This window comes from Silene latifolia, chromosome X, assembly GCF_048544455.1.
Source record: "Silene latifolia isolate original U9 population chromosome X, ASM4854445v1, whole genome shotgun sequence".
Classification (NCBI taxonomy): Eukaryota; Viridiplantae; Streptophyta; class Magnoliopsida; order Caryophyllales; family Caryophyllaceae; genus Silene; species Silene latifolia.
In genome coordinates, this window is record NC_133537.1 from 310,180,831 (window position 1) to 310,252,919 (window position 72,089).

Genomic DNA, 72,089 nt, shown 5'->3' on the forward strand with positions numbered 1-72,089 from the left:
TTTAAAGGTATTTTCGACATAAATCGCTAAATCCATTGTAATTATTGTAATTTTTATTATCGTAATTTTCCTATTGTATTTATCATTGTATTTTGTATCATTTGTATGTTTTCACATGTAATTGAATCTTAAATTCCTACTTCGACCCAATTGTTTGCTAATTAATTGTTAACCGACTTAGTTAAATCTTCACATGCTAGGATTAAAACTTGGATGTTGCATTGCATGCATATAATCGACGATATATCAAGTATAGACGATTTCCCTAATCATTAGTAGAGGCCGCTATCGAGGCGGACGGGATTAGGTGTTCGATCAAAAGAGCTTCCTAATACCTACCCTCACCCCTTACTCCAGATCTCTGTGAACATCTGTGTTCATTGGCATCCACGAGAGTCATTCTAGACATAGAATGCTAAGGGTACCGAGTTCTTGGTGTTCATGTCACTACTTTGTGTCTTGACATGACACGAGGTATTCGAACGGTTCCAATTTCCCATAAAAATTGGTGGAGACTCCACAAATGCAAACACATGTTTCCCAAGCGCCCCCGTGGCCCATTGTCCACAGAAACCATTGCGTTGCATTTGAGTAGTAGTAATACGTCATGAATGAATATAATAATCTCTGACGATTTCCGAATTTACTTTGGAATCGACACGAATTCTTGTTTTGCAGGAAACATTAACCAAACCCGTGGCTTTTGAAATTGTTTTTAATCTCACTCGACCGGGTAGGAGTGCTTACTCCATCGAGTAGACCTTATTCAATCTAGTTGGAAGCTATGACATCGAGAAAGTTGGATCTGGCAGCAGAAACTCGATCGAGTAGCTCCAACTCGATCGAGTAGAGGCCACTCGATCGAGTAACCTACTTACTCGATCGAGTAAGTGAACAGTGCCCAGGTTTACGCGGGATTCATATCCCTTCTTCTCTATTCTTTTCTTCTTGTTTTTTCATTCATCTAAACCCTAAATACTCTAAATCTATCTCTTTTTCTCTCATCTTTGTATTTTGGTGCTTGAATCTTGGTGATTTCCTTGTTTAATTCGTCCACCTTACTTGCTAATAATTCAAGGTAAGAATGTTCATCCTATTTCCATGTTTTAAATTGATTAGAAGCATGTAGGTTGTTGGTGTTTGCTGAAAATTCGATTCATATGTGTAGAATCTTGCTTATAATTGTTGTCACATGATTTACTTGTTTTGATTTGTTGAGTATTGATGCTAGATATACAAAAATCGAATCATTTGGGGGTTTTGTATGTATCGAATTTTCTAGGGTTTGGAATTTTAAATTGAATTTTGGTTGTTCTTTTGCATATGAAAGGGAAAAATCGGGTAATGTATGTTATGGGCATCATGTTTAGTGTTGATTTTGATAGTTTTTACTCAAAATTTTGCTTTAAAACTCCGTCTTAAAAGTGCCACAAACTGAAATTTGTCCCACATTCTTGTGAAATTTGTCTATTTGTGAAGCTATTTTGAAGCGTTAACTTTTAAAAACAGTAGTTGAGTTGTTAATTGATGTCATATTTGCCATAATTTGTCAGCTGTAGAGACCGTCTGATGATAATTTGAGAGTTTATACTTATAATTTCTGGATTGTTTGGTGAAAGTGTGTACATAGTAACTCTTTTTCATGACTATACATGACCGTTTATATGTTTCAAAGTAAGTGTTGTTTGTGTATCTAAGATGTGTGTTACCAAATAGATGCCGAGACCAACTGTCGGAACCCGCCAAAGTAAGAGGGGGGAGGGCCTCTGAGCCCGAGATAAGTGAGGGGAGTGGGGGACCTACGGTCCCAACGGTACCCGAGTATCTTTTTGTTGTCTTTGCGGACTTTACGCAAAGAGATGCTTTCATTTCTCTACAGAGACGTCGTATGAGACCCACCCGTTGTATTGATACCACTCTCTTGACCGACCTAGGGATTGAGACTGATGTGAGGCACATCTTCAAGACCTTGGGTATGACCGGGTTATACCGTCTCCGGAAACACTTGTATGCTTTTCTGACCCTAGAGTTCATGAGTTCTTTCAAGTATGATGCGGTGGAACAGACAGTTGAATTCCGCCTTATGAACACCAGTTTCTTTCTGACCATGGACATGTTTGCCACCCACCTCGGCCTTTCTAGACCTGCGAAGGGAGCTCTTAGGAACATCCCGACTGAGTGTGGAGCTAGTAGCCTTATGCCTTGCTTTACCGGCAAACCCGCCCCCACCTCTAGCAACATGTTGATTAATGATGTTGAACATGTCACCCTAAAGATCATTCTCCATGCTTTGACCTGTTTGCTGTATGAGCGGAAGGATGCGAGTAACCTTAACTCATACGAGGTGATATTGCTTGCGGCGTACCTTAACCCCACCCGATCTCAGAGAGTCACCTTCAGTGCCTCGGACATAGTGTGTGCCAGCTTAGCCTTGATGGCCTCTTCAGATACCCGTTTCCTGAGTTGTGGTGCCATTGCCACTCGTTTGACGGAGAGGATGACTACCTTTGAGGCCTCCTAGGCCTATACACCCTTGACCCCGGCGGTACCTACCTTGGACCGTGAGTACTTCCTCGACCAGAAATGGTTGAGAACCTTGGAGGGTGGTGGGTTAGCATGGAGAGTTTGGGGATGAGTTGGATGAAGATACCCGATCTTGAGCACCTTCCAGTGACCGAGCCTTTATCAGCGGCTGTGGTGGCTGCCGATTCTGATGATGATGAGGAGGAGGGTCCTGAGAGGCAGCTTTACCTCATCGACCCGGATATCTTGGAGGTGATGCCTGAGCCGACGAAAGGGGATCGTGCTAGACCTGAGGATGCCCAGCCTAGGGTAGGGAGAGGACCACGACGAGTGAGGGAGAGGGTGGCTGAGACTCAGCAAGAGAATCATTTGTACGTAGTCTAACGGACTTTAAACGACTCAAGGACATATATCGATGATGCCTCAGGTATGACTCCTTCTTATGGTTGGCGGGCCTTTGTACGTAGTCTAACAGACTTTAAACGACCCGCACGGACAGTTGACATACTCTAAACTATTCCCGACGACAGGTCCTTGACTTGTATCCCCAGTCGCCCTTCCCAACGACATGTCCTTAGCCCGAATGCTTTCGAGCCGCCTCAACGTCGCTTCGGTCTCCAGGTTGTAATCTTTGATTGACCTGGGGGCTATACTTTGACTTTCGCTCTGTCCAAGCCTCAATCAAAGTGGGGGCTTTGTAGATACCCAGTATCTGCCGAGTCTCCAACAAACACGGACTACAACATGCTTAGGAATCGCAGCGTTTAATCGACAGTTTTATACATATAAATAAAATTATAAACATCCAATTTAGCAGATTATACTCTTATTGGCTGTAGTCTAATGTCATCAAGAGAGAATCAGTTTTATGTAAGAGTATTCCCGACACAAATTTTCATTTAAGACGACACTATCCGTCTTAAGCATAAGATGGATCAAGTATCATACCACTTGTGTATATAAGACAAACCTATTGATATTTCCTATGCATTTTTATATATACAAGTGGTATTTACTTGACTCGTCTTAAGCTTAAGACAAATAATATCATCTAAAGAGAAATTTATTAGTTAGACTATCTATCTATATAATATAAAAAGGGTACCTTGAATATTTTTTTTAACAATAGGTGACACTAGCAAATGCAAACCTTGAGCATTTTTCAATCAACTACACGTATAAGTTGATCATTGAATTGTCATTAGACAGGTCAAAAGACAAATAAAATGTGACGTTATTCTTTTTTTTTAGACAACTGTGTGACGGCTATTCCCTCACTAAATGAACACAAATACAATCTTACACAAAGCTGTTGAGCTATTTTATAAGTTATTGAGTTATTTCACCAAGTAATTGAGTTTAATAATGATTTTATTAAGCTCAATAACTTTGTACCCTAACTCGATAATCTTGTTAATAAAGCTTGACAATTTTGTAGCAAAGCTCTATTACATTGACTAAATTGTAATACAACCAGTTGTATAATACATTATGCTAAATGAACACTTAAAGAGGCTGAGAAATTGAATTAGTTGATAATTGAATTGCCATTAGACTGGTCAAAAGACAAATAAAATGTGACGGTTATTCACTTACAAAATGAACACTTAAAGAGGCTAGGAAATTGAATTTGTTTTCAAGCGTTCTTATTATTGCTAGGCAACTGAAGCATCAACGTCAATAACTATTACACATACAATTATAACTCAATGCAGTGAAAGATTATAAATTGAGAAAAAGTTAACCAGTTACTTATTATTGTTCTCCGACTGCCTACAGATCTTATTTCAGATCATAGGAGTGGAGAATGAACACCACTTGACTCAAGAAATCCTTCTAGACATCAAAGCTTGCTTTCCTTTCTTTGGGCGGAAGTTAAAGGTATCCGTGAAGCACTTCTTTGGGCTAGGACAAATGGTTTTCTTCATTTGGACGTGTTCTCCGACTGCCTACAGATCTTATTCCAGATCACAGGAGTGGAGAATGAACACCACTTGACTCAAGGAATCCTTCTAGACATCGAAACTTGCTTTCCTTTTTTTCACTGTCTTAGTTTTAGTTTCATCCCTAGAAACCTTAATTCCGTGGCCCATCGACTAGCTAAACAGGCCATGGTTATGTAAGACGGGTTTCCTTTACGGCTGCCAAAAAAAAAAAATATTGTATTTTTTTCTTGTATTGTAAATCTTGAGTAAGGATTCTCTCTTACTCTTGTAACTTAATGTCGCTTTATTTTAGTTCAAACTTCAAATGTTATACTAAATTACTACTAATTGTAATTCTGATGGTTTATTTTATACGTCTATTTGTCAATTTAATTAAGTTGAAGTTGTAAATTTGGATTGCCGAAGAAATATATCTATACTAAAATATGAATTAGAGTTTTATAAGATCAGCATTCTATAGCTAGCCAACGGATTTTGAGATTGAAGATTCTTATGTAGCTCGCCAAGTTGCTACTTTACTTATTATATAATCCGTCGCATCCTTTCTCTTTTCAATTTTAGGCCGAATTCTTTGTTAATGAGATTCTTAAAAGCTAGGTTTGTCAAATCTGTATGCAATTCTTAGTTGTTTTAGCTTTTAAGTGGCTTGCAAAATTTAAAACTTGTGATTTTTTCTCGCCAATATGGGAGGCATTGGAGTGATTTACAGTGGTGTTGGGAAACTGAAGAATTATAAAGGTGGTGATTTTACTCAAGAATTATGGCCTATAGACTATTATAAAATTCGCTAACCGTAGTTTCACATGTATAATATACTATGAACCATTCTTAATCCTAATAAAATCATCGCATTACAGTTCTTCACACTTTTGACATTAGAAAAAAAGGTCCGACATTTGTATAATCTGATTTGTAATACTGGAAAGTGCACTCTTCAATACCGCACAAGCAGGGCGGATCCAGGAATCTAATGTACGGTGGGCTAGAAAAATTTGCTTACTCGTAAAAGAAAATTATTTGGAGAAGCTATTTAAGAAGCTTAAAATTAATAATTATATATTTTCTTTAACCCTTACTATTACGGAGTATTATATAGTATTATGCTTCATTTTCGTCATATTCGAGCCAATAGTTTTAAATTATGATTTTTGAAACTTTATCGGCATTATATTACCTAAGTACTTATGTGCTAATTAAACTTACATATAACTATTATTGCAATTGTCCCGATAAATTCTTAAAGTTATAAATCTCGACAAATTTTTTGGATAATAGGACCTTCATAAACAAAGGAGAGTAATAAAAATTCATGTGAGGCAATAAAAGTACACAAAAAAAATTATTTGGAGAAGCTATTTAAGAAGCTAAAAATTAATAATTATATATTCTCTTTAACCCTTACTATTACGGAGTATTATATAGTATTATGCTTCATTTTCGTCATATTCGAGCCAATAGTTTTAAATTATGATTTTTGAAACTTTATCGGCATTATATTACCTAAGTACTTATGTGCTAATTAAACTTACATATAACTATTATTGCAATTGTCCCGATAAATTCTTAAAGTTATAAATCTCGACAAATTTTTTGGATAATAGGACCTTCATAAACAAAGGAGAGTAATAAAAATTCATGTGAGGCAATAAAAGTACACAAAAAAAAATCCGTATCTTATACTCCGGAACTATGGGTTTAGAAAGTATAAAACTCGAAGACAACAAAAATTCCAACTAGTAAAATGGTTAAAATGAATTCTGTTAGTTGGGGTTCCAACCTCCCACCACCAGAATGGTAGTCATGCTACTTCACCATTGAACCAAGAGTGTAATTATGCCTATTTATTACAATATCTGCTTATTAATCCTTTTTTACTCAGAAAACAGGTTGGGCTCCAGCCCATATAGCCAATGGGCTGGATCCGCCGGCACAAGAAAGTAGCTTCTCGTCCTTTACTTCAACATAACAACATTCATAGGGGTTTCAATCTATTTTAAGTTAATTTATTTGACGAAACATTTTGTTTCATCTATATCTATCTATATTAATAAAGGAAGCTTTTTTCGAGCGACTACAGAGACTCCATCTTTTCTGAACTACCTAATTTAATTAAATATAATTAAGAACAAAGTATAACAGATCATCAAGACTTAAATCTTACGTTGAATCCTAATGTAAGGCGTTAACAAATTCTATCTTAGTTGAATCATAATCCAAGGCAACAACGAATTTCTTTGTATATAAAGAGAAGTAGAGAACTCTCCACCAAATTATTTTCAACCTTTCACCTTTTGAGTCTTTATTGCATATGCTTTTATAGTTGTTTATTATATTCAATTTTATTTATTTACTTTGTTTTACTTTTATCATATTGACGGTTCTATATATTTTGCAGATATTATATTTTTTGGTCTAAACCATCCGATAATTCGAACCATATTGTGCCGACTAATCCGAATTTCGGGGCGTTTCCAAGGATTACGGTATTTAAACCCCTCCCAATCGCAGTTGTGGGGGATCGATCCGCAGACCTCCTTACCAAGCGCAGCCCCATGCTACCACTGCGCCAACCAACGATTGGTATATTTTGCAGATATTATATGATATGATTTGTTTATTTGGCTATGTCAGATTGACCGCGGTTAAAAGAAGAAAAGTGTTGTATTAATTATTTGGCAATTACGCTATGGAGTTATGGGTTTTTTTCACCCGTCTCAAAGGCAGCTAATTTGTCAATCGTTTTATGCTCTTCATTAGCAGGTATATCGTGTTTGTAGTATATATGTTCATACGTTTCTACTTATATTTATTATATTTATAAATGTCATGCCGTAGTTTTTATACTCCGGACTAATTGTGTGTCTTAAGTCTTTACTAATGGATTTTTTTGTTTTGTTTAATTTATTTATAGGAATATGCCCCAGCCCCCAGCCAACTGAGTTGGGCCGCCATTACAAAAAGAGCAAATTTGCGTACTCAAGTGCAATGTCCACGCAAGAATCTAATTTGATCGTCTCCTAATCCCAATTTGAGAGAAAATACTGATTAGTTATACTGTTGCACGGTACATTAGTATTATACCATTTATGGATATAAAACAAATATATTGTTTATTTTTCCTATGCATTATTATATACACAAATGGTATATACTCGATTCGTCTTAAAATTAAGAGGCATAGTGCAAATTTCTCCGTACATGAAATCTTATAAATAGATTTTATTTAAAAGAATTTTAAAATTAAAGAAGAATATACAAAGGCACGTGCGATGTGAATAAAAGACTATATTAACACATACAGTCCAACAAAATGATCTACTTGAGCTTTACTTCAATATCTATGACGAGGATTGGAAAGTTGGCAAACAAATCAAAGAACAGAAAATTGTTAGTGTAAAGTAAGTGTACATAGAAAAAACATGATTATTTTTGAATGGTTGCCTTCACTTCCTCTCTCAAGCATAAACTTTTAACTACAATAGTAAGTAGTAACGGATAAATCATAGTCGAATGTTATTAATACGAGTAATATTTTACTGTATCTCCAAAGAGTGCGTGTTTATTTTTTATTATGTTAAGCCCAATGGTTTGATTTAAGGAAGTAATATGACAAATTTGTGCTAGAAAATACAAGTTATGTCACATGTTATTGATAGATTTAGTTAAGCATTGTTCTAACTGTTTTTAAAGTTGGTAAAACAAACGTTCTCATATGCATAATGCGAGATCTTATATATTCGAAGAGCAAATAAACATACTACGTAAAATATTAATGGATGAACAAAATACTTAGTGGACTTCTTCAAAAAAAAATACTTTGTGGATAAGTTTTGGTGTGATCATTGGTTTTCAAGCTCGATGTACACTTCCTCCAATTTAAAGTCATTATTATGTGCTAGCTAGCTGAGTAAAAACACTAGAGATAATCAATTTCAATAACAAATAATTTAGATTAAAATGTAGTTTAACTATATGTTGAAACACAAAGGCTTATTTAATGGAATCTCCAACTTTTAAAGAAAAGTTATTGATACTTGAAACTCCAACTTTTAATGAGTTACCTAAAGTAAAAACTTAAAAACAATAAAAATAAAGGAAGAAATTATACGATATATAATAGACCTCGACAAATCTTCCTAAATGAACTCAAACTCTTAACTACGTACTAACATACGGAGTAATAGAAATTGACTAACGGATAAACAATATCCACGTCCACATATAGAACACACAAGAGATACTATGCCAATTTTTATTTGTTTTGTGTTAGTTTCATTTCTTTTATATCTAACATAATAATATAATATTAATATGAGATTTCGAATTCTATTTATAATATTTCTGTACATCACCCCTTTAAATTTTTTTTTTTTGACAAGTGCAAAGATTCGAGTATTACATTGTAGTGGTATGACTTATTAAACCATACCTAAAAACAACAACATAAAACAACGAATTACAAATACTTAGATAAAACCTATTACAAAAGAGATGACTTCTTCGGGTATCAACGACCGTATTGGTAGAGAACGGTAGACTGGGCACGAGAATCATCATGAGCAGCAGCAACAAGGATAGTAACTTCAAGAGGATATCGAAACAATTGAACTCCCATGCAACGAGAACAAGATGCACTTACGCTTAGAAAACATAGAAAGGCTATAGAGTTGGCTTTCTCCTCGCCTATAAATAATGCTTCTCAATTTCCTTCCTTCTATCATACATATTTTTGCTCTTAACAAGAGACCCATTTCTTTACGAGTAGACCACCACCCGAAGTACCCTATATTTTAGATCATACACTTTAACATCTTTCAGTTACAACATCATAAATGATTGAGGCCAACTACAAACAGGCATGTACATGTAGGCCCGTGCATCGCACGAGCATTAAATCTAGTATATTTATAAAAGAGGCCTTTTTCGAGCGATTCTAGAGCGTCCACATCATCAAAAATCAATTTAGGAAAGTATCATAAATAATAATTTTTGATGTAAAAAATAAAGTGCAGAATCTTTTAATTATTATAATATATATATTTCCTAAATTATATTCAAGTGATATTTCCAATTTTTATATAAAAACTTTTCCATTTCATTTGACAACAAAGTATTGTTAAAAAAATTATGAAAATAATATAATTAGATTCGTGATAAAAAAATGTTATCATTAGAGTATAAATTTTATATCATTTTCACATACTAAAGATAGTGTACCTCTTAGTTCTTAATACATTATATGTCCCACATTGAAAAATAATGTAGGTATGGAGAATATGCTACGTATAAATAACAGAATTGTCCCACATCGAAAGATTAACAAATTGGGTTAATCCTATGATTATAAATAGGAGGCATCCTTGAAACTTAGGTATTAACCCAAATCTTTTGAGTCTCTTAAGTATTGTCTTAAAGAGCTCTTAAAAGTTTGTATCATATCTCCACAATATGATATAAAAAATAAAGTGGATATTTTTTAACTATTATAATATATATTTCCTATATTATATATCCAAGTCCTGTTTATAGTTTTTATATAAAAATATTTTAAATTTCATTTGATAAAAAACTATCGTAAAAAAAATTATATAATTAGATTTGGGATAAAAAAAATGAAATTATTAGAGTATGAATTTCATATCATTTGCACAAAAAAAAAAAGAAAAAAAAAGTACGATTATTAGTAGACAGCATAGAATGTCGAACTAGGCGAAAAAAAGAAGACGTGCTTCTTAGTATGTTATATGCCACGCATTGAAAAATAATATAAGTGTGATGAACATACTACGTATAAATAGTAGAATCGCCCCACATCGGAAAATTACCATAAGGTGGGGTCATCCAATTATAAATAATAGAATTATCCCACATCGAAAGATTAACATAAGGTGTAATGATCCTATGATTTTATATATATGAGTCATCTTTTGAACTTAAATATCAACCCAAAATCTTTTCAGTCTCTTAAGTATTGTCTTAAAGAGCTCTTATATGTTACAGTTGTCTTTTATGTTACATTTGTTGGACTCTAACAGTTAAATTGATACAAGTGGCCTTGATTTTCTTGATTCAGTTATCTAATTATATTATACTTTAATCTAACAATCGAACACCGATAAGACTAACTAACAAATGTAACAATAAGTATGCATGATTTCCATAATTAATAAGTCTTAAAAGTGATTAATATTGATTAATTCAATTTAATGAAAATGAGAATATAAAAATGAGTTAGGTATGATTTCATTACAATGAGACCAACTCACTGAATATTAGTCAAACAATTAAGCGGACAACAGTTGAAGAAATCCAAGTATAGCAAAAAGCTCAAGGTTCAGCTACCATATTAGCTCTAGGAAGTAGGAACTGACAACACACTCATAATAAAATGCTACAAAAACATTTTCCTAAAAAATCCATAGGCCATAACAGCCTATATAATCTCAATACCAAATTTATTTGTATTTTATTATCCACGAATTTTTATTTAAGACGGAATTATCCGTCTTCAACCTTTTTTGTTTAAATATGTACTTAAATTAAAAGACTTACAAAAAGAGTTCATACATCAGTTAAGGGGGAAAAATCCAAAGAACAAAACGTTATTAAATCGAGTTGGATATCGAACTAGGTGCGAAAAAGATGATGTAATTCTTATTATATTATATGTCATACATTGTAAAATAATAAGATGTGGTGAACTACTACGTATAAATAGTAGAATTGTTCCCACATCGAAAAATTACCATAAGGTGTGGTCATCCTATTATAAATATTAGAATTGTCCCACATCGAAAGATTAACATAAGGTGTGCTAATCCTAGTATTATAAATAGTACAATTGTCTCACATCGAAAGATTAACATAATGTGGGGTGATTCTATGATTATAAATATGCGTCATCCTTGGAACTTAAATATCAACCCAAAATCTTTTGAGTCTCTTAAATATTGTCTTAGATAGCTCTTATAAGAGTTTGTATTATTACCCCCACAATAGCGAAATTTATTTGTATTATACTTTTGATTTTGGTGATTTCACAATTATATAATTATATATTGTTATATCATCTCCTTTTCTACTCAAATTTAGTAGTTTAGCAATAAGTTATTTATTTTTTAATTTTTAAGCTGAATTTTTAAATAACGAACATACATCAGTTGTATTCTTATTATATAAGAGACTTTAAAAGTAACGTTACACAATGTTAATTTTTCAAGTTTTAACATTTTTTTCATCTAGAGAGTCCAACCCTTAAAAACTACTTAATATTTATAAGAAAATAATGTTAATTTTATACTTAAGAAAAACTTTAGACTTTAGATAAGATTAGTTTGTTAACAATAAGATAAAATTGCACAAATGTTACCTATATATGTGCGAAAAACTTTAGACTCTAGATAAGATTAGTTTGTTAGTATTTGTTCATTATTAAATATTAAATATAACTACTATTAGATATAATGAGTAGCAATTGTCCGTATTTCGGGATTCGGGTTGGATGTCGAGCTAGGTATGAAAAAAATGGTGTATTTATTAGTATGTTATTTGACCCACATTGAAAAATAATTGAGGTGTTGTGAATATACTACGTATAAATAGTAGATTTGTCCCACATTGAAAGATTAGCATGCATAAGGTAGGGTGATCTTATAATTATAAATAGAAGTCATCCTTGAAGCTTGGGAGTCAACCCAAAATCTTTTGAGTCACTTAACTATTGTGAAAGAGATCTTTTAAGAGTTTCTAATATTAACGGTTAAAATTAAAATTTAACAAACTATAATTTTGTTGTCACTAAATTGTATGTTTGCTTATGCTGGCCAAAAACATAGACGGATTTATCTTTTACGCCTTTACGGTGGAATGATAGCAATAAGATGATCATAGGAGTATACATTGCAAGTGCATTGTGAAAGAAAGAACATAAAAATAAACTCTACGTATCAGTAATTAAAAGATTAATTATTATTATTATGTAAGACGGTCTTATTAATTGAACAAAAAAATTTGAAATGACTAACTTATAAGAATGACATGTGTAAGTAAATTGTCCATATTTGAAGGGTAGGTATATGATTCAAACAAAATATATACTCCCTCCGTCCCAGTCAATAGTTTGCATTTGTTTTATTCTCCCTACCAAAATATAGCAAATGTAAACTATTCATTAATTTCACACCTGTCTTTGTATTAATCATAAGGGTTATCAAAGCGCCCCCATTGGCTTACACTTATGATAATTAGTACTTAATAAATTTTGCTAGAATTCGAGATAACAAAGTTTTAGAGGCTACTTAATGCTTAGAATCAAGTACGTATCAAGAGACCATAAGGGATTAGGATATTTCATTTTTTTTTTTAGAATTATGTGACACCCGGATTTGAACTTCGAAACACCTATCTTAATATTAATCATAAGGGCTATCAAAGCGTTCCGATTAGCTTGCACTTATGATGATTAGTATTTAATAATTTTTGCTAGAATTCGAGATAACAAAACTTTAGAGGCTACTTAATGCTTAGAAGCAAGTACGTATCAAGATAACGTAAGGGATTGAGATATTTCATTTTTTATAGAATTATGTGACACCCGGATTTGAACTTCGAAACACCTATTCGATAAAGTTCTAAAACTTAGTTGTAAAATAATCAAGGTCATTACCCCGTACGAAGTACGGGCTTTCAAACTAGTTTACTAATATATTACCATCCAAAAAGTAGAAGCAATACTGAACGTCTGAACGCATACCCGTAAATTTTTTTCCTCCGTACAATATCTCGTATAAAAACTAGTTTTGTCAAATTTATTTGGAATAATGGAAATTTGAAAAAGATGTAACATTTTTGGCCAATTTGTCATAATTGTTCACTTTTTTTTTCCAATTTGTCACAATCTATAGTTTTTTTACCAATTTGGCAAATGACCTTCACTTTTTTTACCAACTAGTTTTAATCCCGTGCAGAAAAATGTACGGGTTGATTTTTAAATTGTGACATACGATGATACGAAGTATGTTAGTTAGTACGATAATTAGATGTAATATTCTGAAATACGGAGTAATAATTATTGAATGAAAAAATAAATGTAAGGCAAGTTTGTGGCTGGGCCAATTTAGAAAAATGATTTTTTTTTCCATTAAATTAGAGAATCGAATACTTTAAATGACTAGCTTTAGTAACAAGAGTACTTGGTAGTTTGGTCCCAACAATTGAATTTGTCTTTGCTGCAAGTGAAGATGCTATCTTTGGACATGCTGTATTATCAGCAAAGTATGTGATTCCATCCTTTCTTAATTCATATTCATATTTATAATACAATGAATGTAATTTTTTCTATTTTAGAGCTAGTGTCATCATATATATAGTGTGTGAGGGTGCAATATAGCATACTTTTTTTTGACGTTTCTAAGGCATGTACGAAATCTATCTCGTGGAGATATTGAAAAAACGATGAGGCTCTCTTCAAATAATACATATGGACGCACCAGTTAGAAGGCTGGAGATCGAGACAGACATGACTGGGAGTAATAGAGCACAATATGAGATTTCTTGGGCTTAGGAGAGAATGGTGACGGAGAGGGCACAATGGAGGGAAAGGATACACGTGGATTTTTAGTATATGTTGTTTTTTTGACATATTTAGGGTTTTATTTAATTTTTTAAAAAATTTATTTATTCTTCTCTCTTTTATTACACTTTTTTTTACCAACAACTTTCTTATATATTTTTACTTGGTTCACTTTTAAGGTATTCCGGACCCATAAATTAAAACACAAAAAAATCCGTAAAAATGAAAATACCAGAATTAAAACAACAAAAATCCAAATTAACAACAAATCCTCCTATGCACATTCAAGCAAAAATTTCAACTATAATCAACAAAAAATGAACAACAAACCCTAAAATAACCACAAAACAACAACACATAAACTGAAATCAAAAGTTGAATTTTAAAATTTAAAATACTTTCCTTGGGCTCAACACTTGTATGAATCATTTTCTATTATTATTCTTACTAGTTTTCAACCCCTGCAATTTGCACGGGTATGAATTTATAATCACTGAAATCACTGTAAATATTTAAAAAATGCTAAGTAATATACATGGATATTTTAATTTGTATTTCTTTTATATATTGATAATAGAATAAAACACGTGCTAAATTTGCAAGGGATTGAAACTTGTACATGTTTTAAATATGTGATATATACCCCATAAATTCGGTGTTGTAACCTGAAACATACTCCCTCCATTCAACAATTATCACCCCATTTCTCTAATAAATGGGAGGAGTATTATATTGAAATGGGGTGATAAAAGTTGAATGGAGGGAGTAGTATATAGTATATAGTATATAGTATATAGTATATAGTATATAGTATATAGTATATAGTATATAGTATATAATAAATGCAATATATGGGAAATAATAAAAAGCAAACAATATAAATATCGCTATAAAATGGAAATAGTTATCAAATTTGAAAAGGGTTTACAATCAAATTGAATAAACATAATTGTAGAATTAACGAAAATAGTCTACTATCATTCCAAATGTTGAAAAATTTCATGGTAGACTCCAAGAGTTGTTATATTCGAATAATTAAATCAGTACGTTCCGAACAATTTCGCAAATAACATCATAACCGACGTTATTTTGTAATTAATTCCGTAGTTTTCTCTGTGGGACCCGTATTTACGGAATTAAAAAAAAAAAATTAAAAAAACCTTGTTATGATGATGTGGTTGTACAGAAATCCTTTAAATGTTCTTGTTTTTATTAAGATAAGATATGGTAGCTTCTTTGCTACGGTTTTTCTTGAAAGAGTTTTAATTATTGTAAGATTGTTCTTTTTTTTTTTAGTTATGTTGCAATGTAGAAGATGAAAATAAGGTATGAAATGATTTTAATTTAATGAATTTTGGAGGTTTCAAAGTGGGAATTAAGGGAGTGTAATTTGGAAATTGTAATCTGAGAATTTGGTGTTTCAAGCTGCATATGAAGTGTAATATAGTAGAATAGTTTAATTACAAATTTTAGTATTAAATATTGGGGAAGGTACATATCAAGTACTACACCTAGCCACCTACTTCTTTCTCTTGTCAGCTACTTGTACCTCTTACCCGGTTCATTTCCATATAATGTGGTATGTATCCAATCCGTCGCAAACTTGCGACGGATATCGCCGTCACAAATGAGAATTTGTGTTTATTCAGTCACATCCAATTTAGCAGATTCTACTCTTATTGGCGGTAGTCTAATGTCATGAAGGCGTTATATGTCCCTGTCGCCCAATAATAGTTTTCCTAGGATTATCAAAAAGTGGTACAAAAAGGCATTTTATTTTTGGGTAGTCATACCTACGAGAAGCATTTATTTCATCTATTCCTTCATTTTAGACCAAAAAGCTAACCAGTAGTCTAGTACTCTGTTATTCTCTCAACATCAAATCATTCTTATATTGGATTTGTCCTAATTACCTTATTTTTCTCTCGCTTTCCCGTTTTCTTAAATTACCGACTTTCATTTCTCAAGAACACAATAACGCAAACTCCCTCTCTCATAAAAATAGCCCTTAATGTGGTCGTCCGAGTTTGGTAGTGAAATTCCTCCGTCCTCACTTTGATGAAATCGCTCCAATTCTTCAAGTAGCGACTTTAGTTGAAAAATGTGATCCTAGAGTTGCTTATTTATGTAAGGTTTCTAATTTTTTTTTAATTTTTTAATTTTGTGAGGAGTATTTTAATATATAAAACGTAAATAAGTGGTTGAATGGAACAGACTAGAGACTCTCTTGAAGTATGATTTGCTTCCTAAGTTGTTTGTGTGTTAAAATTTTGAAATTTAGTTGTAGAGATAAGTTTTCAGCTAAAAAAGTGTGCTTTAGGAAATGAGTTTGCATGTTCATTGATAGCAGCAGTGGAAAATAACCGAGACTTTGAAGTGCTAGATAAATGTTTCGTTGTTTTCTTTTGGTTTTACGTATGCTGGAATATTGCTGTCTTACACTGGCGTAGATTTTGTTCGTAAATGCTGTATTGTTTTGGTATGAAGCTTATATTATGAAATCGTTTAAGGTGATGTTGTCGTCATATTATATTTTGGGTAGCTCGTAAAGGTAACTATGAGGAGTAGCGAGTGTTTGGATGTTCATTATACCACTTGCTTAGTAGCCAAATCCTCGAATTGCCTAATGAGTGTTTTGATTGTATGTTTTTATTAATTATGTGCTCTCCTTACTCGAAACATTAATAATAGGTTTACCTATTAACAATAATCCTACAAATTAACACAAATAAGGCAAAGATTATACAATACTCAAGACAATCAATCACCTCCTCAAATCAAGCAATCTCAGCCAATATATGATTCTTTCAATATTGTAATTATAGTAAATATAATTGTATATGCTCCCTTTTCTACCCTTAATTAGACTAGCTCTCACCCTATATAAACCTCATAGCATTCCACTGTAAAATACACATTCATCCCCTATTTACTAAATGAATAGGCAAACCTCCAATTTTTCCCGCCTAAAACATATGTCCTAGAATAGTTTTTGGTATTTTTAGCATATACTATAGGTGTGGACATGATAAGTTATAAATGGATATAATCTTTTGTATTTAAATATTTATAACATTTAATATTCTACATTTTGCACAAATTTATCTCCAATATTTTTAGGATAAGGAAATTCTTTTTCTAAAGAACTTATGATAAAAATTTATTGACTTTTTATGATAAGAAGTTGCGGCTAAAAAATATGGTATTAGTAAATATTTGTTAAAATTCATTGACTTTTAATAAAAAATTGCAGCTAAAACATATGTTTTTTGTAAATATTTGTAAATTAACATCATTAATTTCTCGGTAAAAAAAAAAAAAAAATACTCATTTTATTACTTCTTACAATTTAAATTTTTATTTATTTCTCTAATCAAAATACTTTAAGGAGTAACATGAAAAATAAGAATTGTCAATTTAAATTTTATAAATAATATACTAAAAAGTAAAACTTTATAAATACCGTGCATATATTACACATGGTCTATATTAGTAAGTCTATAAATACCGCGCATTCATTGCGCGGGATCTAAACTAGTTCATATATCAAATAAACCTTTCTTACATGGTATCAAGAAGTCACAAGAGATCCCACAACCCTCTCTCACCCCGAGCCACCACCACATTCAAACGCACCTCCGCTGCCTCACCTGATTTTCCACCGCCACCACTGCCTTGACTAACCCCAAGAGCATGATTCCTAACCCACATGAAACCACAAAACCTTTGATCTCCATCAACCTCAGTCACTGTGTAAAACTTACACCGCTAAACTATGTTTCTTGGCGGTTCCAATTAATGAACATCCTATTCGGGTATAGTCTTTTTGGCTATCTTGATGGGACAACCGAATCACCACCATCAACTATTACTGGAGAGGATAAACAGGAAAAGCCTAATCCCGCCTACCTATCGTGGCTCAAGCAAGACGGCTTGATCATCGGTGCTCTCATGGGCACACTGAGCGCTACTGTCCAAGCGCTTATTGTGAGTGCTACCTCGTCCAAAGAGGCATGGGACATTCTCTCAAGCACCTACAATAACCCATCTCGAGCCCATGTTTTACAACTCAAAGACCGCTTAGACTCAATAGTCAAAACCACCGATCAATCGATCGTTGACTATATGAACATGTTCAAAACTTGTATCGACCAGTTAGCATTATTGGGTAAAACCGTAGACCCAGACGATGTAGTTTCCAAAGTTCTTCGTGGACTTGACTACAATTTATATAAACCTGTAATTGACACCGTAAGAGCTCGAGACAACCCAATTTTATTCAAGCTGCTTCACGAAAAATTGCTTCATCAAGAGTTACTGCTCAAACAACAACCACAATCATCCTTGGATATTTTCCAACCTACTTCTAATTTATCATACCGTCACAACAATAATTATCGTGGCAACAAACGTCATCAAACCAACCCACCACCATACAACCCGCCTGCCACCCCTGCCCTCACGTCCAACACTGCCACACCACGACCCTTCAAAGGGCGTTGTCAATGGTGTCGCCAAGTTGGACATGTCATTGCTAATTGTCCTTACTTCCGCAAATTATTTCCGAATATTGTCTTTCCTACTCCACCATCTCGGTACAACCAGACCACACCCAAGCCAATATAGCTACCTCGGCCCATCAAACCAACCCGGGCCCAAACCCGAATTATCTACTCGATAGCGGGGCTTCGCACCATGTTACTCATGACCTCGACACACTCGCTCTCCACTCACCTTATTTTGGCCAAGGCGATCTCATGATTGGTGATGGCTCAACCCTGGATATTGTAAACATAGGTTCATTTCAATTACCTTACTCTCCTCTTAAATTCAACAATGTTTTACATGTACCAAAAATTTCCCGTAATATATTGTCTATATCGAAATTATGTCATGATAATAATGCCTATGTAATATTCTCATCATCGTCTTTTTTTGTTAAGGCAATTTCGACGGGAAAGACACTCCTCCAGGGCAAGGCTAAAGATGGAGTATACGAGTTAAGCACAACGCAACCAATGGCTTATTTAACCAAGAAAGGCTCGACTCACCTTTCATGGCATCATAGACTAGGACACCCTACCTTTGATGTAATGAAATATATTAATAAAGATGCACCATTTTCTATTTCCAATTTTTCATACTGTGACTCTTGTCAAATTAGCAAGAGCAAAAAACTACCATTTGCAAATTCAACGTTTAAAACAAATGCACCATTAGAACTCATCTATTCGGACCTATGGACAAGCCCAATTCTATCTCACGAAAACTATAAATATTACGTAGTATTTGTCGACCACTTTAGCAAATATACTTGGTTATTTCCACTTAAAAATAAGTCCGAAACCACCCAAGTATTTTACGCTTTAAAGCACTTGTTGAAAAATATTTCAACAAACCAATTAGACAATTCTTCTCCGATAATGGTGGAGAATTTCAAAAATTAAATCCCGCGCTCCTTGACAATGGCATAAGCCACTTTACTTCTCCGCCTCATACCCCCGAACACAATGGGTATGCCGAAAGACGTCACCGACACATAGTCGAAACAGGTCTATCCTTACTATCCAATGCCGGCCTACCCACCAATTTTGGCCATTTGCCTTTAGTACGGCTACATATCTCATTAACCGTCTCCCTACTAAAACGCTAAATGGTGATACACCTTACTTTAAATTACACAATACTAAACCCGACTATCACAAATTACATAACTTTGGGTGTCTTTGTTACCCATGGTTAAAAGCATATACAAAGCACAAACTTGAGTATCGCTCTAAACCTTGCATCTTCGTTGGCTACTCGTCCACACAAAGTGCCTTTCATTGTCTTGAACCAAAAACCAATAGACTTTCTACATCTCGACATGTCAAATTTATCTAGGATGAATTTGCATACCACCGCTTACTTCAAAAGGACCCACTACCTCCGACACAGAATGACCCAGACGACTGGTGCTCACTTGTCCTCCCTATTCTCCCTACGCCTACTACCCTTGCCACGCCATCTCCTACCCTCCAAGCCCAACAATACCGACATCCCATTCACACCACTTACACTAGAAGACCACCCACTTCGACACCCACCTCCCAACCATCGTCTCAACCAACCACTTCCACGCCTACTATTACCACGACCCAATCCATTCCAACTCGCAATGTTACTACCCGTTTAGCTAATAATATCCGCAAACCAAACCCCAAATATGCCAACCTTGCTCACACTGTCACCACTCCTACTTCGCTCCCTAAAACTGTCAAGCAAGCTCTTATTCTTCCTCAATGGCGTCAAGCCATGGAAACCGAATTCCTAGCATTAACCAACAACAAGACATGGACATTAGTTCCTCGCCAACCGTCTCAAAACATTATTGGTTGTAAGTGGGTCTATCGGGTTAAATACAATCCTGATGGATCCCTAAAACAATACAAAGCACGATTAGTTGCTAAAGGCTTTCATCAAAGACCAGAAATCGACTTTCAAGAAACGTTCAGCCCAGTTGTAAAACCTACCACCGTTCGTCTTATACTCTCTCTTGTCGTCACCAATGCTTGGCCATTACGATAACTTGATATCAATAATGCCTTTCTTCAAGGCACATTAACCGATGATGTCTATATGGCCTAACCTCATGGCTTTGTTGACATGTCTCATCCCGACTTTGTTTGTAAACTCAACAAGGAAATCTATGGCTTAAAACAAGCTCCTCGAGCTTGGTACACCGAACTTAAGTCTTATCTTGTCACCTCTGGCTTCACACAATCTATTTCCGACTCTTCACTATTTATTTTAAAAACCAAAACAACGAGCCTCTACATGCTTGTCTATGTTGACGATATCATAATTACTGGACCCAATCGTCACCAATTTCAACAGTTTATAACAAAACTTGCTCAACGATTTTCTCTAAAAGACCTAGGACCACTTTCCTATTTTCATGGAATAGAAGTGACACCAAACAACCTTGGTCTCCACCTCAATCAATCTAAATACATACATGACTTACTAACTAAATATAAAATGTCGGAAGCAAAACCCAACACTACGCCTATTGCTACTGACCATCACCTAGTTCGTGAGGATCACAAACCCATTCACGATCACTCTGACTATCAAGCAATTGTTGAGAGTCTTCAATATCTTTCTCTCACAAGACCGGATATTGCCTTTACAGTTAACCGCCTCGCTCAATTCTTGCATCATCCCACTACGACTCACTGGACCGCCTTAAAACGTTTACTTCGGTATCCCCAAGGAACCTCTACACACGGCATTCAGCTCCATCGTAGCTCGCCTCTTTGTCTTCATGCATTCTGTGACGCAGACTTTGCCAGCGACAAGGACTCATTCATATCTACCACAGGCTATATCATTTATCTTGGTCGCAATCCTATCTCATGGTCCTCCAAGAAACAACGAGGCCTAGCTCTATCCACCACTGAAGCCGAATTTCGAGCTATAGCTGCAGTCACTAGTGAAACACTATGGCTTCGAAACTTACTTACTGAATTTGGCATCACCATCACAAAGCCGCCTGCTCTCTATTGTGATAACATGTCGGCCACCTTATATGCCAAAAATCCAGTCTTTCACTCCAGAATGAAGCATATGGCTCTATCCTTCCATTTTGTTCGAGAACAACTTCAAATGGGTCACATTCGAATCCAACACATTGCAGGGAAAGACCAGCTCGCTGATGCGCTTACCAAGCCTTTACACAAGAATCGATTCCTTGACATGCGCGACAAGATTGGCCATCGACCTCCTAAGTCCATCTTGAGAGGGAGTATTAACAATAATCCTACAAATCAACACAAATAAGGCAAAGATTATACAATCCTCAAGACAATCAATCACCTCCTCAAATCAAGCAATCTCAGCCAATATATGATTCTTTCAATATTGTCATTATAGTAAATATAATTGTATAGGCTCCCTTTTCTACCCTTAATTAGACTAGCTCTCACCCTATATAAACCTCATAGCATTCCACTGTAAAATACACATTCATTCATATATCAAATAAACCTTTCTTACATTACCAATTTAAGAATTTGTCTTTAAGTTTTCCGATTGGGTTGCCAGGTCGATTTTATGCGTTTGACAAAGCGGATAAACTGGATCCCACATCCAGTGGCCATGATGTCTGACAATTCAAGATGACACTTCTTCAGAGGCTAGAGAAGGTAATACACTTTTATGTAGATGAAGGATGTGTGTGGGATTATTGGGCATATGGTCTCCATGAAGTAGACTAATTTTTAACAACGCAGGAAAATTATTCAACTTTAAAAGGACAAGTTGAAAAGAGTGATGCACAGAAAATGACAAGTTTTTATCAGCATTACTACAAGGAATATGTGCAGGCTCGTGAAAATGCAATCGGCAAGGCAGACTGGTGAGTTGCTTGATATATACACGTTTGAGAAATGTCTATTGTGTCCCAGCTGTTGTTTAATCTAGAATCTTTGCTATGATTAGCAGTGCTCAGCTTACTGAAGCCTACCAAACTGTCAATGTTCTGTTTGAGGTGATGGAGGCCGTTAACTCGAGGCAGTCGTACAATATCTTGCCTATGGATGACAGTCGTGCAAATCAGGGTATTATGAAATTTACGGAGGTCGGTTTCCAGCATTTAAGTGGACGTTTTTTCTTGTCCTTCAGTCCTCTTCGCATATTTAACAGGTTCTATGTGCAGATCCAAGCTGCCATTGCTGCCCTTCGAAATACCAGAGCTCTCCCTTGGCCTGAGGACTACAAAAAAAAAGGCAAGATGATGACATATTAGATTGGCTTCAAGCAATCTTTCAATTTCAGAAGGATAATGTCGCAAATCAGAGAGAGAGAGCCTGATTTTACTGCTGGCAAATGTCCACATACGATAGAATCCAGAGCCGGAACAACGACGACCAAAGGTGATTCTTTGGAATTTTCTTTTCCAATTAATTTGTTTTCAGTTGGTTAGCTTGTTTCAGATGATTAGATAATTTGTTTTCAGTTGGATGAACATTCATTGACTAGAGTTCTGAGAAAAAATCACAAAGAACTACAAGATATGGTGCAACTATGTAGACCGCAAGGACAACATTGGTGAGTCTTACCTTGGGCTCACTACATTCCCCTGCGGCAAAACTCCAACATAATTAATTGTTTCCTAAATTGCAGGCTGTCGATAACACGGTCCAAAAGGGAACAGTATCAGCTGTTATACATGGGGCTTTATCTTCTTATTTGGGGAGAAGCTGCAAATTTGAGATTCATGCCCGAGTGCTTGGGCTACATTTATCATCATGTAATTATATGCAGCACTATATTCTAATTGCGAGTTTTGTTATTGGCTTGTGTGTGTCACCTCTTGGTGAATCATATATCATATATTATATTAAAGCAGAAACCGTCTGCCTCATTATTCGCCACATGGCACACCCTCAACAAATGCCACGTGGCACTCGCAATTAAAAAAAAAAAAAAACTTGCAATCACGTAAACAATGTAGTTAAGATTTGATTTTGGTAGAAAGATTTGATTTTGGTAGAAAGATTATATCTGTGGGGCTATGATTTCAAACCGAGTCAAGCTTATGATTAATTTATTCCAAAAATCTTTATATAAAATCTTTCTAACTAAACATATATAGTTAAAAGATAGTATGATGAAAATTTTTATACGATCTTTTTATTTACGTAAAAAGATTTTTAGAAAGATTGCTGATTTTATTTAGGTAAAAGATTATGTATTAAAATATTATTATTAAGGTTGCCTAAATGATCTACCTTATTAACCCGAAAATCTCCACCAAATTTGGATTGGTAAATGACCTTCCTTAATTAATGTTGACTAAATATATTTTTCCATAATTATCTTTATCAAATTTGGACCAAAAGTGGAAAATTGATCTGCGAACAATTTTACGAGATTTTCAAATATTGGTATCTTGATATATTTACAGCATAAAGATTTGTTAAAAATATTCTTCTAATATATCCTGTATTATGGAGAAATTTTAGGAAGAAGTGAAGAACATAGCATGATTTTTGTTAAAAATGGAAATAAGAATACAACTAAATTAATTGACATATTGATAAGTGATAACTTTGTAGCAGCCGTATAATTTTTATTCCTTACCATAAAAGCAAAAAAATTTCTTAACTTAAAAAAAATGTTCACCAATATTTTCGAATTCAAAAGATTTCCTAAGATAATTAGAAACTTACCAATTATGGGCATTCAAACTAGAAATACAAGTTGAAATCAGTCGCCACAAAATTAGCGTGTAAAACGGGAAAAGATTTTTCAATAGTAATATCTACCAGATTTTATGATATGTTTCGGTATTTACTACGGAGATTAAAAGAGAAGGAAAGCTTCTAGGTTTTCAACCTTTTGAGAGATGGAGAAAGCGAAATGGTGGTTAGTTGCATCATCTTTAGCCGTTTCATGCCCTCTATTTCACAGCATTTAAAGGGTGAGATTAGACATTACTAATATGAGTAGATTTTATGAGTAAATTGTTTTTTAGAACTATATGCGACTGTATAATTTTGTAAGTTGTTTGGTTTTTTTTGTTCCTCCAAATTTTTAACAATTACCAATTCAAATTTTCTCACGTATTTCAGATAATACTCCTCAATCATGGCCATAGCCCATAGTTGAAGGGATAAAACATCCATGGGTCAGACGGCGTAGAAAATCGTTGCCCCTAAGAGGTATGAACTAGCCATTTTATAAAATTGCACAATATTACTAAGCTAAGAATCTTATTCGTATTATTATTACGATATCTTAACTACGTAGGGAATAAGAATTATTTGTTACAAACCCATAAGGGTAATACTTCACTAAGAGTAAATCGTAGGTACAACATTAGCGGCGAGTAGAGGTAAAACCTTTGTTTTGTTTTTTTGGTACAAAAAAACTTTGTATGTATACTATGATGTTAACGAGGATAAACATTACTATCGAGTTAGTCATGTTTTAAGATTATTTTAGTTTGCATTCTTCAGTTTATTCGTTCTTCTTTTTTTTGCATTAAGATTTAAGATATGTTTGATGTGCTGGATACAGAATTAGACGTTCACAGAAGAAGTTTGTGATGACTATGAACACAAAGTCGTCCATGGGTGTGGAACAACCAATCAACTCTCGAATTCATTTTTTTCTTCCTTTTGTAATCTATTTGTTTTTGCTATTTTAACACACTTTTTATATATTACGGAGTATTTAATAGTTGCTTTTATAATTTGATTGAGGACGGATTTGAGGGCGATTTCTATTATTATTCTTTTGTACGATTTTTTGTTTGTCTTTGATTAAAATACACCTCATCAATAATAAAAAGGCAAACAATTAATTGAGATAAATGGAGTATTAATTATGTGATTTTAAAGTTAAGATGACAATTTGTGTGATAAGTTACATTATACGGAGTAGGTTAGAAGAACGATCACTAATGAGATTGATTAGGCATAGTGCATGGGTGTAATAAGAAAACCAAGTGTGAGGTCGAACAAGCCTCTTATAAGAAGTTGTATTCCCTTGAAATCTTCTGTTTCATTAGTCAAAGAATATATACAACGAGATTGCTAACTGCATACAACAATCTATCTAAAAATAAGGAAACAATATGCTAAATATGTGCACCTAATTATATTTACTAAAAATACAATGTGGGAATATACATAAGTATATTCTAATATGCTCCCTCAATCGAAGCGGGAGGTGGACGGATGCTGAGATTGAACCGGAAATCATCGAAGAGGACCTTAGGTAGCCCCTTTGTAAATATGTCGGCGTACTGATATCTAGATGGAACATGTCGGACCTGTACTTGACCAACAGCAACTTTCTCGCGTACGAAGTGTATGTCAATCTCAATATGTTTAGTGCGTTGATGATTGACGGGGTTCCCGGATAAATAGATAGCGGAGACATTGTCACAATAGATAACCGTGGCTTTCTTTATAGGACAGTGAAGTTCAAGAAGCAAATTCCGAATCCAACAAGACTCGGCGACCACGTTAGCGACTCCTCTATATTCAGCTTCGGCACTGGATTTTGAAATGGTGGCTTGTTGTTTAGAGGACCAGGATATCAAGTTATTACCAAGGTAGACACAGTAACCGGAAGTGGAGCGGCGAGTATCCGGGCATCCACCCCAATCGGCGTCACTATAAGCACAAAGCGAATCAGTCGAAGAAGCATATAAATGGAGACCGTAATGAGTCGTACCTTGCAAATAACGTATTATCCGTTTAAGAGCCCCGAAATGCGCCTCTCGTGGATCATGCATATATAAACAAACTTGTTGGACCGCATATGAAATATCGGGACGAGTGAACGTTAAATATTGAAGGGCCCCTGCCAAGTTTCGAAACAGGGACGGGTCGGAAACAGGCTTGCCCGAGTTTGCTCCCAGTTTCGGATTAGTATCAACTGGAGTACGGGCAGACTTACAAGACGACATATTAGCACGGGCAATAATACTGGTGGCATATTTATTTTGGTGTAAAAATAACCCGGACTTGTGACGAACTGCCGAAATGCCAAGGAAATAGTTAAGTGGGCCAAGATCAGACATGGCAAATTCTTTTCCGAGAAGTGTAAGGATTTCGTCACGGAGCTGGGGCGTGGAGGCAGTGAGTATAATGTCATCCACATACAGCAAAATATAAGCCATATTATCACCATGTCGATAAATAAAGAGAGAATTGTCCGATATGCTGTGAGTAAAACCAAGTGTAGAGACATGAGAGGCAAACCGTTGGTACCAAGCACGAGGTGCTTGTTTGAGTCCATATAAGGATTTCTTTAGGAGACAAACGTGATCGGGGTGGCGGCGGTCTCGAAAACCGGGTGGCTGGTGCATATAAACCGTCTCATCTAAACGCCCATGGAGAAAAGCGTTTTTGACGTCGAGTTGATGAATTGGCCACTGTTTGGAGACTGCTAGGCTGAGCACGGTACGAATTGTGGTTGGCTTTACTACCGGACTAAACGTCTCATCGCAATCAACACCCACCTGTTGTGACCTGCCATTAACAACAAGTCGAGCTTTGTATCGCTCCAAATCACCGTTAGCTTTGAATTTATGCTTAAACAACCATAGACACCGTGTTATATTGACATTAGATGGTCGAGGCACAAGAACCCAAGTCTCATTCTTAAGTAGAGCGTCATATTCGTCTTTCATGGCCTGACTCCAATGACGGTCATTAAGTGCTTCGATGGGACTTTTGGGTATTGGTGACAACATGGTTGTGGCGCAAAGGTCAAAAACTGGTTTTGGTTTGAAGATACCATGGCGAGCTCGGGTTGTCATTTGTGGGGAAGGTCGAGGTGGAGGTGGGGGAGGAGGGGGAGGAGGAGTTGGTGTCGAACCCTGGGTGCCGTGAGAGGGAGAGGCAAGGCCAGGGGATGGCGACAAAACAGGGGAGCCGTGATGAGGAGAAACAGGGCCAGTTGGGGTCGACGCCTGATCAGGCTCGTCACGGTGAGGGGAGGGAGGGCCGTCGGGATCATGGGGGGGTGTTTGACGTAAGTGGTGTGTGGTGTAAGGGTTAGGGTCGGGGTCAAGAAACTGATAAGAAGCAGTGGGGTTTGGTGTTGATTTAGCAAACGGGAACACTATTTCATCAAAAGTTACATGACGGGCCACAATTATCTTACGAGTAGCTAAGTCCAAACACTTGTATCCACGATGAGTAGACGGGTAACCGATAAAAACACAAGGACTAGCACGGGGGTCCAATTTGTGTATTGTAGTTGGAGGTATATGAGGGTAGCAAAGGCAACCAAAAGTCCGGAGATTGGCATAGGACGGGACTCGTTTGTATAAGCTAGAGGTAGGGGAGTCATGGTGATGGGCTTTGCTAGGTAGAACATTATGGATGTAGGTGGCCATGGCTAGGGCATGGTGCCACATGGAAGGGGGCATGTGGGCATGTATGAGAAGGGTGCGTATGGTATTATTTATAGTTCGGATTTTACGTTCCGCTTTACCATTTTGAGAGGAGGTGTGGGGACAAGAAAACCGAAATAAAATATCATTGGACGCAAAAAATTGATGAAGGGTGGAATTATCGAACTCTCGACCGTTGTCACATTGTAAGGTTTTTATGGGTAGATTAAATTGGGTTTTAATCATAGCATAAAAGGTGGTGAATATTTGAGTGACTTGGGATTTATTTGTGAGAGGAAAGGTCCACAAAAAATTAGTGTAATCGTCAAGAATTAAAATATAATAGCGGTGATTGAGTGTACTCAAAACGGGGGAGGTCCATAAATCGGTATGCAATATATCAAATGGTAAAACAGTGCTAGATAACGAATCATGAAATGGAAGTTTGATGTGTTTTCCCAATTGACAGGAATTGCAAAGTACAAATTTATTAATAGGACGACAAGAAATATTGTTATGAGCACACAAAGAATTGAAAACGTCGGGGCCGGGATGTCCTAAACGCTCATGCCAAGTCGAGGAGGTGATGGCGGTGAGGGCTTGGGAGTGGGATGTCGGTGTAGAGGGTGACGGAGGGTAGAGAGGGTAAAGGTCCCTCGTGCTATTACTTCTCATTATCAGCGTCCCCGTCTTGAGATCCTTCACAGTAAAACCGAACGGGTCAAATTCAACGGACACATAATTATCAGTTGTGAATTTCCGAACAGATACAAGGTTCTTAATAATATAAGGAACATGTAGGACATTATTTAAAGTGAGGGATTGGTTAGGAGGGGGAAGGGACATAGCACCACGACCGACAATAGGAATCATATGACCATTTCCGACAATAATATGACGATTACTACTAGATTTAGAATAAGAAGAAAGAGTACCATTATTGGATGTCATGTGCGACGACGCACCTGTGTCCATATAATAAGCATCGTCGGGCTGCTGAAGCGTCAACGATTGCATAACCGCAGCAATATCCGTTGGTACAAACGTTCCCGTAGCTGCTCCCATGGTCCCTGGTTGGGCAATAAAAGCCTGATTAGGCCTCGGTCCAAGAATCCCAGAGGTGCGAGACGGAGGTGGAGTTGTCCAGCCAGCCGTAGGGTACGGGCAAGGTGGAACAATCCACCCTTGCTGCTGCGGCGCCTGCCAAGGCGACATTGGGACCCAAGTCCAAATCCCTGATTGCTATTAGTTTCCACGGCCGCTGTTATTGCCGCCTGTTTGCTGGTTGTTCGAGGAGCCACCACGGCTCTGCTTCCCACGGTTATTATTCTTGCGGTTATTACGACCTCCTTTCCCTTTATTCGAATTCGACGACCCATCTTTTGAATTGGGACGTGAATCAGAATCAGGGGAGCTGGTTTGAGAGGCGTGGAGAGCAGTAGCAGGGGATCCGGAAACATTAGCACGACGCTTCTCTTCGAGAGCCATCATCGAACGGGCCTTATAAAACGACGGGAGAGGATCGCGTTGTTGAATAATGGACGCAATTCCATCATACCCATCGGAAACCTTAGTAACCATTTGAAGGACAAGACGGGTCTCAGAGACCGGTGCACCAACATTAGCGAGTTGGTCAGCGATCATCTTGAGGGCCTGACAATAAGACGATACGTCGGGGTAGTTATCCATGTGGATACTAGAGAATTGTTGCTCCAACAACACGGCACGAGAATGCTGATTATCGACAAAAATATCCTTGAGACGGTCCCACGTCGCTTGAGCCGTGGCACCCAGTTCAAGGATAGTATGAAGAAGATCCAGCGATATAGTACTGTAAATCCATTGTTTTACGATCGCGTCGAGACGAGTCCACTGAGCGTCTTTGTTAACCACAGCATCTTTTGGCGGTTCGATGTGATCAACGACGTCAAAAGCACGAGCAGTATTAAGGAAAAGTTCGACCCATGACGCATAATGGACGTTCTCGGACTCGAGCGTAATCTGGACATAATTCTTGATATTGGAGACCGAATAGGCTGGGTGAAAAGGAGCTTTGTTGGGGACGTTATCGTTAGTCATAGAGGCTGATTGAAGGGAGGAAGACGAAGAAGGGGGAAGGAGCGGAAGGCTTTTGGATCTTTTTAGGGTTGATACCATATAAGAAGTTGTATTCCCTTGAAATCTTCTGTTTCATTAGTCAAAGAATATATACAACGAGATTGCTAACTGCATACAACAATCTATCTAAAAATAAGGAAACAATATGCTAAATATGTGCACCTAATTATATTTACTAAAAATACAATGTGGGAATATACATAAGTATATTCTAATACCTCTTACTATAAGAACAATGTTTGTTTAAAAGAATGGTAAAGGACATGTATAGATGTATATCTCCACAACAAATATGTATTTATTGCTTTTTATTATTAGTAAAATCTACTTATTTTGATTTATGGGTTTTTGTATTCTTCATTTGTACATAAGTTTGCTTGCTAGCCTTCTTCTTAGAGAAAATTAAGAAGTCGAGTTGAAACTTAATTGACATTAAACTTGAAGATATAAACTTTTTACTTTTAATATTGTGGTTGAATTGTTTTTTTTTTATTTTACAGAATATAGTAAATGGATGCCGCTTGGGGTGAACAAAGCGAGGCAGACTCCAAGCAAGTTAATGCCCCCAGGCCGTATCCAGGACCATGGTCGAGGACTAAATGTACTTAGTTTTGTTTTCTATACGACCAAGGATTCAAGGACTTAGTCTTATACGTTTTTAGATCTCATTCGTTCAAAAATACTATTTTAGACACTTCTGTAGTTCAAGGACTTAGTCTTATACATTTTGTTTTGGGTTCATATTTATAACGAAAATTTCTTATAGTACCCCCTAATGTTGTTAGATTTTACAAGGTATCCTTAATTTTAAGAATCTGTCCATGGTACCGTACCCTTGAAATTCCAATTTTAAGAATCTGGCCATAATACCCCTCTAATGTAATGACCGTTAAGGGAAAGTTTAAGTTTTAATGACGTGAGAATAATTAGTAATTAAAAGTTACAATAATAGAGATATGAAATAAAAATTTAAGTTTGAACATGTTTCATGATTACTCCTGTACTTTATATATATTCTTTCTCACATAACATGTTCCTATTTTGTATCATATTGAGTAAGATCGAGTAATTGAAATTTGAAATAACATAAAATAAAAGTAGTATGACACCCTTATCAAGTTATTGCATTGCTAAAATTATCGGTGTAGTAGGAAACACCATATAAACTCAAGAATACCACGGGAAAATGGTTATAAGTTAGGGATATATTGGAAAAAGTGTATAAAGTACATGGGTACATGAGAAGTGTTCAAACCTTTACTTTTATTCCAGATTTATTATTAACTTTTAATTAATGATTATTGTCATGTCATCAAAATTTAACGTCCTCTTAAAAATCGTTACGTTAATGGAACCTCAAGGGCACCATGAGAATATTCTTAAAAGTAGGGGGGCCTTATGAAATCTGAAAAATTAAAAGATATCGTAGAAAATTTCTGTATTTATAATAACATTCCTACAAATATCAAACAAAAAAAATGAGATCGGCAAATGTACCTTTTGTTCTAATTGAAGGTTTTATGGTTTAATCTTACGGCCAAATAAGTGTAAGAGAGTCAATTATTAATGTTCATATGGGTCGCTAATATATGAATTTTTTTAATGTTAGTAAATTGAGAGTTAATATAATTAGTTTATTTTATATGAATTTAAATTCATATAATATATTTTTTGTAATTAGTTTTTTATATATGAATTAATGTTCACCTTACTGACATAAAAAAATCATATATTAGTGACTCATATATTAATTGACTCTCTTGCACTTATTTGGTAGTGCCCTCAAAAATAAATGTCTTACATGTATTCAATTTGGTCCACTTATCATCAGATAATTGTACCTCTATTCTTTTCTTGATCTTTGTGCCAAAACCAGAGGTGAACAAATGATCGTGAGAGAGGGAGTAATTATTATTTGTTCATATAATTGTGAGACAATCAAACATAGCATTTGGTAAAACTCATTTATGTAATAAGACATAACATCTGAGAGGGTAATATAATAAATCACCTGTGCACTAAGATCAATACTTTACATTGAGATTATAATTAAAAAAATCAACTCGCATGATTTAAGAAGTTGAAAAGAAAAAAAATCACAAAGTATCGTGAATGAAATTAAGAAATGCAATTGCACAAATATATGCATAAACAAAATAAGTTTTCAAAATTCCGTCTAAAATCTACTAATGAAATAAGCTTACACTTTCACTTTTTAAAAAACAAACATAATCTCTACTTAGATCAATACTTTACATTGCCACCCGTGCAGTGCACGGGTACAAAAACTAGTTTAGAATAACAGGGTTTAAGGATTTGTTTCTTCTGCTCTTGTAGATGGCTTTTGAGCTGTATGGCATGCTTGCCGGAAAGGTGAATCCCATGACAGGTGAGAGCGTGAAGCCAGCATATGGTGGTGAAGAAGAGGCATTTTTAAGGAAAGTTGTAACGCCCATATATAAAGTTATAGCTAAGGAATCAGAAAAGAGTAGAAAAGGCAAATGTAAGCATTCAGAGTGGAGAAACTATGATGATCTGAACGAATATTTCTGGTAATTCAGTCCATAAAACGTTTTGTTTTGTTTTTTGTTTTGTTTTTTTTTCCCTCATATCACATGCTGTGGTTTGTTGTGTATTGCGCAATCTCATTTTTTCTTCTGATCGCAGGTCTGTTGATTGCTTTCGCTTAGGCTGGCCAATGCGTGCTCTGTTGCATTTAGTTAAGGCAACAGGAAGTAGAAGACTGAGCATAATTTCAGAATAAGCATAACCAAGTAGTTGAGAGCATTCATGGAGTTTAAATGTGATTTGTATTTCTTGTGTGTGAAAAAGAAAGTACACAGATCGATACATGTATACTTGGTCACCGACTTGAGAACACGGTGGACAAAGCACATCACTCGATGGACAAAGCAAGGAAGCCTTACACGGACCAATGCAAAGGACAACCTAGTACAAAAGTAGTGGACTCTATGGCAATAAAGCAAGTGTACTCTTTTAATAATAGATTAAGTAAGATCTTTTATATGATCTTTTCTACACTCCCCCTCAAGATGTGAGTGCAAGCCAGCTGAAACTCCCATCTTGGACAGCAGATAATTATGTTGAGAGACAGTGCATGACTTAGTGAGGACATCGGCCACTTGATCTTTGGTGTTGACATAAGAGGTGGTTAGTAAACCCTGTTGAATTTTCTCGCGAATGAAATGACAGTCCACCTCAATGTGTTTGGTACGTTCATGATAAACTGGGTTGGCAGCAATGGCAAGAGCAGCCTGATTGTCACATTTGAGGTGGGCAGGACCCAAGTGCTGTAAGCCCAAGTCCTGAAGTAACTGAAACAACCAGGTGACTTCACATGTGGTCATAGCCATAGCCCTATACTCAGCTTCAGCTGATGAACGACAGACCACAGTCTGTTTCTTTGATTTCCAAGAGATGGGAGAGTTCCCAAGAAGAACACAGAACCCTGTAGTGGACCGTCTGCTAAAAGCACAAGAAGCCCGTCTGAATCACAATATGCGAGTTAGTTGTCTTTGCAGAGTTCTTGGCAAAGAGAACACCCTGACCAGGTGCAGACTTGAGATACCTCAAAACCCTCTTGGCAGCTTGCATGTGATCAGAGGTGGGGTTCTGAAGAAATTGGCTCAGGAGCTGAACAGAGAAACTGATATCAGGCCTTGTGATTGTTAAGTAAAGCAGCTTGCCCACCAACCTCCTGTAGATGTCAGGATGTGGTAGTGGAGTGCCTTTACCAGGCTCCAGTTTAATAATGGGATTGACAGGGAGCTGAATGGACCTGGACCTGTCCACTCCAAATTGCTGCAACAGGTCCAGAGTGTACTTCTTCTGAGAGATGAAAATGCCTGAAGTATTCCTGTCAACTTCTATTCCCAAGAAATAATGCAGCTCACCCAAATCTTTCATGTTGAAAGAGGAGTTGAGATGAGCTTTTAGAGCTTGAATCTCAGTAGGAGAGTCACCTGCAATGACCATATCATCAACATAGACAAGAACAACAGTGGTGCTGCCATTGGTTTGTTTAATAAAGAGAGAGTGGTCAGCATGAGATTGTCTAAACCCATGGGTGAGAAGCACTTGAGAGAGTTTAGAAAACCATTGTCTAGGAGCCTGTTTGAGGCCATAAAGAGACTTCAATAGCTTACAGACAGTGCCTTCAGCAACTGGAGAACCTGACTCTCCCCTGACCAGGAACAGTAAGTGTGCCATCACTGTATCCTAAGGGAAGTTTCATGTAGACTTCTTCAACTAAGTCTCCATGGAGAAAAGCATTTGCCACGTCCATTTGACAGGTTTCCCAATTGTTCATGGACACAATAGCTAAGAGAGCTCTTACTGTTGACATCTTGGCCACTGGGGCAAAAGTTTCATCATAGTCAATGCCAGGCATTTGTCTGAAACCCTGAACAACAAGTCTGGCCTTGTGTCTCTCCACAGAGCCATCAGGATGGTGTTTAGTTTTGTAGATCCATTTGCATCCAATGGCTTTCCTCCCCTTAGGGAGTTGTGTGAGAGTCCATATGTTGTTATCATGGAGAGCTTGCAGCTCAAGGGTCATGGCTTGGACCCACTTAGGGTCTTGAACAGCTTCTTGGAATGTTGTAGGATCAGGACAACTAGTGTGAGAGGTGGCATGACCAGCAAAGGGTGCATTCAGATGAAGTTGCACCACATTGGCTATGGCAGTGGGGGCCATGACAGGATTGGTAATGATGTAGTCCTTAGCCCATTCAGGGGCCCTCCTGTCTCTGCTTGGTCTGGTGTTTGTGATCTGAGGATCAGTAGTAGAAGCATCAGGATGTGGAGCAGGATCAGTTGAGGAAGAGTGGGTGTTAACGGGAGCTTCAGGACTAAGGTAGTCAAGATGAACTGATGTATCCACTATGTTTGAGGGAATTGGAGGTTTATATTCATCTGCTTGCAGAGTTGGGATAAGTTGAGTAAAATTCTTGATCTTCCAAGGAAAAACAGTTTCAAAGAATTTCACATCCCTAGAGACAAAGACAGTCTTTTTGATGATGTCATAGACCCTATATCCCTTCTGAGACAGAGGATATCCAAGGAATACACAGGGAATGCCTCTGGGCAAAAACTTGTCCTTGTCTCTAGTGGGGTTGTGTACCATTGTGAGACACCCAAAGACTTTCATCATGGCATAATCTGGAACTTTGTTTAGCAGAACTTCATAGGGTGACTTGTTATTCAGTATGACAGTGGGAAGTCTGTTGATTATATAGGCTGCAGTTAAGACACAGTCACCCCAAAAAGATAATGGTAGCCCTGAACTGAATCGTATGGCTCTACTTATCTCAAGTAGATGCCTATGTTTTCTTTCAACGACCCCATTTTGCTGTGGAGTATCAATGCAACTTGTTTGTTGCCAAATGCCTTTGGATAGTATGAAGCTTTTGCTGTCCCCCTCTATGAGTTCAAGAGCATTGTCAGATCTTAGGACTTTGATACTTTTATCAAATTGTCTCTTGGTAAATTTGTAGAACTGAACCAACAGAGTAGCTACTTCAGACTTATGTTTCGTGAGATAAACCCAAGTAGCCCTAGAATGGTCATCAACAAGAGTTAGAAAATACCTATGTTTGTTCCTTGTTTCTTTTCTGTAAGGTCCCCATACATCAACATGAATAAGGTCAAATATGGCAGTGGCTTTTTCTTTTCTTATGGGAAAAGGGAGTCTAGTTTGTTTTGCCATTGAACATGTGATGCAAATTTGCCTGGATTTTTGTTTAACAAGATTTGAAATGCTAGGAATGTGCTGCAGTTTGTCATCTGCAGCATGTCCTAGCCTTAGGTGCCAAATATCATGAGATTTATCATTAATAGAAGGCAAAACAGTACACTGATCATCAGGGGCATTACAAGGATTGAAAATTATGCCACCTGACACTTGACCTTGATTCAAATCTAGACTAGGTAGAGCAACATTACATGACACAGGATTGTGCATACTGACTAAACCATTTGTAGACTCAGGGTGTGGTTTGACAACTTTATTTAGTAGATAATAAACACCCTTGTTTCCTCTTCCAAGCCCCCTAATCTTCCTGGTAAGTGAGTCCTGTATAACACACAGATTTTCATAAAACACCACATAGCATTTTTCATCCCTTGTTAGTTTTTGGACAGACAAAAGATTATGTCTGAAAGCAGGAACAAAGCACACATTATTTAGTGTGAGGCCATTATCAAATTTATATGTTCCTATGTGAGAAACAGTAGTTGTTTCTCCATTTGGTAGATTGATCTTTGGTTTATTTTTCAGTTCTCTTTTGTTTTCAAGGGAGGTTAGATCAGATATCATATGATCTGAGGCACCAGAATCTACAATCCATTCATGAGTGGATTTTGTTACATGGTTACAGGTCAGAGGAGTCATACCTGCAAAGTTTACCTCCATCTCATCCTCAGTTTCAGGATAGTTGCTGGTACCTTTCCCTTTCTGGCTATTCATCAATTGCTCAAACTGTTGTGTGGTTAAGGTGATAGAGCCACCCATGCCTTCATCACCCACAAAGAATGTTTGTCTTTCCAAACCTTGGATAAGAGTGTTGCTTTCCTTGTTCATTTCTCGCTTTGTATCCTTTCTTTGCTTGAACCATGTTGAGCCGCTCCGAGTTTGTAAGATTGAGATTTCTCTGGAAACCTCTTGGAGACTGGATGGTCATCAGGATACCCAATTATTTTCCAGCAGTTTTCCCTGGCATGGCCCTTCCTTGTGCAGAGAGGGCAGGTAGGAACTTTAGGTGCTGCAGGTGTTGTCTCAGAGTCCTTTGGACCAACATAAAAGGCCAGGTTGTCACTTTCCACCTTCTCAAGGCACTTGTAGTTCCTCCTTTGTACCTCTTCATCTTTGAAAGATTGCAGCAGCCTTCATCCACGAAGGAAAGGGGACATCATCGCATACATGACTCCTCATGGTGGCATAAGAATGATTCAGGCCATTCAAGAACTGAAAGAGTTTTCTTTCATTTTGCTCCTTGTGTTGAGCAATGAGCCAGGTGTTGATCTCAGCTGTGACTTGGGTCACAGGTGGCGATCGATCATGACATCAAGGCTTTGCCATAAGATTCTCGATTCGGTGAAGTACTCACTTATGGATTTGTCTCCCGAGAGAGATCATCCGATTCTCTATTGAGCCCGAATTTCCTAGCTCCACACGTGAGAGAACGGGTTTGCAAGTAGTCCCAGATCTCCTTTGCAGTTTTTACATACATTACGGATCTCTTGATCCGTTTCTCAACATTGTGCATAATCCAAGTGATGAGAAGAGAGTTGCAAGTGTCAGTGTCGCTTCCTTCAAAGGATCATTCATGGCCTCTTTACCACTCCAGTCAAGAATCCCAGCTTCCTCTTTGTACAGATGGCTATTTCCATCTGTCTCTTCCACTCAAGATAGTTTTCAATACCAGAGAGCTTAGTGTCAACTACCACAGGATGGGTACTCTCAGCTGGGTGAAGGTAAAGAGGATCTGAGGGGTCCATGACAAAAGGTGCAGTGGACGAAGTTGTAGTTGTGTTGGTGGTATTTGTTTCAGCTGTGTCAGTTTCTATTATGTTGTTGTTGAAACTCATTGTTTTGTGTGAAGAAATCTTTGTGTAAGATTGAAGATAGAAAGGAGGATGGTTGTGTGAGTTTGCTTGGAGTAAGCAGATCTTTAAATAGGCAAAGATTCGAACAAAGTTAGTTGAATCTCAGTAAATACTCGTCCTTGGTATGGTTATCAGTCTCCTCATTCCTGAGGCTCTGATACCATGTTGCATTTAGTTAAGGCAACAGGAAGTAGAAGACTGAGCATAATTTCAGAATAAGCATAACCAAGTAGTTGAGAGCATTCATGGAGTTTAAATGTGATTTGTATTTCTTGTGTGTGAAAAAGAAAGTACACAGACTGATACATGTATACTTGGTCACTGACTTGAGAACACAGTGGACAAAGCACATCACTCAGTGGACAAAGCAAGGAAGCCTTACACAGACCAATGCAAAGGACAACCTAGTACAAAAGTAGTGGACTCTATGGCAATAAAGCAAGTGTACTCTTTTAATAATAGATTAAGTAAGATCTTTTATATGATCTTTTCTACATGCTCAAGCAGATTTTTTTTGCTTGACCACAGAGGAGCCTTCACAGGATAGTAACGAGGTAAATGTTTAATGTCGAATAGCCTTCACAGGAAAGAAACGGGGAAAATCTTGACAGTATTAGATTATTAATATTGAAATGCAATGCCTTGGTGGTTCTCAGGAAGGAGTACCTGCTCATCGAGATCGATGGGTCGGAAAAGCTAATTTTGTTGAGATTAGGTCATTTTTGCACATCTTTAGAAGCTTTGACAGGATGTGGAGTTTCTATATTCTATCCTTCCAGGCAAGTGTGATTTACTATTTCTGTATTTGTCAATATTTTTCCTTTATATGTTTTACAGCTTTTTTCGTCGTGATTTTCAGGCTATGGTTATTCGCGCCTTCAATGAGTTGGGATACCCAAGTGCAATATTCGACATACGTGTTTTCAAACGTGTTCTAATCATCGTTATAACAGCCTCAATAATAAATCTTTTGAAAGGTAAGTAACACATACTCCCTCCTTTTCACTATTATTTCCTAACTGTATCCAACTGGTTATTCTGTTTTTCAGCCATCCTTGATGTTGTTCTTAGCTGGAAATCAAGAAGGAGCATGTCATTTCATGTTATGCTAAGATACATATTGAAGGTCCTTGCTTCTGCTGCGTGGGTGGTTATCCTACTGGCGACACATGCTAAAAAACCTTCACTATATTTTGGGGCGGCTATTGTCATCTATTTGTCACCAAATATGCTTTCTGCTGTGCTGTTCCTGTTCCCCTTCATTCATCGTTTTCTTGAAACGTCCGACTACAAGGTTGTGAAGCTAATGATGTGGTGGTCTAAGGTTCTAAGAAGTTTTTTCTTAAATGGGGTTTAAACCCAAAGTATTTATCAAAATAGTGTTACTTTGAAACTATTTACCAAAAATGGGTCCATGTCATCAATTTGATGTTTTTTTTTTTTTAATTGCCTGCTACATTGTCGCTGTGTGGGAGTGTGGGACAGCGACTACGCTTGAGTTCCCCTACTTGAGCAAATTCAGCAAACTGATATTTCAAGTGTTTGTGATGATATTATAAATTCGAAGCCTGATATTTCAAGTGTTTTTTCTTGATTCTGCAGGTCCACAATTTTCTGGGTCTGGCTTTTGACATCAAAGTTTGTATTTAGCTTCTATGTAGAGGTGTGAATCCTGATATTATTTAGTGTTCTCTTGTTATATGCTGTTGTGAGCAGGAGTGTTCTTATATGTACATTATGTCATTTGTATTTTGTCTACTGCCCATCTTAGAGTGTGTTTTCACTGCAGATATTGCCATTCGTATCTCCGACCAAACAGATTATGTCATCTAACTTGACAGATTACCAATGGCATGAGTTTTTTCCTCAAGGTAGTGTACTCTTGTGTCTTGTTCGAACTTGTCAATGTGTTACAACTTGTACTGGGATGACAAATTAATCTGTCTTTTTTTCTGCACGCAGCCAGAAACAACCTTGGTGTTATGATTGCAATATGGGTTCCAATTTTTTTGGTACGACTATGGAACTAAATTTTTTTTTTTATTAACTTCCTTTATATTGGTTCAGTTTTACTGTATTCATCCAGCACTGCTTACTGTTCTTCTTCCTTTTATCAGGTTTATTTAATGGATACTCAAATTTGGTATGCTATATTCTCTGCACTCTTGGGAGGTATATATGGTGCGTTTCGTCGTCTTGGAGAGGTAAACAGAGTCTCTATTATGATTTGCTTTTTGGCCAAATTAATGGTGATGGGGGCTGACTGGGGCATCTTGCACGGGGTATCTCAATTTTAGCTCTTACATCTTATAGATTCTTATGTAATCTTTTGCTCCCAGATACGAACTTTGGGTATGCTTAGATCTCGGTTTCAGTCCTTGCCTGGGGCTTTCAATGCACGTCTCTGTTCATAAGAGGAAACAGAAAACGGGAAGAAAGGCCTGAAGGCTACTTTCTGCATGCGATTTCCCAATGTAAGGAAAGAGGCGTGCAAAATAATGCATGAAGTATTTATTTTTAATTAACCTCGTCTTAGTTGTTTAGTGGATTTATGTATTTCAACTTTCGAAATTTTCTTAGATACTCTTATTACTTTGGAACCTGCACACTGCCTTGTTCATTTCACTAGAGGTTAAAAAGGCTAAACTCATACCACCTCATTCATCTGCCTTTGCAGTCTTCCAAGAAAGAAGCTGCTGAATTTGCTCAAGTTTGGAATCAAATTATAACAACTTTTAGAGAGGAAGATGTCATAAGCAACAAGTAATATCCCTATTCCCTCATGTAGATTTTTATGAAGGAGATGCCTGAAAGTTATCCTCTACTGAGTGTTATGGTGTCATGTGGTAGATAACGGTCTCCATTACTCACAAGTTTGGCTGCTTGTTTCTTTCAGGGAAATTGACTTGTTACGCTTTCCTGATTGGGATGACATAGACATAGACCTAACTCAGTGGCCTCCATTTTTGTTAGTTGGCAAGGTTTGTTACGTAAGCACCTAGCTAATTAATTGCCTTCTTATTTCATGGATGTTATCGCAGATTCCAATCGCGCTAGATATGGAAACAAAGGATAGCAATGGGAAGGACGAGAAGCTGATGAAAAGATTTTCCTCTGATCCCTATATGCAATCTGCTGTCCGTGAATGTTATGCTTCCTTTAGAAGCATCATTAGGTTCATGGTTCAAGGCCAGGCCGAGAAAATGTACGTTGGTTGGTTAACTCTTGTTCTCCTTATAGACAAAATTGTTAATGATAGCTTATTAATCTTCTTGCCCTCCTTTTGTTTATGGGACCCTCTTGGCGTCTTCACGTACATGGGTTTTACCTCCTTGATGTCCTTTTATTCATATCCTTTATTACTTTTCCAACAAAGGGTCGGGATCAGAGTAATTAATGTCTCTTACATCCTTGTGTTTCGTATTTTACAGTGTTATAGAGAATATATTTGCTCAAGTTGAAAGGCATATAGAAGCAGGAGATTTGGTTACAGAGTATAAAATAAAATGAGCGCTCTTCCTAGTCTGTATGGACATTTTGTTAAGCTGATGGAGAGCTTAGTATGTGTTTCATGATAATCCTTGTTTTTATTTTCTGGTGTGTTACTTGCTGTTTCTGAGTTCTGCTAACTACTCAATTTGCTTATCCAGTTGGAGAATAAATCCGAGGATAGAGATCGAGAAAAAGTTGTCTCTTGTTTTCAACACATGTTGGACGTTGTGACTAGAGATATAATGGGGGACACTAGTTTGTTGGAGTCAATTCATGGTGGATCAGGTCATGACGGTTCTCAGTTATTTTCATCGCCTGGTGAGCAATTAGATTTCCCATTGAACCAGTAACAGAAGCCTGGAAAGAGAAGGTAGGTAGTTTTTATGTTGTGAAAGTAAATTACAAAGAACATAATAATGTGCACCATGGGTTCTGAAGCAATTTTGTTTGTTGAGGCAGATCAAACGGTTGTACCTGCTTCTTACTGTGAAGGAATCTGCAAGGGATGTGCCATCCAATTTGGATGCGAGGCGCCGACTTTCTTTCTTTTCTAATTCACTCTTTATGGATATGCCACCTCCACCTAAAGTCCGCAACATGCTTTCTCCCCGCCAATGCCGCCAAAATTTGATACGTGTCGTTAAGCGTATACAAATTAATAATTTATAAATCTATCTTAACCTCAAAAATAACAACATAGTAAAGGATAAGTAGGGTCGATCCCACGGAGAGACTGGAAAACTAATTAACTATTGAGTACTTTTATTCACTAATTTACATGTATACCATTTATTTACATATTTACGACTATTAACATTATGTACGATTAGGGGGGAGTTTGTTTGTAGTTTTGAACTAAACTAACAGGACTAAATACTAAAGCTAGATGCGAAGTTAAATACCCCATTAAGCACATATTCTACTGGTAATTCTAGTTTGTGAACCAATTATTGTTTACGTCAAATCTCCATATCATTTATAGATTAACTGCGGAATTAAAGATAACAATAACTCCCTATCCTCTCTTAGATTACAACCGACCTGAACTAAGCCTAGACCGATTCTTAACTAACCGACCGATGTAAGTTTGTCGCACCCTACTAAAGACCGGATTAGAAGCATTATCGAACCAAGAAGACATCATTAATCCAATTAACCCTTCAGTGTCGTCACTACCTAAAGATTAGATGACCAAATTTTACTCCTAACTTAAACTAACCCCAATTCGCAGAGACCAATCTAAACTAGTTGCTACTCAGATTATGTAACTCGAACTAAGCCAAAATCACACAAATAGCTGAAGTATACAATTCCAATCATAATAAGATAACAAATTATCACAGAAAATTGCAACTTTCAATCAAGACGAGTAAAACTTTGGATACAATTAACTAAAAGATTAACAATTAAACAGCCAACGGTTTCCAATACTAGAATTAATCAACGAAAATAAACCATAAATTGAATACAAGAGAGGTAGAGAGAACTTAATTACTGCCCGGAACTTGTAGTCGGAACTTCGGATGTCGCACCTCAAAAACCGCCTCAAATTCACCCTTACTCGACCGTGTGCTAGGACTCCGACTGAGTACGGTCTCCTACTGCTCTTACGACCCAATTAGGTCTCAAATCGTCACTCTATTTCACTCAATTTTGTTGAAGTATGAGACTTTTAGTGTATTCTAGAAGTTTCCGGAATATTCTAGATTTATCGGGAATGTGCTAGAATAATGTAGAAATATCTAGAATAGTCTATAAGAGTCTAGAAGAATCTAAAAGAGTCATGTATGTTCTAGATTTATGTAGAATAACCTAGAACCTTCTAGACATGTATATAAGTGGTAAGGAACTCTAAAGAGTTCCGTGTGTAGGCCACTCTAGAATGTCCTATTCTAGAGTGTTCTTAGGATGTAGGAGAAGGAGGAGGAGCTCTATAAATAGAGGACCTCCTCTCCCATTTCAATGAACCCAAGTGACCCAAGTGGATCCCAACAAATTCACAACAAATCAATACACAAACTAATTCCTTTAAACTAAACTCCAACTAATCAACCTTCAACTAATCAACTAAACAAACAACTAATCTTCACTCTACTTCCTATACTCCCCCATACACCAACAAGTGGTATCAAGAGCTCTAAAGATCTTAGGGCAACAAAATAAAACTATGGCTTCCGCATCAAACACTCCATTGCCCGCTCCTCTAGATTTTCTAGATTTATTTAGAGGAGAAAATTATGAACATTGGTGCATTAAAATGAAGCTCTTCTTAAGAGCAAATGCACTATGGAGATAGTGGAAAATGGTCCCCAAAAACAACAAGAAGGTGTTCCAGCCACCGAAGCAACCATAAAGAAAAATAAAAGAGGATGAAATAAATGACGCCAAAGCCCTGTGTTTCATCTTTAATACCGTTTCGGAGATCATTTTTCCAAAAATAATGTGGGCTTCTACCGCAAAAGAAGCATGGGATATACTCCAAAAAGAATTCTATGGTGATGAAAGGATAAGGGCATTACGTCTTAATGCCTTAAGAAAACATTTCGAAAATTTGAAAATGGGGGGGAATGAAGACATAACAACCTACACTTGGAGAGTAATAGAGACAATTAACCAAATGAAAATATATGGTGAAGAAGTCGCTGAAACGAGGATTCTGCAGAAAATTCTCACAACTTTGACAAAAAAATTCGACATGATTGTCACTATTATTAAAGAATCAAGGGATCTATCGAAGCTCAGCGTGACAGAGCTAATTGAATCTTTACACGACCATGATCAGAAGTTCAAGACTCAAGAATATTCTTTCGAAGATACATCTTCCCATGAAGCAGCCAGGCATTGGGAGGAAAAGAAGGTAGAAACAAATGTGACATGGGAGGAAAAGAAGGTAGAAACAAATGTGACCTTACTCCCTGATCATCCACAAGGTAATGCTGACACAACCAACAACAATGATTCTCCTATTCCTCCATCAGCTCCTAAAGCACATTCTCCATCCCCGAATGACAATGTGGAGAATGTTACAGGAGCACAAGGTAAGAGAAATCTCTTTGAAATTTATGTAGAATGTCTCTCCATTCAAGATACAGAAGAGTGCAAAAGATGTTACTTCACTTCTGAGGAGCCAAAAGACTTTGATGAGGCTTCCAAACAGAAGGAGTGGCAAGAACCTATGGAGAAGGAGATAAATATGATAGAGGAGTTGGTTGACAAGCCAAGAGATCGAAAAGTAATTGGTGTAAAATGGGTTTATAAAACTAAGTTGAATCCTAATGGCTCTATCAATAAGCACAAAGCAAAAATGATCGGCAAAGGATATTCACAACAAGATGGAATTCACTCCGAAGATACATTTGCTCCAGTTGTTCGTCATGCTACCAGCTCGAGGAGGAGACGTACATTGAGCAACCTCCGAGTTTGGCGATACAAAAGGAAAAAGAAAAAGAAGAGGAATGTTCAAGCTAAGTGTTACACCAAAAGTCTCAAGGAGGAGTGTTGAAGTATGAGACTTTTAGTGTATTCTAGAAGTTTCCGGAATATTCTAGATTTATCCGGAATGTGCTAGAATAATGTAGAAATATCTAGAATAGTCTAGAAGAGTCTAGAAGAATCTAAAAGAGTCATGTATGTTCTAGATTTATGTAGAATAACCTAGAACCTTCTAGACATGTATATAAGTGGTAAGGAACTCTAGAGAGTTCCGTGTGTAGGCCACTCTAGAATGTCCTATTCTAGAGTGTTCTTAGGATGTAGGAGAAGGAGGAGGAGCTCTATAAATAGAGGACCTCCTCTCCCATTTCAATGAACCCAAGTGACCCAAGTGGATCCCAACAAATTCACAACAAATCAATACACAAACTAATTCCTTTAAACTAAACTCCAACTAATCAACCTTCAACTAATCAACTAAACAAACAACTAATCTCCACTCTACTTCTTATACTCCCCCATACACCAACAAATTTCTATGAAAATATATGGGTATTCGGCTTTCCTCGCCTGACGGAAAACTCGGTATTTATACTCAAATTGGGATTATATGGGATTGAATTTCGGGAAATATTTGGGATAGATTTTGTGATTAAAATATGGGAAGAGATAGAATTTGAGAATCCAAGACGGAGTTGGGGTTTCCATCGTCGTTGGTCTGCGTTGGATTTGGATCCTCTCCATTTCCTTTCTTTCCATTTCCTCTCACAATCTATTTTAATAATAATTATCCCTTATATTCCCATTTATCCTTTACTTTTATGCGTAAATTGAGAACCGTTAGATGTTGCCAAGATGCAATCCGGACCATTAATAGAAACTTGCCTCTCCATTTTTTTTAGGAAATGGAGAGAAATTGAGCTCGTCTGCGTTGTGCTTCCTGTAGCTTCTGTTCTGACTTTTGCAATTTCCTAAATTCTATTGCATTATTGGTCCCGACTCACGTGTACAAGTTGGGCTCAAATCTTCATGATTCGTTTATTTTATATTTCACCGCTCCATATGCTTGTGATCTGTCCGTTTTATTTGATGGGCCGCGAAGCTTGCGTTATTAGTTAAAGATAACGTGCGTGCATGTTTACGTGCTTCTTTATTTCCTATGCCTCGCTTCTTATTTTGTGTTTTAGTCCGTTTAACACATACTCGCGTCATATTTTTATCCATTAAGCGCGCCATTCGGCCCATTCTCTTCCGTCTTGTAATCTGCTATACCAAAACACACTAAATAAGCCCATTTACATTTAAAATAATAATAACAGTAATTAAATCTCGAAACTAACGAATATATAATAATTTAGCTCAAATAATGCGAAAGACGACACTAACAATATACGGATATAGGATAAAAACATATATAATTAAGGGCTTATCAAATTCCCCCACACTTAGCTTATTGTCGCCCTCGATAATGACAAAATATGAGACACAAACAAATAATCAACCTCAAAGTTTTTAGACGTAACTAAGACAGTTTATCGACGACAAACTAAAACATTTTTAGAAATCATTTTTAGTTAGTTAGATAAGTTAGTAAAGTCAATGGAAAACATTCTGTAGTTAGATTAGAAAGTAACATATACGAAATTATCCCTCCACTCCAAACTATACAACCAACTAATTAGCCAACATAAATATTTTAAACCGCTTCTAAATTATAATGATAAATAAATGCATTAACAATACACTCGGTCCAACTATCTTCGTGCGCATGTGCAAGTGTATTGACTCATAGAGGAAGGGCTCAGCAATTTAAGGTCCTAGAAAAAGGGGATTTACTTTTTGTACATAGTACGAGGATCGTTCTTCCGAGCATTCAAATGTATCCGTCAACCCTCAATTAACTTACCACCAACAAACATCCACCACCACATCATTCTCGTCCTTTCCATTCTTCTTTCATTCATTTTTTCTTTTCTTTTCTTCTGTTGTGACTTTGTTTTTCTTTTTCTTTTTTCAATTTTTTTTTTCTTTTTCCTTTTTTTTTCCAACATCTCCACCTTCCGCATTCCGTACCCGTAGATATATCCAGTGTCCCTTGTAGTGAGCTTTCGACCAATGGATCCCGCCCATCCGGATAAGTCATTAGGCATTTTCCCAAAACATTGATTGGGTTCCCCTAAGGGTCTAATCACTCGGGCACTGGATAGAATTGAGGTCAAGAACTTAAAACGGGAGTCACCTATGAAAGTAAATCAATATATCTATCTATATTATTAAATGAAACTTTTTTCGAGCAATTACAGAGTCTCCAACATTGGCAAAACACCATAGATTAATAAATAATGTTAAAAGAAAACAAACTTTATCTAAAAAAAAACTTTAACTAAAAAAATAAAATAACGTACACCAATTCTATTCTATTAACAATAAGAGAACAAAGAGTTAAGACTTAGAGTTCAGCTAAAATTCTCCTACAATTTTGTAGTGTGCATGTGATCAAATACTCCAGTATATAATTAGTCAAAGATAAAGATATAATTTGCAGCTTAATAGAAATAAAATACCTCAACTCTCATCGTATCTACCATCCCCCTATATATATTTGCTTATATTACGTCCTACATACCTCACCCCTAATTGAAACAATCCAATCCCTTTCTATGATGTTTTTATACTTTGTTTATTTGTTATTCAAGTTAATATTGTACTGAAATTGTTCGTTAATTTTATTTATGATGCAGGTTAACAATAAATAGAGCTCGGAAAAATATATTGAAGATCATACGTATATCCGATAATGTTAATGAAAACGGAAGATATGAGTAAATTTAGAGACTCTTTTATCATTATTCATAGTAAGAAAAAAGCCGGATGGTTTTTTTTTAAATATATTTGTTTGTACTTTTTAATGTTCTTAATGTATAATGCAAGGCTTGATTTATGTGCTGATATTAATGTGAAATTTGTTGTATGCTGAGCATAATGATTTTATTGACTTATTGTTGAGGTTTGTGGGAAATTATATAGTCCAACGAGCCTATGATCCTCAAGTTCTTAAATTTCTATTGAAGAGCTCATTACTTTTTCTTCTGCACTCTATTAACTTAGGATTACGAGTCAACTAACAGGATTAGAGTAAGATTGACTTTGAAGAGATAAGATGGGCTGAACAAACTCAGACTATAATGATATATAGAGTATATTCCTTATTAGTATTGGCTGTAATACCCGTATAAGGTGAATTGTATACATTGATTAATTTGAAATATAGCTAAGTGAAGAAGGTATTAACAAACTTTCGATTTAGAATTGTCATCTATTTACTACTCCTTTCGTCACAATGATTTATTTTTATTTTTTATTTTTTTGTGAGAAGTATTTTAATCGAAGGCAAATAACTAATCAAAGTAAATAGATGATTAAGACGGAGGTAGCATAAGATTTGTACACAATATCATTATCTCCATTCTCCAATAAAGTGAGCACATTATTTATGAATACAGGTAATAAAAAAAAAGTCACTTTGGACACGATAAACATAAAATGATTACGAAAACAATATAATCTGCCATGAAAAATCGGTCTCTCAATTTTTTTTTAAAGTAAGTCATCGTCACAGTGGAGAAACATGAGTTTCTATGAATGGAGTTTATTGAGATTTTAAGACGGGAAGTAAGTGGAGAATAAGGGTCAATTAGTTTTTAATTAAGAAGGGACAAAAAATGATTACTTCTACGTTTGTTTTGTTGGACTTACTTTGAACTTACTTCAATTTAGTTTATATTGGATTAACTTCATTTAGTTCAATTAACTTCAATTAGCTTTACTAAATAAGTTAAGTTAAATCAATTTAACAATATTAAGTTCAATTCAACTCAGTTAAATTTATTTTAGTATAGATAGGTTCATTAACTTAACTTAAGTTAAACTAAGTTTACTTCAATGTTTAGTTAAATTAAGTTCATCAGTAGTTCAGTACAATTCCATTAAGTTCGGTTCTTAACTTCACTAAGTTAAGTTAAGTTTAATTTAGCGTCATTAAGTTCATTTCATTTCACTTCAACTCAATTTAGTTTAGTTTACAAGTTAAGTAAAATTAATTTAAATTAACTTAATTTAGTTAAATTTATGTTTTTGTAAAGTAATTTAAGTTTAATAAGTCAAGTTAAATTACTTCAAATTAATTTGAGTTTAGTTTAGTGCCTTATTCTTTAAAATATAACCTATGCCGTAGATATTATTTAAAGACTTTACTTGGTGGCCCGTGCATCACACGGGCATTAAATCTAGTGTATACATATAAGAGGCTTTTTTCAGGCAATTCTAGAGACTCCAAGTTTTTTGAAACACTCTAATTATAATAATAATATTGATCTAAAAAAATAACAGAATTCGTAAATATTAATCTAAAAAGATAACTTTTGTTTCATGGAAACTTTATCTCTTAAAATAAAAAAATTTATTGGGAATATTGATATAAAAAAATAACAGAATTTGTAAATATTAATCTAAAAGGATAACTTTTCTTTCATTGAAACTTTATCTCTTAAAATAAAAAAAATTATTGGAATATATATATAAATAACCAATGAGTATAGCTTTTTTCATGCAATTATAGAGACTCCAAATTTTTTGAAACACTCTAATTATAATAATAATATTGATCTAAAAAAATAATAAAATTCGTAAATATTAATCTAAAAAGATAACTTTTGTTTCATGGAAACTTTATCTCTTAAAATAAAAAAATTATTGGGAATATTGATCTAAAAAAATAACAGAATTTGTAAATATTAATCTAAAAGGATAACTTTTCTTTCATAGAAACTTTATCTCTTAAAATAAAAAAAATTATTGGAATATATATATAAATAACCAATGAGTATATATATATATATATATATATATATATATATATATATATATATTTAAGCGGATCTTTTTACGGTACCAACATAGTATAAGAACGAGGACGCACACCCAAGTGCTCATTATAAGTGATTGGGATATTACCACGAAATTGTTTAATCTGAATCGGTAATCGTACGGAGATGACAAAAAACGCCTAGCGCCTATCCACGGCATAACGGCAAAACGGTGTCTCTCCTTCCGCAGTTATCAATTCAGTTTGAACAAAATGTGTACCCTCACTAAACCTTCTTATTTTATGTTGATAGGTAATAAAACCATCTTAAAATAATAACACATCCATGGTTTAATATATAACTTAATCAAGTGTCGTCATAATTCAACAAAGGATTTAGCCTATTAGGCTCATCCTTAGAGTAAATTAAAATAAATTTAAAACAATAAAAATAAAAACAAGAAAACTTACAAACTTAGATTGTGCTCAGTATAGAAGACTAACGGTTGACGAGATTTTATTAATAAGAAAGAAGATTTACAAGGGGGAGAGAGAGAGAGCTAAGAGAGAGGGGTAGGAGAAGCCTGCCTCTAACTAAAACGTTTGCCCGTTTATATAGGCAAAATATAAAAGCTATTCACAATTATTACAAAACACTTTATTAGTGTTAAAAAACTATTGCAAAATTAGTGCGGAACCGTTATTAGTGCCCATTATTGTCCAAGCTTTTCATGCGTCATTGCATGCGTGTTTCCTGGGTGGTTTTTATTCCACTATTTTCCCTTTGTCTTTTGATTTGGCATTTTTGGCCCTGTTGTTGATTATTTCTTCTTCTATTAATAGTTGGACTTCTGTTTCTTCTTCCATTTCTTGAGCATCTTGAAGAAGTTCAAATTTATTCTTGCTATTGGATCTTTGTTGATTTTGTCATTGATACATCACTTGTCCGGGATTTATTATCCTCATTCATTCTTTTTTGAGCTAGAGCCCTTTCTGCCAATTTATTGTAATGGCAAAGAATTTCATCTTGATTTTATCTTTAATCGAAATAATTCTTGATTGTTGGAATTCTTCCAATTCTCCAGTTTCTTGACATTGAAGATAATTAGATTATCAATCTTGTCTGAATTAGATTGATAGTGTATATACACTTTAACTCATTAGTGTCTTTATCTTGTCTTAACATGGCGTCCCAAAAACGAGAATATGATTCTCTTTTTAAACAAAATAATTTGATATTATTATATCCTGTTTTGGGGATAAACTTCCAAATCCAGGGAATAGAAAATTCAATAAAGAAATTCATTTGAATAATGCCAGGAATATCATCCCGATCGTTTTGGAAGTAACTCCTTCCATTCGTCATAAAGATCTTTAAAGATTTGTGGCAGAATATTTTCATTAGGTCCATAAAATTGCCACCATTTAATTAACCAATTTGGCAGATTTTGATCAAAAACTTCAGAGTAAATTTTTATTAGCCATGTGTGGCTCTTCGTAGGATTTTCATATAAGAAAACTTGATCAAAAGCCTGGACATAATCCCAGTAATTGTATTCAACTTTGATATTATTTTTGTTTATTAAGGTTTTAGAAGTAGATGGAGTTATTCCCCATTCTTCAATGGATATTATCCTTTTAATATTGATTTTTGAAAATCTCAAGAAATTTCCTGGATCTTCCCAATGATTAAAATTGCATTCATTATCAGAGAGAATGCCTTCATAAAATCCTCGACTTTTATAAGTCTCCATAGGATAATGGTTATTGGTTAAATAACGGTTATATAATAACCAAGGGTTATCTTCCCATTTTTTATCAGAATTTTGGAGTATAATAATCTCCCTTTCTTCTGGTGATTTCACCATTTTCTCTTTTTCATCAAGAGATTCTTTCATAATTTTTTTGAAAGATGGGGAACTTATATTAAGTCCTTTTTGTTTCCATATTTGGAATTCTTCAAATTCATCCGTTGTGATATTATCACATAAATTTTTGGCTATTAGCCTTTTTTCACCATATTGTGCCAAAATATTATTTGGTCTTATATAACTGAGATGAGGATCCTGGTCCCGGGTTATTCCAGTTTTGATAATTTCGGATGATTTTCTGGGTTATTCCCATATCCGATAATTGAGGATAATTGTCCTGTATTATGGGTATTCCCATATCTGATAATTGAGGATGATTGTCTTCCTCTCCCTCTATTAGAAGGATGCATAAAGCGGCCACGGCCACGGCCTCGACCAAACTCCATTCCTGAAATAATTAACAAATTCTTATAGAGTTAAATACTCCCTTGTTAAGAAATCAGGGAGATGATTATCAGATCCTTTTTATAATGTATTTCAAAATCAAAAGGGGCTAAATGAGCTTGCCACCTTGCAAACATTTGTTTGGAAACATCATGTTTAAAATCTTTTTGAAACATAAATTTCGCAGAACTACAATCAGTTCTTATTGTAAATTTTTGGTTATATAAATCATTTTGAAATTTTAAAACACATCAGACTATGGCTAAAACTTCTTTAGCAACCGTTGCATAATTAGATTGTGCAGAATTCCATTTTCCTGAATAAAAACGGACTAAAAATTCCTGTTTATTATTAGGATCTATTTGTTTAAGAATCCCTCCATAACCAATGTCCTGAAGCATCGTTTTACTATTTTTTCCCAATGAGGGTTTGCCAAACTAAGGCATGGTAAAGATATAACTTTACTCTTAATTTTCCGACAGCTCTAGTGTGATCATTAGACCAAGCACAGGATTTTTCTTCAACCTGTCATATAAAATAGCCAGTATCTTTTGCCAAGTCATCATAATAAGGTGAAATATAATTCAAACTTCCCAAGAATCTTTGAAGTTGAGTTTTGTCAATGATTTCATCTGGGAATTTAGAACCAAATTCAATACTTCTATTAATAGGAATAATTTGGCCTTTCTCAATATTATGACCTAAAAATCTGACTTTAGTTTGAAATAGAGACATTTTAGTTTTAGAAATAACTAAACCATTAGATATGACAATCTTTTTGAAAATATCTAAATGTTTAAAATGTTCTTCTATATTCATAGAGAAGATGAGAATGTCATCAATATAAACTATGATAAAATGACTATAATTGTTAAAAATATCATTCATAATTTTTGAAATTTGATGGAGCATTTTTCAATCCAAAAGGCATAACATGCCATTCATATTGTCCAAAAGGAACATTAAAAGCAGTTTTGTATCTGTCTGTCATTGGTCAATTTGAATCGCTAATAACAGATTTTAAATCAAATTTAGAAAAAATTAGAGCTTTATACAAACGGTCTAATAAATCTTTTTTATTAGGTATTGGATACCTAATCCATTTTAAGACCTTATTTAAAGGTTTATAATTAATGACTAATCTAGGAACTCCTCGTTCCTTTTCAAAGATTTTTGTTAACATAAAAAAGTGCAAGACCATGGTGATTTGGATGGTCCAATAAGCTTTTTCTCTAAAAGAGAACTTATTTCTTTTTTTGCAAAATTCTAAATATTCTGAATTCATTTGACAAGGCCTAGCCTTAGTAGGAACATTATCTTCCCTGAAATCTTCTTCATAAGGAAGATTTACTATATGCTTTTTCCTGTTCCAAAAAGCATTAGGATGGTCATTACAAATAGATAAAGAAAATTGGTTTTCAATATCAATAATTTTTTGTTTTAATCTAGGATTATTAAGTTTTTGATCTATAGTTAAAATGTTAACTTCATGTTTTAAAAAACTTAATTGATTTTCTTTTAAAGAAATTCTATCATAAATCTCATTTATAGTTTTCATAAAGGGTTTCATGATGAAACTGAAAGTAATAGTTTTTCCTCGATAATTTGCAGTTAAATTCTTATTATCTGCAGTAAAAGGATAAATTTTTGTTATAAAAGGTGTTCCAAGAATAATAGGAACCGAGAGTTTATTTTTTACTAAAAGAAAGCTTAAAGGTATGCAGGTGTTATTAACACATATATCGCCTTTTGGGAGTTTAAAATCAATATCTAATTTATCTCCTCCTGCTTGAGATAAACTATGAGTAGTTTTGACAAAATACCTGGAGTCAATTTCTCCTTCTTGTATGACATTTAAATCTGCTCCGATTATCAATTAAAGCAATAAATTCTTTAGAAAATTGATTATTAATTCTAAGAAGAATCTTAACATACCATTTTTGTCCAAAGAACCATATTTATGGTTTGGAGAAATTTTTTATTCCTCTTTAATTCTGGGAGAGTAGTAACAAGTTGATTAGCTTGATCTTTGCCACTAGGGTTAAGAATAGGAATCTCATGGTTATCAACCTTTTTGTCATTAGATTCTTGATCATTGTTTAGCAAATCATTTTGAAAAATAAAAAGTTGTTCAAGATTAGAAATTCTTGTATCATTTCTTTGTTCTTCAATTTTTAGAAGTTTAATCTGAGATTTTAAATTATCCATCTCTTTCAAAATATCTTGTAAAGAAGAAGGATTAGAAGTTGTGTTTTTATTTTGAAGACGTTTATAAACTTCATTTAAAGAATAAGGTTTTTCTTCTGTAAAATTTTTATTTTTATAATCCAAATTATTATGAGAAGTGCTAGGTATATTTTCAATGATTTGTGATCTTAAATCAGCACTTGGGATGGCTTTTAAAACATCCAACCAATCATTATTGGTGAGAACTTGTAATTTGGCATCTTGAAAATTGGATAAAAGATTAAAGTATTCATCCTTTTTGGGATTAATACAAGCTTTTCCCCCGTCCACAGTGGTTCACATTCGAATTAGTAGTTTTAACTACTGTCTGTGTAAAAAGAATCATTTTTAAGGATTTTTAAATTATTACTAGAATTACTAGAATTATCGTAATTATCGACATAGCTTCGATTCACTTTGTAGATCAAGTTCATTAAGAAATAATTTTGAAATCTTGTCTTTAAGATCATCATCTATATCAAGATTATTAATTTGTTTTTGGGTCCAGCAATTGTTTGCCATATGACCCTTTTTATTGCATTTAAAACACCTTATTTCTTTTGAAGGTATATAACCCTTTTTCCTATACTGCTTTTTATGGAATTTTCTTTGATTTTTCCGATAAGTTTTTTTTTGCAAGTTTAGCTTTAGAATATCTTTTCTTTTTATATCTAGGAGAATAAATTCTATCATTGCTTTTGTTTTGTTTTCTACGAGAAGTAGAAGGCATATCCATACCAAATTGTTCACAAAATTCACCTAATTGGCTTCTTTCAATAATGTTCGATGTTTGAGCCGTTGGTTTAATTTAATCTCATTACAAAGGTTTATTCCTTCAGCTGTACAAGCTTTAATAAGGTGACCATAATTATATTTTTCGTAATTAATAGAAGGATTTTCTCCACGAAGAATTTTTCTAATTCTTTCAGCAAATAAGTGTGGTAGACCATCAATAAATTTACCTTTCCAATGAGAGCTATTGCATTTCGGTAAAAGCATGACTCTGCTAAGGAAGGTGTCTTTGTACCACCTAAAATCAGTTAAAGTTTTACATCTAAAATTTTGTAAAAGAGTTCTTGTGGAATCATAATTATTCCCCAATTGACCAGTAAAATGATCAAGTATATTGACAAGTAAAGTGTAAACCGCAGTTTCTGTAGGCACTTCATCTTTAATTTCTACATTCGTAAAAATAGCTGTTTTTTGTTCATTAGTGAGGTAATTATCCCACCATCCTTTAAGTTGACCGGTAAATCCTGATGCTATCATTTTAGCAACAAAGAGAATCACTATTATTAGCATTTTTACAAACTTGCGAATACATAAGCATTCTATGGCATTGGTTATGAATTTGTTTTTCAAAGAAAATAATCTATATTCCATTCATAGATATGAGATCCACTATAACTATTACGATAATCTCAAAGATTTTCTTCATGCCCAATATCAACAGGTGAAGGTCTTCTATTATAATATAGAGTATCAATAGGTTTTTGACTCCATTTATTTCTTGAAATAACATTCAAATCATCTTTTGAATTTGGATTGAATTCTTCACTTAAAGTTTGCAATTTTAAATTTGCAACCTTATTAGCCAACTGACTTATAAGCTGTTCATTGTTAATGTCAGATAAAAATTTAAAATTCTCTATATCAGGAGGATTTTTTATAATAGGAGTTATTTCTTGCGAAGAAGAAGGTCTTTAGTCTTGGTATTTTGAATGACTTCATTAAGAAGATTTATGACTTTATTAGCCTTATGATGTAAATCTGTAACATGTTCACCAAGAATTTTTAAAGATAGATTAGCATAATTATTTTGTTCGCTTAAATAATTTAAATGTTTAGTAGTCGTGCTAATAATTCCATCTTCATACATTTTTGAAAGGGGCATGTAAGAACACCCATCTAATTTAAATTTCTTAAGAGGAGGATAAATTCCCTTAACTTCATTACCATTGATAAGTTCAAAATTTCTTTCAAGAATAGTTAAATGATTATATAAATAAGTTGAACAATACCAAGGGACAAAATAAATAATCGCATTCTCGATTTAAGTATTCATAAAATTCATCTTGCAAAATATCTTGCTGTTCTTCATCAAAATTATGAAAAAACCAATTTCTAAATTTTTTCCAAATAGGAGATTCAAATTCATTACTATAATGAATTTGAATCTCCTATTTGGAAAAAATTTAGAAATTGGTTTTTTCATAATTTTGATGAAGAACAGCAAGATATTTTGCAAGATGAATTTTATGAATACTGCAAATCAGTAAATGCAGTTATTTATTTTGTCCCTTGGTATTGTTCAACTTATTTATATAATCATTTAACTATTCTTGAAAGAAATTTTGAACTTATCAATGGTAATGAAGTTAAGGGAATTTATCCTCCTCTTAAGAAATTTAAATTAGATGGGTGTTCTTACATGCCCCTTTCAAAAATGTATGAAGATGGAATTATTAGCACGACTACAACCGTTAGTCTTCTATACTGAGCACAACCTAAGTTTGTAAGTTTTCTTGTTTTTATTTTTATTGTTTTAAATTTATTTTAATTTACTCTAAGGATGAGCCTAATAGGCTAAATCCTTTGTTGAATTATGACGACACTTGATTAAGTTATATATTAAACCATGGATGTGTTATTATTTTAAGATGGTTTTATTACCTATCAACATAAAATAAGAAGGTTTAGTGAGGGTACACATTTTGTTCAAACTGAATTGATAACTGCGGAAGGAGAGACACCGTTTTGCCGTTATGCCGTGGATAGGCGCTAGGCGTTTTTTGTCATCTCCGTACAGTTACCAGTTCAGATTAAACAATTTCGTGGTAATATCCCAATCACTTATAATGAGCACTTGGGTGTGCGTCCTCGTTCTTATACTATGTTGGTACAGTAATAACACATCCATGGTTTAATATATAACTTAATCAAGTGTCGTCATAATTCAACAAAGGATTTAGCCTATTAGGCTCATCCTTAGAGTAAATTAAAATAAATTTAAAACAATAAAAATAAAAACAAGAAAACTTACAAACTTAGATTGTGCTAAGTATAGAAGACTAACGGTTGACGAGATTTTATTAATAAGAAAGAAGATTTACAAGGGGAGAGAGAGAGAGCTAAGAGAGAGGGGTAGGAGAAGCCTGCCTCTAACTAAAACGTTTGCCCGTTTATATAGGCAAAATATAAAAGCTATTCACAATTATTACAAAACACTTTATTAGTGTTAAAAAACTATTGCAAAATTAGTGCGGGAACTGTTATTAGTGCCCATTATTGTCCAAGCTTTTCATGCGTCATTGCATGCGTGTTTCCTGGGTGGTTTTTATTCCACTATTTTCCCTTTGTCTTTTGATTTGGCATTTTTGGCCCTGTTGTTGATTATTTCTTCTTCTATTAATAGTTGGACTTCTGTTTCTTCTTCCATTTCTTGAGCATCTTGAAGAAGTTCAAATTTATTCTTGCTATTGGATGCTGTTGATTTTGTCATTGATACATCACTTGTCTGGGATTTATTATCCTCATTCATTCTTTTTTGAGCTAGAGCCCTTTCTGCCAATTTATTGTAATGGCAAAGAATTTCATCTTCAGTTTTATCTTTAATCTGAAATAATTCTTCAGATTGTTGGAATTCTTCCAATTCTCCAGTTTCTTCAGCATTGAAGATAATTAGATTATCAATCTTGTCCTGAATTAGATTGATAGTGTATATACACTTTAACTCATTAGTGTCTTTATCTTGTCTTAACATGGCGTCCCAAAAACGAGAATATGATTCTCTTTTTAAACAAAATAATTTGATATTATTATATCCTGTTTTGGGGATAAACTTCCAAATCCAGGGAATAGAAAATTCAATAAAGAAATTCATTTGAATAATGCCAGGAATATCATCCTGATCAGTTTTTGGAAGTAACTCCTTCCATTCGTCATAAAGATCTTTAAAGATTTGTGGCAGAATATTTTCATTAGGTCCATAAAATTGCCACCATTTAATTAACCAATTTGGCAGATTTTGATCAAAAACTTCAGAGTAAATTTTTATTAGCCATGTGTGGCTCTTCGTAGGATTTTCATATAAGAAAACTTGATCAAAAGCCTGGACATAATCCCAGTAATTGTATTCAACTTTGATATTATTTTTGTTTATTAAGGTTTTAGAAGTAGATGGAGTTATTCCCCATTCTTCAATGGATATTATCCTTTTAATATTGATTTTTGAAAATCTCCTTAAATTTCTGGATCTTCCCAATGATTAAAATTGCATTCATTATCGAGAGAATGCCTTCATAAAATCCTCGACTTTTATAAGTCTCCATAGGATAATGGTTATTGGTTAAATAACGGTTATATAATAACCAAGGGTTATCTTCCCATTTTTTATCAGAATTTTGGAGTATAATAATCTCCCTTTCTTCTGGTGATTTCACCATTTTCTCTTTTTCATCAAGAGATTCTTTCATAATTTTTTTGAAAGATGGGGAACTTATATTAAGTCCTTTTTGTTTCCATATTTGGAATTCTTCAAATTCATCCGTTGTGATATTATCACATAAATTTTTGGCTATTAGCCTTTTTTCACCATATTGTGCCAAAATATTATTTGGTCTTATATAACCAGATGAGGATCCTGGTCCTGGGTTATTCCCAGTTTTGATAATTTTGGATGATTTTCCTGGGTTATTCCCATATCCGATAATTGAGGATAATTGTCCTGTATTATGGGTATTCCCATATCTGATAATTGAGGATGATTGTCTTCCTCTCCCTCTATTAGAAGGATGCATAAAGCGGCCACGGCCACGGCCTCGACCAAACTCCATTCCTGAAATAATTAACAAATTCTTATAGAGTTAAATACTCCCTTGTTAAGAAATCAGGGAGATGATTATCAGATCCTTTTTTATAATGTATTTCAAAATCAAAAGGGGCTAAATGAGCTTGCCACCTTGCAAACATTTGTTTGGAAACATCATGTTTAAAATCTTTTTGAAACATAAATTTCGCAGAACTACAATCAGTTCTTATTGTAAATTTTTGGTTATATAAATCATTCTGAAATTTTAAAACACATCTGACTATGGCTAAAACTTCTTTAGCAACCGTTGCATAATTAGATTGTGCAGAATTCCATTTTCCTGAATAAAAACGGACTAAAAATTCCTGTTTATTATTAGGATCTATTTGTTTAAGAATCCCTCCATAACCAATGTCCAAGCATCGGTTTCTACTATTTTTTCCCAATGAGGGTTTGCCAAACTAAGGCATGGTAAAGATATAACTTTACTCTTAATTTTCCTGACAGCTCTAGTGTGATCATTAGACCAAGCACAGGGATTTTTCTTCAACCTGTCATATAAAATAGCTGTATCTTTTGCCAAGTCATCATAATAAGGTGAAATATAATTCAAACTTCCCAAGAATCTTTGAAGTTGAGTTTTGTCAATGATTTCATCTGGGAATTTAGAACCAAATTCAATACTTCTATTAATAGGAATAATTTGGCCTTTCTCAATATTATGACCTAAAAATCTGACTTTAGTTTGAAATAGAGACATTTTAGTTTTAGAAATAACTAAACCATTAGATATGACAATCTTTTTGAAAATATCTAAATGTTTAAAATGTTCTTCTATATTCATAGAGAAGATGAGAATGTCATCAATATAAACTATGATAAAATGACTATAATTGTTAAAAATATCATTCATAATTTTTCAAATTCGATGGAGCATTTTTCAATCCAAAAGGCATAACATGCCATTCATATTGTCCAAAAGGAACATTAAAAGCAGTTTTGTATCTGTCATTGGTCAATTTGAATCGTCAATAACTGATTTTAAATCAAATTTAGAAAAAAATTAGAGCTTTATACAAACGGTCTAATAAATCCTTTTTATTAGGTATTGGATATCTAATCCATTTTAAGACCTTATTTAAAGGTTTATAATTAATGACTAATCTAGGAACTCCTCGTTCCTTTTCAAAGATTTTTGTTAACATAAAAAGTCATGTGCAAGACCATGGTGATTTGGATGGTCCAATAAGCTTTTTCTCTAAAAGAGAACTTATTTCTTTTTTGCAAAATTCTAAATATTCTGAATTCATTTGACAAGGCCTAGCCTTGGTAGGAACATTATCTTCCCTGAAATCTTCTTCATAAGGAAGATTTACTATATGCTTTTTTCTGTTCCAAAAAGCATTAGGATGGTCATTACAAATAGATAAAGAAAATTGGTTTTCAATATCAATAATTTTTTGTTTTAATCTAGGATTATTAAGTTTTTGATCTATAGTTAAAATGTTAACTTCATGTTTTAAAAAACTTAATTGATTTTCTTTTAAAGAAATTCTATCATAAATCTCATTTATAGTTTTCATAAAGGGTTTCATGATGAAACTGAAAGTAATAGTTTTTCCTCGATAATTTGCAGTTAAATTCTTATTATCTGCAGTAAAAGGATAAATTTTTGTTATAAAAGGTGTTCCAAGAATAATAGGAACCGAGAGTTTATTTTTTACTAAAAGAAAGCTTAAAGGTATGCAGGTGTTATTAACACATATATCAGCTTTTGGGAGTTTAAAATCAATATCTAATTTATCTCCTCCTGCTTGAGATAAACTATGAGTAGTTTTGACAAAATACCTGGAGTCAATTTCTCCTTCTTGTATGACATTTAAATCGCTCCAAAGATCAATTAAAGCAATAAATTCTTTAGAAAATTGATTATTAATTCTAAGAAGAATCTTAACATACCATTTTTGTCCAAAGAACCATATTTATGGTTTGGAGAAATTTTTTATTCCTCTTTAATTCTGGGAGAGTAGTAACAAGTTGATTAGCTTGATCTTTGCCACTAGGGTTAAGAATAGGAATCTCATGGTTATCAACCTTTTTGTCATTAGATTCTTGATCATTGTTTAGCAAATCATTTTGAAAAATAAAAAGTTGTTCAAGATTAGAAATTCTTGTATCATTTCTTTGTTCTTCAATTTTTAGAAGTTTAATCTGAGATTTTAAATTATCCATCTCTTTCAAAATATCTTGTAAAGAAGAAGGATTAGAAGTTGTGTTTTTATTTTGAAGACGTTTATAAACTTCATTTAAAGAATAAGGTTTTTCTTCTGTAAAATTTTTATTTTTATAATCCAAATTATTATGAGAAGTGCTAGGTATATTTTCAATGATTTGTGATCTTAAATCAGCACTTGGGATGGCTTTTAAAACATCCAACCAATCATTATTGGTGAGAACTTGTAATTTGGCATCTTGAAAATTGGATAAAAGATTAAAGTATTCATCCTTTTTGGGATTAATACAAGCTTTTCCCTGTCCACAGGGTTCACATTCTGAATTAGTAGTTTCAGAACCATGCTCTGTGTAAAAGAATCATTTTTAAGGATTTTTAAATTATTACTAGAATTACTAGAATTATCGTAATTATCGACATAGCTTCCGATTCACTTTGTAGATCAAGTTCATTAAGAAATAATTTTGAAATCTTGTCTTTAAGATCATCATCTATATCAAGATTATTAATTTGTTTTTGGGTCCAGCAATTGTTTGCCATATGACCCTTTTTATTGCATTTAAAACACCTTATTTCTTTTGAAGGTATATAACCCTTTTTCCTATACTGCTTTTTATGGAATTTTCTTTGATTTTTCCGATAAGTTTTTTCTGCAAGTTTAGCTTTAGAATATCTTTTCTTTTTATATCTAGGAGAATAAATTCTATCATTGCTTTTGTTTTGTTTTCTACGAGAAGTAGAAGGCATATCCATACCAAATTGTTCACAAAATTCACCTAATTGGCTTCTTTCAATAATGTTCTGATGTTTGAGCTGTTGGTTTAATTTAATCTCATTACAAAGGTTTATTCCTTCAGCTGTACAAGCTTTAATAAGGTGACCATAATTATATTTTTCGTAATTAATAGAAGGATTTTCTCCACGAAGAATTTTTCTAATTCTTTCAGCAAATAAGTGTGGTAGACCATCAATAAATTTACCTTTCCAATGAGAGCTATTGCATTCCGGTAAAAGCATGACTCTGCTAAGGAAGGTGTCTTTGTACCACCTAAAATCAGTTAAAGTTTTACATCTAAAATTTTGTAAAAGAGTTCTTGTGGAATCATAATTATTCCCCAATTGACCAGTAAAATGATCAAGTATATTGACAAGTAAAGTGTAAACCGCAGTTTCTGTAGGCACTTCATCTTTAATTTCTACATTCGTAAAAATAGCTGTTTTTTGTTCATTAGTGAGGTAATTATCCCACCATCCTTTAAGTTGACCGGTAAATCCTGATGCTATCATTTTAGCAACAGTAGAATCACTATTATTAGCATTTTTACAAACTTGCGAATACATAAGCATTCTATGGCATTGGTTATGAATTTGTTTTTCAGCAAAATAATCTATATTCCATTCATAGATATGAGATCCACTATAACTATTACTGATAATCTCAGCATTTTCTTCATGCCCAATATCAACAGTGAAGGTCTTCTATTATAATATAGAGTATCAATAGGTTTTTGACTCCATTTATTTCTTGAAATAACATTCAAATCATCTTTTGAATTTGGATTGAATTCTTCACTTAAAGTTTGCAATTTTAAATTTGCAACCTTATTTGCCAACCTGACTTATAAGTCGTTCATTGTTAATGTCGATAAAAATTTAAAATTCTCTATATCTTGCGAAGAAGAAAGGTCTTTAGTCTTGGTATTTTGAATGACTTCATTAAGAAGATTTATGACTTTATTAGCCTTATGATGTAAATCTGTAACATGTTCACCAAGAATTTTTAAAGATAGATTAGCATAATTATTTTGTTCGCTTAAATAATTTAAATGTTTAGTAGTCGTGCTAATAATTCCATCTTCATACATTTTTGAAAGGGGCATGTAAGAACACCCATCTAATTTAAATTTCTTAAGAGGAGGATAAATTCCCTTAACTTCATTACCATTGATAAGTTCAAAATTTCTTTCAAGAATAGTTAAATGATTATATAAATAAGTTGAACAATACCAAGGGACAAAATAAATAATCGCATTTACCGATTTGCAGTATTCATAAAATTCATCTTGCAAAATATCTTCTTTGCGTTTCTTCATCAAAATTATGAAAAAACCAATTTCTAAATTTTTCCCAAATAGGAGATTCAAATTCATTACTAATTAATTTTCTGGTTAAGGAACCAGGAGAAAAATCTAGTAAGGCCTTCTTAATCATCAGTATAACTTATTTGGGACAATGTGTCCGCTTCCTTTTTAGAATGTCGTCTTAAAATTTTATCAGAATGATTTATATAACCAAAAATTTACAATAAGAACTGATTAAGTTATATATTAAACCTTTATATACTTTAAATCCTCACTGTAGATTAGCTGATAAAGCTATAAATGAGACTATTATTATTGAAACCAATTGTAACAGATCTAATATCACTACTAGAAAAGCTATTAAATGGGAAGAAATATCTTTCCCTGAAAATTGGACTATAACCCAAGCTATGCCTCCTCAACCAATTATGGAGACTAATTTACTTGATGTCAAAGACAAACTCTGAAGGAGTCGTTACTTTAAATTTTGGTAATAAACATATTCGACCAAGAAGTAGTACTTCAAAAATGACTAGATCTTTTTCTAATAGGACTTTTATTTCAGCCCTTGATCAAGATTTAGATATACCTAGTACATCTAGGTGTTCAACTTCTCAATTAAGAGATGAAGATTTTATTGAAACAGATGAAGATGTTTTAAGAATGCATTCTGATAAAATTTTAAGACGACATTCTAAAAAGGAAGCGGACACATTGTCCTAAATAAGTTATACTGATGATTAAGAAGGCCTTACTAGATTTTTCTCCTGGTTCCTTAACCGTAAAATTAATTAGTAATGAATTTGAATCTCCTATTTGGGAAAAATTTAGAAATTGGTTTTTTCATAATTTTGATGAAGAACAGCAAGATATTTTGCAAGATGAATTTTATGAATACCGCAAATCAAGAATGCGATTATTTATTTTGTCCCTTGGTATTGTTCAACTTATTTATATAATTATTTAACTATTCTTGAAAGAAATTTTGAACTTATCAATGGTAATGAAGTTAAGGGAATTTATCCTCCTCTTAAGAAATTTAAATTAGATGGGTGTTCTTACATGCCCCTTTCAAAAATGTATGAAGATGGAATTATTAGCACGACTACTAAACATTTAAATTATTTAAGCGAACAAAATAATTATGCTAATCTATCTTTAAAAATTCTTGGTGAACATGTTACAGATTTACATCATAAGGCTAATAAAGTCATAAATCTTCTTAATGAAGTCATTCAAAATACCAAGACTAAAGACCTTTCTTCTTCGCAAGATATAGAGAATTTTAAATTTTTATCTGACATTAACAATGAACAGCTTATAAGTCAGTTGGCAAATAAGGTTGCAAATTTAAAATTGCAAACTTTAAGTGAAGAATTCAATCCAAATTCAAAAGATGATTTGAATGTTATTTCAAGAAATAAATGGAGTCAAAAACCTATTGATACTCTATATTATAATAGAAGACCTTCACCTGTTGATATTGGGCATGAAGAAAATGCTGAGATTATCAGTAATAGTTATAGTGGATCTCATATCTATGAATGGAATATAGATTATTTTGCTGAAAAACAAATTCATAACCAATGCCATAGAATGCTTATGTATTCGCAAGTTTGTAAAAATGCTAATAATAGTGATTCTACTGTTGCTAAAATGATAGCATCAGGATTTACCGGTCAACTTAAAGGATGGTGGGATAATTACCTCACTAATGAACAAAAAACAGCTATTTTTACGAATGTAGAAATTAAAGATGAAGTGCCTACGTAAACTGCGGTTTACACTTTACTTGTCAATATACTTGATCATTTTTTGGTCAATGGGGAATAATTATGATTCCACAAGAACTCTTTACAAAATTTTAGATGTAAAACTTTAATCGATTTTAGGTGGTACAAAGACACCTTCCTTAGCAGAGTCATGCTTTTACCGGAATGCAATAGCTCTCATTGGAAAGGTAAATTTATTGATGGTCTACCACACTTATTTTTGAAAGAATTAGAAAAATTCTTCGTGGAGAAAATCCTTCTATTAATTACAAAAAATATAATTATGGTCACCTTATTAAAGCTTGTACAAATTTGAAGGAATAAACCTTTGTAATGAGATTAAATTAAACCAACAAAGCTCAAACATCGTAACATTATTGAAAGAAGCCAATTAGGTGAATTTTGTGAACAATTTGGTATGGATATGCCTTCTACTTCTCGTAGAAAACAAAACAAAAGCAATGATAGAATTTATTCTCCTAGATATAAAAAGAAAAGATATTCTAAAGCTAAACTTGAAGAAAAAACTTATCGGAAAAATCAAAGAAAATTCCATAAAAAAAAATTATAGGAAAAAGGGTTATATACCTTCAAAAGAAATAAGGTGTTTTAAATGCAATAAAAAGGGTCATATGGCAAACAATTGCTGGACCCAAAAACAAATTAATAATCTTGATATAGATGATGATCTTAAAGACAAGATTTCAAAATTATTTCTTAATGAACTTGATCTACAAAGTGAATCGAAGCTATGTCCGATAATTCGATAATTCTAGTAATTCTAGTAATAATTTAAAAATCCTTAAAAATGATTCTTTTTACACGACAGTAGTTCAAACTACTAATTGTAATGTGAACCCTGGGACAGGAAAAGCTTGTATTAATCCCAAAAAGGATGAATACTTTAATCTTTTATCCAATTTTCAAGATGCCAAATTACAAGTTCTCACCAATAATGATTGGTTGGATGTTTTAAAAGCCATCCCAAGTGCTGATTTAAGATCACAAATCATTGAAAATATACCTAGCACTTCTCATAATAATTTGGATTATAAAAATAAAAATTTTTCAGAAGAAAAACCTTATTCTTTAAATGAAGTTTATAAACGTCTTCAAAATAAAAACACAACTTCTAATCCTTCTTCTTTACAAGATATTTTGAAAGAGATGGATAATTTAAAATCTCAGATTAAACTTCTAAAAATTGAAGAACAAAGAAATGATACAAGAATTTCTAATCTTGAACAACTTTTTATTTTTCAAAATGATTTGCTAAACAATGATCAAGAATCTAATGACAAAAAGGTTGATAACCATGAGATTCCTATTCTTAACCCTAGTGGCAAAGATCAAGCTAATCAACTTGTTACTACTCTCCCAGAATTAAAGAGGAATAAAAAATTTCTCCAAACCATAAATATGGTTCTTTGGACAAAAATGGTATGTTAAGATTCTTCTTAGAATTAATAATCAATTTTCTAAAGAATTTATTGCTTTAATTGATATTGGGAGCGATTTAAATGTCATACAAGAAGGAGAAATTGACTCCGGTGTATTTTGTCAAAACTACTCATAGTTTATCTCAAGCGGGAGGAGATAAATTAGATATTGATTTTAAACTCCCAAAAGCGATATATGTGTTAATAACACCCGCATACCTTTAAGCTTTCTTTTAGTAAAAAATAAACTCTCGGTTCCTATTATTCTTGGAACACCTTTTATAACAAAAATTTATCCTTTTTACCGCAGATAATAAGAATTTAACGCAAATTATCGAGGAAAAACTATTACTTTCGGTTTCATCATGAAACCCTTTATGAAAACTATAAATGAGATTTATGATAGAATTTCTTTAAAAGAAAATCAATTAAGTTTTTTAAAACATGAAGTTAACATTTTAACTATAGATCAAAAACTTAATAATCCTAGATTAAAACAAAAAATTATTGATATTGAAAACCAATTTTCTTTATCTATTTGTAATGACCATCCTAATGCTTTTTGGAACAGGAAAAAGCATATAGTAAATCTTCCTTATGAAGAAGATTTCAGGGAAGATAATGTTCCTACCAAGGCTAGGCCTTGTCAAATGAATTCAGAATATTTAGAATTTTGCAAAAAAGAAATAAGTTCTCTTTTAGAGAAAAAGCTTATTGGACCATCCAAATCACCATGGTCTTGCACAGCTTTTTATGTTAACAAAAATGCTGAAAAGGAACGAGGAGTTCCTAGATTAGTCATTAATTATAAACCTTTAAATAAGGTCTTAAAATGGATTAGGTATCCAATACCTAATAAAAAAGATTTATTAGACCGTTTGTATAAAGCTCTAATTTTTTCTAAATTTGATTTAAAATCGGTTATTGGCGATTCAAATTGACCAGCAGACAGATACAAAACTGCTTTTAATGTTCCTTTTGGACAATATGAATGGCATGTTATGCCTTTTGGATTGAAAAATGCTCCATCAGAATTTCAGAAAATTATGAATGATATTTTTAACAATTATAGTCATTTTATCATAGTTTATATTGATGACATTCTCATCTTCTCTATGAATATAGAAGAACATTTTAAACATTTAGATATTTTCAAAAAGATTGTCATATCTAATGGTTTAGTTATTTCTAAAACTAAAATGTCTCTATTTCAAACTAAAGTCAGATTTTTAGGTCATAATATTGAGAAAGGCCAAATTATTCCTATTAATAGAAGTATTGAATTTGGTTCTAAATTCCCAGATGAAATCATTGACAAAACTCAACTTCAAAGATTCTTGGGAAGTTTGAATTATATTTCACCTTATTATGATGACTTGGCAAAAGATAAAACTATTTTATATGACAGGTTGAAGAAAAATCCCGTGCTTGGTCTAATGATCACACTAGAGTCTGTCGGGAAAATTAAGAGTAAAGTTATATCTTTACCATGCCTTAGTTTGGCAAACCCTCATTGGGAAAAAATAGAAACCGATGCTTCGGACATTGGTTATGGAGGGATTCTTAAACAAATAGATCCTAATAATAAACAGGAATTTTTAGTCCGTTTTTATTCAGGAAAATGGAATTCTGCACAATCTAATTATGCAACGGTTGCTAAAGAAGTTTTAGCCATAGTCAGATGTGTTTTAAAATTTCAAAATGATTTATATAACCAAAAATTTACAATAAGAACGATTGTAGTTCTCGCGAAATTTATGTTTCAAAAGATTTTAAACATGATGTTTCCAAACAAATGTTTGCAAGGTGGCAAGCTCATTTAGCCCCTTTTGATTTTGAAATACATTATAAAAAAGGATCTGATAATCATCTCCCTGATTTCTTAACAAGGGAGTATTTAACTCTATAAGAATTTGTTAATTATTTCAGGAATGGAGTTTGGTCGAGGCCGTGGCCGTGGCCGCTTTATGCATCCTTCTAATAGAGGGAGAGGAAGACAATCATCCTCAATTATCAGATATGGGAATACCCATAATACAGGACAATTATCCTCAATTATCGGATATGGGAATAACCCAGGAAAATCATCCGAAATTATCAAAATCGGGAATAACCCAGGACCAGGATCCTCATCTGGTTATATAAGACCAAATAATATTTTGGCACAATATGGTGAAAAAGGCTAATAGCCAAAAATTTATGTGATAATATCACAACGGATGAATTTGAAGAATTCCAAATATGGAAACAAAAAGGACTTAATATAAGTTCCCCATCTTTCAAAAAAATTATGAAAGAATCTCTTGATGAAAAAGAGAAAATGGTGAAATCACCAGGAAGAAAGGAGATTATTATACTCCAAAATTCGATAAAAAATGGGAAGATAACCCTTGGTTATTATATAACCGTTATTTAACCAATAACCATTATCCTATGGAGACTTATAAAAGTCGAGGATTTTATGAAGGCATTCTCTACGATAATGAATGCAATTTTAATCATTGGGAAGATCCAGGAAATTTCTGGAGATTTTCAAAAATCAATATTAAAAGGATAATATCCATTGAAGAATGGGGAATAACTCCATCTACTTCTAAAACCTTAATAAACAAAAATAATATCAAAGTTGAATACAATTATCGGGATAATGTCCAGGCTTTTGATCAAGTTTTCTTATATGAAAATCCTACGAAGAGCCACACATGGCTAATAAAAATTTACCTCGAAGTTTTTGATCAAAATCGCCAAATTGGTTAATTAAATGGTGGCAATTTTATGGACCTAATGAAAATATTCTGCCACAAATCTTTAAAGATCTTTATGACGAATGGAAGGAGTTACTTCCAAAACGATCGGATGATATTCCTGGCATTATTCAAATGAATTTCTTTATTGAATTTTCTATTCCCTGGATTTGGAAGTTTATCCCCAAAACAGGATATAATAATATCAAATTATTTTGTTTAAAAAGAGAATCATATTCTCGTTTTTGGGACGCCATGTTAAGACAAGATAAAGACACTAATGAGTTAAAGTGTATATACACTATCAATCTAATTCAGGACAAGATTGATAGTCTAATTATCTTCAATCAAGAAACGGAGAATTGGAAGAATTCCAACAATCGAAGAATTATTTCGGATTAAAGATAAAATCGAAGATGAAATTCTTTGCCATTACAATAAATTGGCGAAAGGGCTCTAGCTCAAAAAAGAATGAATGAGGATAATAAATCCCAGACAAGTGATGTATCAATGACAAAATCAACAGCATCCAATAGCAAGAATAAATTTGAACTTCTTCAAGATGCTCAAGAAATGGAAGAAGAAACAGAAGTCCAACTATTAATAGAAGAAGAAATAATCAACAACAGGGCCAAAAATGCCAAATCAAAAGACAAAGGGAAAATAGTGGAATAAAAACCACCCAGGAAACACGCATGCAATGACGCATGAAAAGCTTGGACAATAATGGGCACTAATAACAGTTCCCGCACTAATTTTGCAATAGTTTTTTAACACTAATAAAGTGTTTTGTAATAATTGTGAATAGCTTTTATATTTTGCCTATATAAACGGGCAAACGTTTTAGTTAGAGGCAGGCTTCTCCTACCCCTCTCTCTTAGCTCTCTCTCTCTCTCCCCCTTTTAAATCTTCTTTCTTATTAATAAAATCTCGTCAACCGTTAGTCTTCTATACTGAGCACAATCTAAGTTTGTAAGTTTTCTTGTTTTTATTTTTATTGTTTTAAATTTATTTTAATTTACTCTAAGGATGAGCCTAATAGGCTAAATCCTTTGTTGAATTATGACGACACTTGATTAAGTTATATATTAAACCATGGATGTGTTATTATTTTAAGATGGTTTTATTACCTATCAACATAAAATAAGAAGGTTTAGTGAGGGTACACATTTTGTTCAAACTGAATTGATAACTGCGGAAGGAGAGACACCGTTTTGCCGTTATGCCGTGGATAGGCGCTAGGCGTTTTTTGTCATCTCCGTACAGTTACCAGTTCAGATTAAACAATTTCGTGGTAATATCCCAATCACTTATAATGAGCACTTGGGTGTGCGTCCTCGTTCTTATACTATGTTGGTACCGTAAAAAGATCCGCTTAATTTGGTTTGTTGAATTATGACGACACTTGATTAAGTTATATATTAAACCATGGATGTGTTATTATTTTAAGATGGTTTTATTACCTATCAACATAAAATAAGAAGGTTTAGTGAGGGTACACATTTTGTTCAAATCTGAATTGATAAGCTGGAAGGAGAGACACGTTTTGCCGTTATGCCGTGGATAGGCGCTAGGCGTTTTTTGTCATCTCCGTACGATTGCTATTCAGATTAAACAATTTCGTGGTAATATCCCAATCACTTATAATGAGCACTTGGGTGTGCGTCCTCGTTCTTATACTATGTTGGTATACCAAATTAAACGGATCTTTTTACGGTACCAACATAGTATAAGAACGAGGACGCACACCCAAGTGCTCATTATAAGTGATTGGGATATTACCACGAAATTGTTTAATCTGAACGGTAATAATTACGGAGATGACAAAACGCCTAGCGCCTATCCACGGCATAACGGCAAAACGGTGTCTCTCCTTCCGCAGTTATCAATTCAGTTTGAACAAAATGTGTACCCTCACTAAACCTTCTTATTTTATGTTGATAGGTAATAAAACCATCTTAAAATAATAACCCATCCATGGTTTAATATATAACTTAATCAAGTGTCGTCATAATTCAACAAAGGATTTAGCCTATTAGGCTCATCCTTAGAGTAAATTAAAATAAATTTAAAACAATAAAAATAAAAACAAGAAAACTTACAAACTTAGATTGTGCTCGAGATAGAAGACTAACGGTTGACGAGATTTTATTAATAAGAAAGAAGATTTACAAGGGGGAGAGAGAGAGAGCTAAGAGAGAGGGGTAGGAGAAGCCTGCCTCTAACTAAAACGTTTGCCCGTTTATATAGGCAAAATATAAAAGCTATTCACAATTATTACAAAACACTTTATTAGTGTTAAAAAACTATTGCAAAATTAGTGCGGGAACTGTTATTAGTGCCCATTATTGTCCAAGCTTTTCATGCGTCATTGCATGCGTGTTTCCTGGGTGGTTTTTATTCCACTATTTTCCCTTTGTCTTTTGATTTGGCATTTTTGGCCCTGTTGTTGATTATTTCTTCTTCTATTAATAGTTGGACTTCTGTTTCTTCTTCCATTTCTTGAGCATCTTGAAGAAGTTCAAATTTATTCTTGCTATTGGATGCTGTTGATTTTGTCATTGATACATCACTTGTCTGGGATTTATTATCCTCATTCATTCTTTTTTGAGCTAAAGCCCTTTCTGCCAATTTATTGTAATGGCAAAGAATTTCATCTTCATTTTATCTTTAATCGAAATAATTCTTGATTGTTGGAATTCTTCCAATTCTCAGTTTCTTCAAAGATTGAAGATAATTAGACTATCAATCTTGTCTGAATTAGATTGATAGTGTATATACACTTTAACTCATTAGTGTCTTTATCTTGTCTTAACATGGCGTCCCAAAAACGAGAATATGATTCTCTTTTTAAACAAAATAATTTGATATTATTATATCCTGTTTTGGGGATAAACTTCCAAATCCAGGGAATAGAAAATTCAATAAAGAAATTCATTTGAATAATGCCAGGAATATCATCCTGATCAGTTTTTGGAAGTAACTCCTTCCATTCGTCATAAAGATCTTTAAAGATTTGTGGCAGAATATTTTCATTAGGTCCATAAAATTGCCACCATT

General features: G+C 34.1%; 1 pseudogene; it reads left to right on the forward strand.

Annotated features, from left to right (window-relative positions):
* The first annotated feature begins 13,708 nt into the window (after positions 1 to 13,708).
* LOC141620509 (callose synthase 3-like) lies at positions 13,709 to 42,086 on the forward strand (annotated as a pseudogene).
* Positions 42,087 to 72,089: the final 30,003 nt, after the last annotated feature.